General features: G+C 46.7%; 3 protein-coding genes across 3 annotated transcripts; 1 reads left to right on the forward strand and 2 right to left on the reverse strand.

The window, feature by feature from the left end:
- The first annotated feature begins 7,415 nt into the window (after window positions 1-7,415).
- LOC127303171 (probable WRKY transcription factor 26) lies at window positions 7,416-9,295 on the forward strand. The gene is made up of 3 exons (XM_051333936.2): window positions 7,416-7,787; window positions 7,890-8,069; window positions 8,160-9,295. The coding sequence occupies exons 1-3, from the start codon at window positions 7,491-7,493 to the stop codon at window positions 9,102-9,104; spliced, it is 1,422 nt and encodes a 473-aa protein (XP_051189896.1). The 5' UTR covers window positions 7,416-7,490; the 3' UTR covers window positions 9,105-9,295.
- Window positions 9,296-9,676: 381 nt separating this feature from the next.
- On the reverse strand, window positions 9,677-25,815 carry LOC139832659 (uncharacterized). Its single transcript, XM_071822469.1, has 4 exons — window positions 25,498-25,815; window positions 25,107-25,417; window positions 24,711-25,032; window positions 9,677-9,760 (listed from the first exon to the last, which is right to left on the reverse strand). The coding sequence occupies exons 1-4, from the start codon at window positions 25,657-25,659 to the stop codon at window positions 9,677-9,679; spliced, it is 879 nt and encodes a 292-aa protein (XP_071678570.1). The 5' UTR covers window positions 25,660-25,815.
- Window positions 25,816-34,605: 8,790 nt separating this feature from the next.
- LOC127303181 (caffeoylshikimate esterase) lies at window positions 34,606-41,783 on the reverse strand. The gene is made up of 9 exons (XM_051333945.2): window positions 41,549-41,783; window positions 41,218-41,446; window positions 38,526-38,555; window positions 37,596-37,722; window positions 37,364-37,510; window positions 36,541-36,671; window positions 36,331-36,468; window positions 35,782-35,880; window positions 34,606-35,048 (listed from the first exon to the last, which is right to left on the reverse strand). The coding sequence occupies exons 2-9, from the start codon at window positions 41,428-41,430 to the stop codon at window positions 34,818-34,820; spliced, it is 1,116 nt and encodes a 371-aa protein (XP_051189905.1). The 5' UTR covers window positions 41,431-41,446; window positions 41,549-41,783; the 3' UTR covers window positions 34,606-34,817.
- Window positions 41,784-60,948: the final 19,165 nt, after the last annotated feature.

A 60,948-nucleotide genomic window follows, 5' to 3' on the forward strand; every position in this document is an offset into this window, starting at 1 on the left:
CCTAAACCAATCATTACAACTCACTGATCCTAAATCATCGGGGTTAGGTCACGCTTAGAGCGATTGCATCTCATTCTTATGCATTATTGCATCCTTGCCAATCTTTTAAACATCGTCCTTACCGAACGATGATGCTATTTCAGAATTTGGAGTTATTACGCATCGAAGACCTTGTCTGCATAATCTTGCAGTCAAGAAAGGCAAGTTCATCACTTGCTCATGTCATTTGAGTATTTCTATCAAATTACTTGCAAAGTATTATGGTTATCACTATTGCATAAAAATCAAAACCACTACTTTCATAACTATGAATATGACTATGTGGTGGGCAATGGAACCATGGATTGTGTTGATATGGTGGAGGTTCCATTGCACGGGCTTATATCCATCTAGGATTAAACAACAAATCTCACCAGTGATTCTTGTGCCGTAATACCCGTGTTAACCATAAGATCCGGAGTGGGACGGAGTAGTCAAAAGTGTTTCCACCTCTCGTTCATCAACGGATGCGCTTTACCGTAGACACTTGTATCTGTCAGGGCAAGCGGTAGGCTGGGGAAGCCTTAAGTCCCCACGGCATAGTCCGTAGACACTTGTCGCTCGAAGTGCAAGCGGTAGGCTGGGGAAGCCTTAAGTCCCCACGGTATTGCGGTCTATGATGGGTTGCAGCTACCGGCGAAGGAGTTTGGTTCGATCCCAGACTGTCGTCGTGGTCGGGGTCCACCCTGAAATCTATGGGAATAATGGGACCGGCGAGGACCCAGGGTCGGGGCATGCAACAAAGGGTGGGTGTTCGAGGTAGCAGAGGAACATGATTGGCTAGACCTTATACCGGGCCTCACACCAAAGGAAGTGTGGACGGGAACATATGCCCGGTTGGCACCAAGGTTAAGATCTCTTATGGGTAAAGCAACACACCTCTGCAGAGTGTAAAGAACCGTGACCTGTCACTCCCTGTTCCGGGATATGGAACTGCGAACGCGGCCGGAAAGGAGCTCCATGAAGTTCTAGTAAACCGGTGAAGGCTGACGGACATAGTTCTTCTGAATAAAAGCAACCCTTTTGAAGAAATGGTTATGAAAACCTGCATTGGTATTAGACTTTCTGGTCTAATGCTGTAGCTAGTGCATTAAACACCTCTTTCCTATAATGAACTTGTTGAGTACGCTCGTACTCATCCCACTCTTAAATCCCCTTCTTAGATATGGAGGCCACGATGGAGGATCTACAGTGCAACTCGAAGACCGAGAAGTGAACAACTACTTCAAGAGACAGGACCCTGTCAGAGGAGTCAAATACCACATCCAGCAAGGAGAAAACCTAGTTTAGTCATAGAAGGGAACTAGTTTCCTAAACCTAGCTCCTACTTAGCTAGAATCTATTCTTAGCCTCTTTAGCTAGTTAAATACTCTACAATAGAGTTCGTGATAAGTCTAGACTACGAGTCGTTCTTCTGGAGTTTATTTGCAATTTTACCTCATTGTAAAGTAGGAGGCTGTGATGATCTTATGTAACGGAGTCAATGTTGTAATTCTATAGACATGCCTTGGACCCGCATATGTTTCTGTTGTACCACTCTGAGCGATATAATACTAGTGGAACGATGTTTCATTGGTGTTATATCAGACTTGCATACTACACCATGCAGTGGTATGCTGGGTCACCACAAGGGTCCCGTGGATGCCTTAGAGAAGGCGGTGGAGGAGACCGTTTGCTTCATACGACTTTGGATAGTCGGCTTCTTGGATGGTGTAGAGGATGCGTCGGCCTTGACACTTGTAGTATGAGGAGTTGATGTAGTAGGAGGAGTTGATGTAGCGAGCTTGGAGGAGAAATAGGTCTTGGCCTTGGAGTACTTGATGTCCTCAATCACTTGGCGCTCGGCCTTCGATGCTTTGTGGACCAACTCAACCATGTTGGAGTATGGTTGGAACTCCACAATTCTCTTGATGGGGTAATTGAGGCCATTGAAGAAACGAGCAATGGTTTGTTCCTCGGACTCTTGGATGTTGGCTCGCATCATAGTGAGCTCCATCTCCTTGTAGAACTCCTCAACGGTCTTGGTGCCTTGCTTCAACTTTTGGAGCTTGTTGAAGAGGTCGGTCATGTAGTGAGTTGGGACAAAGCGAGCATGCATCTCTTTCTTCATCTCTTCCCAAGTGTCAATTGGAGGTTCACCCTTTTCTTCCCCAAGAGTGAGTACTTGCTCCCACCAAGTGTTTGCATAATCCTCAAACTCAAGAGACGCCATAGCCACTTTCTTGGCACCGGAGTAGTTGTGGATGCGGAATATCTTGTCAACCGAGTGCCCATGAGAGGTAGGCCTCGGCATCTTCTTCACCCTTGAACTTTGGCATGGTGAACTTGAGCCTTCCGAACATGTTCTCTTCATCCTCTAAGTTTCTTCGGCGAGGACGGATGCCTTCTTCTCTTGCGGCTTGAGGTGGGATAGGGAGTCTTGCACGACCAACCATAGCATTGGGTCGGCGTTGAAGTTGGACACTAGCTTCACTTGGCTCACGGTGATGATGTTGTTGAAGATCTTGTCGAGGTTGTTGACGAGGCTCATTGTTGGCCCTCTCATCTTGATCATGTGGTGGATCTCCTCTTCCACGTTGATCATGGCGAGGATGGCGCCGGAGGTCTCGTCGAGGTGGATCTTGAGGACCTTGGTCTTGGGGTTGGCCGTCACGCCCATGGTGGGCATGGCGATCCGCTTGGTGACGATCTTGTTGTAGGACTTGGTCTTGTGGAGGACGCTCATGTGGGCGAGCATGACGATGGATTTCTCCGCGCCTAGAGTTGGAGCGAGAGTCTTCATGACGAGCTTGTGGGCGATGAGGTCGATGATGGTTTTCATGCCTTGAGGACGAGCTTGAGGACGAAAGGCCACCATGAGAGTAGTAATCTTGTGGCGAGCTTGATGACGATGAAGTAGAGCGGTGTCGGCGATGACGACCCAAGTTGGTGATGGCGCGCTCGAGGCTATCCATGCGCCGCTCCATGTTCGCATCATTGGCCGCCATTTGGCCATTCAAGTTGTCCGTAGCTTCACGAAGGAGAGCCAAGTCTTGGTTCACGGCGGAGAAGTTGTGAGCCACCTCATCGTATTGCTCATCGATGCGCGTCTCGAAGAGGATGAGTTGCTCCTTGAACTCTTGTCGTTGCGTCCATAGGTTGTGTTGAGTAGCCAACCTCTCAGTGTTGCGGAGGATTTCTTCATCCCTTGTGGTATCTCCGTTCCTATCCATGATGGAAAGACAAGAACTATGTTGTGTATGTTAGTGGAAGGAGACTACCTCGCACTCTTACCAAGGTAAGATAGTATTGAGGCAATCCACCAAGTCAAAAGCAAGATCAAGTGTATCGGGACACACGCAAAACCACACGCAAAGCTAGCAAATATGGTGTTAGGCGAGTGTTGTGGAAAGCCAAAAGACAAATCCAAGATCGAGTATGTTGTTAAAAGTGGGTAAGGTCCAAAAATCCAAATGTCAATGTGAGGATCACTATAAACACGGAAAAGTTGTGGAACACACACACGGGATAAGCGGGGTTAGTGCAACCAAAAGTGAGCGGAAAAGTGTATGTATAAGTGCTCGGTGTCACACTAACAGAAGGAGAGCCAAAGCTTCGGTTGCAAAGGAAGAGACAACAAGATTCACACGCGGCCTCTGTTCTCGTATCTCTCTTTTGCTTAAAAGCTTTTTCTCTTTTGTATATGGTGGCACTTGCACTCGTTTGTATCTTTGGTGGCACTTGGACACTTTTGTATGTATGGATGTATGGATGTATGGATGTATGGTGCTACTCGCACTCTTTTTGTGTTTTTGGGGCTTTTTCACGCACTATGTTAGCGTTAGCCTCGCTTTTGCTATCTTGCCACACGAGTGTTTGCTTGGATGCTTTACTCAACACGACACACACACCTCACAATGCGGGGCCATGTGCAATGTCTCGCAACACTAAACAAGCAATGCTCGATGGGATAGATCGCAAAAGGAAGAGGGGTTACAAGGGGAAAGCTGCAAGTTATACCTGCGATGATGGTGGTGGTGGTGATGGTGGTTGTCGCCGGAAATCGAGCTCGAAGGAGGGCGCGGTGCTGCGCCCGGTTTGGGGCCGGTTGGACCGGACCGAGGACCGGATGGATCCGGTTGCCGCCCGGTCGACCGGGTTCTGGGCCGGCTCGTCCGGTCTGGGGTCCGGTTGACCGGGTTCTCAACCGGGTTTCACGAATTCGCTATTTCTCTCTCCTGTTCTTCCCCAAACCAAATCCAAAAGAGCAAATCGACGGGAAACGATGGAATTGGAGGCTCAAAGTTGGGGAAATAGTAGATCAAGCACAACAACACCAGATCCACGGACCAAAACCACTCAAAACGCAACCAAATCACAGATCGGTCAAGAGGCAATTTGGGGCTATTTTGGGGGATTTTTTGGAAAATTTTCTAGAAACGAAATCGGGTGGGTGGAGGGTCAAATCCGCGGTAACCAAGAGCTGCTGATACCATATGATGAGGTCTAAGACCCCGTGTGTGGCCCGATCTCGCAGCTTGACCCCGAAATCCAAGGGAAGAGGTGGGAGAGCGCGAAGAACACGAAGAACACGACGAACACGAGGAACTCCGAGACTCACACACACGCACACCAACCCGATACACCCGATACTTACCCCCGTGGCTCGATGGACCACGCCAATAGAATCTCCGAGGAAGAGGCGCGCGACAGAATTCCCGGAGAGAGATTGGGGTTGGAGAAGAAGAGCTTGATGAGGGAGAGAGAGTAGCTTGTACTAGAATCTCACTCAACAAGATCCAAATCAACAACCAAGGTGCCTTGATTACAGAGGGATGATACCCAAGGGAGACTAAGTTCAAAGGTAGGTTTGAGTTCAAAACAAGTCTAAAGGGTAAAGGAGGGGTCCAGGCTACTTATATAGGCACACATGGCCAGCAAGGGCGAACAGGTACGCGAATGGATAAGTTAAGGCAGTTTGGTGGGTCTTTCCCGTCAGATCCGGTTTGGATCCGGTCTGACCGGGCCTGTGACCGGGCTGTCCGGTCCTGGGTCCGGTCGACCGGGCGCAAACCGGGAATCTGCGAAGTTTCCGGTCTTCGTCCGGTACGAGGGAGCTGCGCCGGTTGGCGCCCGGTTGATCGGGCCTGTGACCGGGGCGTCCGGTTGTGGGTCCGGTCTGACCGGGTCCTGGACCGGCCAGCGTCCGTCTCTTCCTTGGAGTGCTTCGAGCGACGTCGGCTTCGGCTTCATGATCATCTCCATGTCCAGCTGCTTCTCTCCCTCCCTTGACCTTGGCGTCTCCTCCTCTCCGGGGTCTTGATGCGCCTTGTACCTAATGACACATAGCACGTCGGCATGAGGTAGCAATCCATCCAAAGGGGTACCAAGATCAAGGGTGGTGAGGAGCGAGTTCACCTCATCATGTAGAGCTTTAACTCGGGCTCGTGTCATCGGTCCACTTGCGGGACTTGTTGGTCTTGGTGTGGAGGTGACCGAAGGCCACCCCGCATCACACACGGTTGCTATTTGCACATCTATTTGTATTGGAATCAATTGGAGGTGTGCATTTCTTTACAAAAGTGCAACTTGTATCAAAAAAGGTTTGAGTTGCACATTTTTTTAGAAAAAAGAAGAAAAAAGGAGAGAGAAAAAACTCAACGATATGAAACATAGGTGGAAATCACACTTCCCATGCACTAATCTCTATCTGACAATTATCAAGGAAAAGAGGAGCGTCGCTGCAGATTGAGGGATGTTTTGCCGCGGGTACTTGCTTACGCACATTAGGAGGGTTGCGGCCCAGCAAAGACGATGTTGTGGCAAAGGAAATTGTTGTTGCTGGTGCGAGCTTCCATGGCGCTACAGACCCCGCACACGAGTAAGAAGGCGATGGCTGTCACGCGTGATGAAGGAGACGTCGGCCGCCATCCTGGCTTCCATAATGATGTTGGCTGATAGGTTTGACTATGAATTCGGACTATCTACAACAAAAGATTGGAAATATCGCATGAGGTAGTTTCTTTCAGAGGTGCCGATTGGCTAGGGTTTCACAAGTACACAATGCCCTGGTGATTACCCCGTTGAAAAAGGGATAGACGGTGTGAGTGTGACCGATCCCCAATTACATGTCATAGAAGGTAAGACAATGCTCTGTATCTAATGTATAAGACGTACAGTGGATTACATGGACTTAGTGGGAGTATTATATTTGCTTCATACCTGCGTAAATGGTAGTACGTTGGCAACATGACATGATCGTTTTTGACAATCATTCACTTAAACCATAGAATTTGTCATGTTTTCTCATATCAAAGCTTGTTATTTTTGTCAGGATGTTTCCAAATTGGACCCAAGGACCCTAGCTAGTCCATTTTCTTTTGTAAGAAATGCTGTTGATTTTAGTTTATAATTAGTATTATAAATTTATGATATTAATTATTCCAAGAGTAGAAAAGATAAACATTAACCTTTCTTATGAAGCTATTTTATTTACTATCCCTAATCCATTTTCTTCAGTAACCCATAGTGGACGTCGTAGACATGGAGATATAAAACTTTACTCAAATTTTAACCCACAATAGACACGGAGATATAGCAATGAATTTAGCAAAAGAAATAGCAATGAATTTAGCAGTTCTCCTGCTAACATTCAAAAAACAACCTCTTGGACAATCCGTAGCTAATCCACTTTACAATATCTGAAAGGTCTTACACTGATAAAATAAGAAAGTAAATACATATTGTTAGGACCATGATGCATTTGGTATTATAGATTTTGATATTTTTCTAATAACGTATTTGGTTAAATTATGATTTCTTTGTTACAAATTAAGTGTCAAAGATTTCTTTAGATTTCTATACCTAAAATGCGAGTAGATAGATCTGCGACAGGGGATTGGATACAGAGGAAGCATGGAATTTGACTTTGGTCGAAGCCAAACCACAGCAGTACAAGTTTGTTTAAAAAAAAGGATGTGGATGACATGGTAGTACGAGGTGCGTGCGTGAGCCGCCACTCGTGTAATCGCCAATTAGCCCAAAACGTCGCGTTACAAAGCTACTCCACTTGCTTCACCATGCATGATGGGCAACTCTGCTATCGTCGTGGGAACACGGAAGGCCACCCCGTTATCCTTCGGGACCCACGGCCTTCCTTTCCCGGAAACGCCCGTCCCATGCTCGCCTCGACTCCCTTCGCCGAACCACGCCGCCCCGGCTGACTGGTCAAAACCGCACGAGCTTTGACCCAAAACCCCCTTCGCGGAAACAACCCTAAACACCACGTTCACATTCCAGCCCGCCCCGCCCCCGCGTGTCAGTGACCAGAAGCTTCGCACGCCTGTCGCAAGTGGGCACTTTCGCCCACTACCGGCGGCAGCTACTTAAGGCGCCACCGAGCGAGCAACCACTCCAGTCCTCAATTCACATCACACCCCCGCTCCCAATCCCCTCCCGTCCAGACGATCGCCATGGCGTCCTCCGCGGGGAGCCTCGACCACGCAGCCTTCACCTTCACGCCGCCCAACTTCATCACCTCCTTCACCGATCTTCTCTCCGGCTCTGGCCCCAGCGACGGGGAGCGGCGCTCGCCGAGGGGGTTCAGCCAGGGGAGCAGGGGCGGGGTGCCCAAGTTCAAGTCCGCGCAGCCCCCCAGCCTGCCCATCTCGCCGCCGCCGCCCGGCTCGCCCTTCTCCTACTTCTCCATCCCCGCCGGTCTCAGCCCCGCCGAGCTGCTCGACTCCCCCGTCCTCCTCAACTACTCTAACGTGCGCATCCCATCATCCCTTCTCTTCTTCTTTGATAAGTATGCACTAACTGTTAGCAGCAGCAGTACTGATTTGAGTTGTTCCTTGTATCTGTCTTATCAGATCTTGGCGTCTCCGACCACCGGCGCGATCCCGGCGCAGAAATACGACTGGAAAGATCTCATCGCCTCCCAGCAAGAGGAGCTCAGCAGAGGAGACAACAGCTTCGCCGACTTCTCCTTCCACGCAGTCAACTCCAACGCCGCCGCCACCTCTCAAACAAACTCTTTCCCGTCCTTCAAGGTACACACATACAAACACACACATAATTCTCGTTATGTAGCTCAATTTTAAGTATGCAGCAGCTGACACAAGATGGATACGCTTGTGCAGGAACAACAGAAAGTGGTGGAAGTGAGCAAGAGCATCCCAGCGAGCACCAAGAGCTCCGGCGGCAACACCAACAGCAACAAGCAGCTCGAGGACGGGTACAACTGGAGGAAGTACGGGCAGAAGCAGGTGAAGGGGAGCGAGAACCCCCGGAGCTACTACAAGTGCACCTACGCCAACTGCTCCATGAAGAAGAAGGTCGAGCGCTCCCTCGCCGACGGCCGCATCACGCAGATCGTCTACAAGGGCGCGCACGACCACCCCAAGCCGCTCTCCACGCGCCGCAACTCCTCCTCCTCCTCGGCATGCGCGGCCGCCGTCGCGCGCGCCGAGGACGGGCCCGAGCACTCCGGCGCCACGCCCGAGCACTCCTCGGTCACCTTCGGCGACGACGACGCCGACAACGGCTCGCAGCGCAGCGACGGCGCCGAGCCCGAAGCCAAGCGCTGGAAGGAGGACGCGGACAACGAAGGCAGCTCCGGCGGCGCGGGGGGCGCCGGCGGCAAGCCCGTGCGCGAGCCCAGGCTCGTCGTGCAGACGCTCAGCGACATCGACATACTCGACGACGGCTTCAGGTGGAGGAAGTACGGCCAGAAGGTCGTCAAGGGGAACCCCAACCCGAGGAGCTACTACAAGTGCACCACCGTGGGCTGCCCGGTGCGGAAGCACGTCGAGCGGGCGTCGCACGACAACCGCGCGGTCATCACCACCTACGAGGGCAAGCACAACCACGACGTGCCGGTCGGCCGCGGCGCCGGCGCCAGCCGCGCGCTGCCGATCGCGTCGTCGTCCGAGATCAGCTCGGGGCCCATCCGGCCGGCGGCTACCGGGCAGGGACCCTACACCCTGGAGATGCTCACAAACCCCGCGGCCGGGTACGGCGGCGCGTTCCAGCGCACCAAGGACGAGCCCCGGGACGACCTGTTCGTCAAGTCGCTCCTCTGCTAAGCTAAGCTTTAGCTCAAGCTCTTCGTTCCACCATGCCGGATACGTGTACGTGCACGGCCGTAGCGTATACGTGTACGCTTGCCTTGTAGTGTACGTACAGGTGTTTTGTTGCATATACACACGCACATACGTGGTATATTAGTACAGTATTAGCTAGGAAGAGAGATCGATTGGTTTATTTATTTGTTGAATGCCACTCCCTACAAAACATTGGCCTGCGACTGCTGTACGCATACATACACGTATCTTGTGGCTCTACCTAGAGAAGACAGTCAATAAGACTCGTGAATTGCGAAAAAGGAATCAGTTTCTTCTACCGGTGTAAATTATACTCCAGCTTATAATGTGACTTTTTTTTGGTATTTAGATTAGATATTTGTTGCTTTAGATCACTACCATCTCCAGCACGTGCCTCTCAATTAGGTGATGTGATTGCTGCTCTTTTTGTATTTATTATTTATTAGGAGTAGTTGATAGTTATCCGATCACGTTTGCTAGCAAAATAAAAATAAATCCTATCACACCCAACAGTGCACGCATCTCTCACATTCTCTCTCCCCGCATATTAAGTGCTAGTTTATCTGGTTGACGTGCTCAGTGCGTTTTCCCCGCACAAATCCATTCCAGACGCAGACGATGACGACAGCGGTGACGCGCTGCAGGCCTTCTCGCCAATAATCTAGTCACAAGTCGTTGCTAGTACTAGTACATTTGTTAGGCAAATCGTGGCCTAGTGGACTCTCTTGATGTCTTTAGTGGTGTCCACACGCTGGCTGCCGTCGGTCTCAATTGAGAACACATGTGTACATTTTGTGGAAAACATGGATGGGAAGCTCGGAATATGATATTTGTGCCGTACTCCCTAGGCTAGGGCTAAGAGCATCGCGCGTCCCTCAAAGCAATTTGGGGCGCGCCGGACCAAAAACGGTTCTAAGCTTATTTTTGTTCGGCGCGTCCCGATACGGTGTCCGTCTCGATCCCGTCCCCGCCCTACAGAGACGCACCGGGGACGCCGGACACAACGAAAAGCGAGGCGGGGAGTGGCAGGGCCAACCCGTCAGCGGCACAATAAATTTTAACCTAACCGCCGCCTACCTTGCGACGGAAGTTATTGGCGCAGCGACGGTGCAGTTCCCGCAGCGATGGTGCAGTTCCCGCAGAGGCGCAGCGACGCTTCTCGTCGCGCCTAGCTCTACGTGCCGGCGTTAATGAGCGTCACCGCTCCCCCGCCTCCCTCCGGCCTATAAAAAAGGGCCGTCTCTCATCGTCCCTATCACACACAAACCCTAGCGCCTCTCTCCCCAACACTAGCCGTCACCATCTCAACAAGAGACGACGCCATGTCTGGTAGAGGCGGAGGTCGAGCTCGCGGCCGTGGTCGTGGTCGTGGCTGTGGCAGAGCGTCACGCTCGCTGTCGTCTGCCACGCCGTCGTCTTCATCGCCGGAGATGGATGTGGAGGGGTCCGTGCTGTTCGAGTTCGTCCTCGTCCTCAAGGGCGACCCACGCGGCATCTAGAGGCTGTCGGACTCCTTCGCCGAGTACGTCGCCGGCGACGACCACCCGCGCACGATGCATCTGCGGGAGGCCGTGTGCGGCTACTACCGGTGGATCGTCGACGTGATCTACGACGCACGCGGCAAGATGTACCTCAACATCGGCTGGGAGAAGTTCGCGCGCCACCACAGCCTCGAAGCCGGCTTCATCCTCCTGTTCTCCTACTTCGGCGACAGGGACATGAGCGTCAAGGTCTTCGACGAGACGCGCTGCCGCCGGGACTACCATGGCGACAACACCGAGGAGGAGGACGACATGATGAAGAGTGTTGTTTCTTCGCAACGAATACGTGCACGGAAGTTTCTGGATGTTCGCCTCATCGGTAGAACCAACAAGGGCACCATCCTCACGCTGGATTTTCCAGTTTGGGTGACTGGGTGTGCCCTCGAGTGTTCTTTCTTAGCAGCGAACACATGAAACCTTCGATGCACGGCCTAGTTAGGTTTAGTTTTTTTGCAAAATTTTATATTTGTGTCCACCATGGTTCAAATTATGTATTAGTTTGTGGAAAACCATGTTCCAAACTGTGTCTTCCTGTAAACCACGTTCCCAATTATGTTTTAGTTTGTGGAAATTGAATTAAAAATGCCAAAAAAGTATTTTTAATGTTTGGGGGCGGCGTTTGGGGGACGCGACTGGGGAGCGACGTCCCCCAAACGCGGCACGAACAAAACATGTCCCCCAAACGCTCAATCTGGCGCTCTTTGGGGGACGCGACTGGAGATACTCTAAGACTGCTCATAGTGGGGGTAACATAGGTGATAACATCACACATCTCAAGGTATTTTGGTGACATGGCATGACAATAAAAGAAGAATGAGAGTGGGGTGGTAACTAGCTATGTATGTTACCATAACATCACACATCTCAAAGCAATATGAGTCTACTACATAATTAATGACACATTGCATGAAGCCATGATACGTCTCCGACGTATCGATAATTTCTTATGTTCCATGCCACATTATTGATGTTATCTACATGTTTTATGCACACTTTATGTCATATTCGTGCATTTTCTGGAACTAACCTATTAACAAGATGCCGAAGTGCCAGTAGCTGTTTTCTGCTGTTTTTGGTTTCAGAAATCCTAGTAACGAAATATTCTCGGAATTGGACGAAATCAACGCCCAGGGTCCTATTTTGCCACGAAGCTTCCAGAAGACCGAAGAGGAGACGAAGTGGGGCCACGAGGTGGCCACACCCTAGGGCGGCGCGGCCCCTCGTGCCGCCTCCTGACCTGCCCTTCCGCCTACTTAAAGCCTCCGTCGCGAAACCCCCAGTACCGAGAGCCACGATACGGAAAACCTTCCAGAGACGCCGCCGCCGCCGATCCCATCTCGGGGGATCCAGGAGATCGCCTCCGGCACCCTGCCGGAGAGGGGATTCATCTCCCGGAGGACTCTACGCCGCCATGGTCGCCTCCGGAGTGATGTGTGAGTAGTCTACCCCTGGACTATGGGTCCATAGCAGTAGCTAGATGGTTGTCTTCTCCCCATTGTGCTTAATTGTCGGATCTTGTGAGCTGCCTAACATGATCAAGATCATCTATCTGTAATCCTATATGTTGCGTTTGTTGGGATCCGATGAATAGAGAATACTTGTTATGTTGATTATCAAAGTTATGTCTATGTGTTGTTTATAATCTTGCATGCTCTCCGTTACTAGTAGATGCTCTGGCCAAGTAGATGCTTGTAACTCCAAGAGGGAGTATTTATGCTCGATAGTGGGTTCATGCCTCCATTGATATCTGGGACAGTGACAGAAAGTTCTAAGGTTGTGGATGTGCTGTTGCCACTAGGGATAAAACATTGGTGCTATGTTCGAGGATATAGTCACTGATTACATTACGCGCAATACTTAATGCAATTGTCTGTTGTTAGCAACTTAATACTGGAGGGGGTTCGGATGATAACCTGAAGGTGGACTTTTTAGGCATAGATGCATGCTGGATGGCGGTCTATGTACTTTGTCGTAATGCCCAATTAAATCTCACTATACTCATCATAATATGTATGTGCATGGTCATGCCCTCTTTATTTGTCAATTGCCCAACTGTAATTTGTTCACCCAACATGCTGTTTATTTTATGGGAAAGACACCTCTAGTGAACTGTGGACCCCGGTCCAATTCTCTATACTGAAATACAATCTCTGAAGATCGTTGTTCTACTATTTTCTGCAAACAATCATCTTCCACACAATACGGTTAATCCTTTGTTACAGCAAGCCGGTGAGATTGACAACCTCACTGTTTCGTTGGGGCAAAGTACTTTGGTTGTGTTGTGCAGGTTCCACGTTGGCGCCGGAATCCCTGGTGTTGCACCGCACTACATCCCGCCGCCATCAACCTTCAACGTGCTTCTTGGCTCCTCCTGGTTCGATAAACCTTGGTTTCTTTCTGAGGGAAAACTTGCTGCTGTGCGCATCATACCTTCCTCTTGGGGTTCCCAACGAACGTGTGAGTTACACGCCATCAAGCTCTTTTTCTGGCGCCGTTGCCGGGGAGATCAAGACACGCTGCAAGGGGAGTCTCCACTTCCCAATCTCTTTACTTTGTTTTTGTCTTGCTTAGTTTTATTTACTACTTTGTTTGCTGCACTAAATCAAAATACAAAAAAATTAGTTGCTAGTTTTACTTTATTTGCTATCTTGTTCGCTATATCAAAAACACAAAAAAATTAGTTACTTGCATTTACTTTATCTAGTTTGCTTTACTTACTGTTGCTAAAATGGCCAACCCTGAAAATACTAAGTTGTGTGACTTCACAACCACAAATAATAATGATTTCTTATGCACACCTATTGCTCCACCTGCTACTACAGCAGAATTCTTTGAAATTAAACCTGCTTTACTGAATCTTGTTATGCGAGAGCAATTTTCTGGTGTTAGTTCTGATGATGCTGCTGCCCATCTTAATAATTTTGTTGAATTATGTGAAATGCAAAAGTATAAAGATGTAGATGGTGACATTATAAAATTAAAATTGTTCCCTTTCTCATTAAGAGGAAGAGCTAAAGATTGGTTGCTATCTCTGCCTAAGAAAATTTATAATATGCTTGACTTGCCACCGCTGAAAAATTGTTATTTGGATGTTAATCTTGCTGATCATTCTACAAAGAAACCTTTGGGGAAAGTTGATAATGTTCGCATTACCGTTAACAATAACCTTGTCCCCGTTGATTTTGTTGTCTTGGATATTGAATGCAATGCATCTTGTCCCATTATATTGGGAAGACCTTTTCTTCGAACTGTTGGTGCTATCATTGATATGAAGGAAGGTAATATAAAATATCAATTTCCTCTCAAGAAAGGTATGGAACACTTCCCTAGAAAGAGAATGAAGTTACCTTTTGATTCTATTATTAGAACAAATTATGATGTTGATACTTCGTCTCTTGATAATACTTGATACACACTTTCTGCGCCTAGCTGAAAGGCGTTAAAGAAAAGCGCTTATGGGAGACAACCCATGGTTTTTACCTACAGTACTTTGTTTTTATTTTGTGTCTTGGAAGTTGTTTACTACTGTAGCAACCTCTCCTTATCTTAGTTTAGTGTTTTGTTGTGCCAAGAAAAGTCGTTGATAGAAAAGTTCATACTAGATTTGGATTACTACGCAGAAACAGATTTCTTTGCTGTCACGAATCTGGGCTGTTTTCTCTGTAGGTAACTCAGAAAATTATGCCAATTTACGTGAGTGATCCTCAGATATGTACGCAACTTTTATTAAATTTGAGCATTTTCATTTGAGCAAGTCTGGTGCCTCGATAAAATTCGTCAATACGAACTGTTCTGTTTTGACAGATTCTGCCTTTTATTTCGCATTGCCTCTTTTGCTATGTTGGATGAATTTCTTTGATCCATTAATGTCCAGTAGCTTTATGCAATGTCCAGAAGTGTTAAGAATGATTGTGTCACCTCTGAACATGTTAATTTTTATTGTCGCTAACCCTCTAATGAGTTGTTCTAAGTTTGGTGTGGAGGAAGTTTTCAAGGATCAAGAGAGGAGTATGATGCAACATGATCAAGGAGAGTGAAAGCTCTAAGTGTTGTGGGTATACTTCATGGGTGTACCATCGACAGTGCCTAGATCCGGCAAGCCCGGGTGGCCCAAAGACGGTGATGAGGCATGTGGCCCATCGGGCGGCCCAGTTGCTGTTGATCATGAAGGAAGAAGTCCAGCCCAGGATCAGCAGGCCGGATCCGTACCGACCTTAGGAGTAACCCGGATCCATGGAGGTCCATGAGGAACCCGGATCCAGTACGACGTGTATGGAAGGCGGATCCGTGACGTGCACGGCAAGATATTGTACCGTAGCTAGGCTATCTGTAATCCGGCTAGGACTCTCCATGTAAACCCTAGATCCGTGCGCCTTTATAAGCCGGATCCCGGGACCCCTAGAGGGACAACCACAACTCATTGTAACAACGCGAAAGCGCCCAGATAATTCCAGACAAGCAGCAGTAGGCCCTGTCATCGTGCAGGTGTTCCGAAGCTGGGTAACTCGCGTACCACCGTCCCGTGTGCACTCCGCCCTATGGCCCCTACTTCTTCTCCCCCTCGTGAGGATCCCTCCTCCGGGGTACCGTCGATTAGGCAACGACAGTTGGCGCCCACCGTGGGGCCTGTGGCGTCTGGAGGCCGGAACCGGGAGGGTTCCGCCATGGGAAGCTACGACGACACCATCGCTGTGGGACGCGTCCTTTACGCCGGGAATCTGCCGATCGTCCCTCCGGATGAGTGCTGGATTCCGGCTAGGACAAACCCCGTCAAGCTCTCCATCATCCCAATTGGCGGCATTCACATCTTCATCGGGGAAACCGTCGATTCCGACGGAAACCCACTGGTAAGTAGCGCAGACGCGACCGCCGCAGAGCTGGACGCTGTCGCGAAGATCCGATCTGAGACGCAGGAGCTTCCCAAGGAAGATTCCGCCTTGGATCTGGAAATTTCAAAGCCCACCCAATCCACCCCTGAGCAGGAAACAAAGGTGGAAGACCAATGCAGATCCGCCTGGGTCTCCCAGGTGTTAGAAAAGCAGAGGTGCCACTTCGTACACTTCTTGGCCCATACCGCCGGAACCGCCCCTCAAGAAGACGGAGCTGGTCCTGAGCAGGAAGAGGCACCGGAACACAACGCGGATCCGGATCAGGCTGAGCTTGTCGGAGAGAGCGAGACTCCGGTTGAAGAGTCGATTTTGGGCAACCTGAGCCCAATTTCCGGAGATACCCCCTCCACGGAATCTGATGACTTCGTTCGCAAGATAAGGGAATACGGATACAGTGATCAGCCTGAAGTCGACTCCGCCCAGCCTAAGCAGGTTCTCGCAACGGTAGCAGCGCTGGGACAAACTGGATCTGAAGAACCAACCAGCCAATCTGACCCTCAACCATCCCAACAAGGATCTCCAATGTCTCGGGTACGACCCCAAAGGAATTCTTCCTCGGAGGAAATCCTGTCAGCAGAGGAGGTGGCCGCGCGAGCAGTTCTTAACACACCTATAACCCCGGGCGACGCCGCAGATCTGGAGGCTCTAGAAACCACCAGAAAGGAGATGCTGGCCACAGCCAAGAAGCTCGCCGATACCGAAGCTGCGTTAAAGGTAGGGAGGGCAGATCATGCAGCCTGGGCGGAAAACTTCGACAGACAGGACCGCGAGATTGCTGCCACACTCGAGCAAGTCAAGAGCATGAGGGCTGAGTGGGAAGTAAAGATGATCTATGCACAGGCGGAGGCCGATCGAATTGTTAGAGAAGCAATTCCGCCTCGCAGGATACCCTTCAACACGCCCGCAGAGCACCAGCCGCTCGAAAGCCCAAAGGACAACATGCTAAAAGCTGCGGAACTACTGCAGAAGAAGGACGAAGAGGTTGATATCAACTATCTTCGCACTCTCGTCGCTTCAGCAATGCAGCAGCAAAGCAAGACGGATACTTCGCGCAGGTTGGAATCCAATCCGGATATCTGTTTATCTACCGCGCAGAAGGACGCCCGCGCTGATCGGCGACCCGATGACGAATCACACACCGGATCCTCGGAGCGCAGAAGGAAAGCCAGGGAACACCCAAATCCAATCCCCGTACCATCAAAGACGCCACCGTCAGATCCAAGAAAGGGAAAGGATGCGATGTACTCTGGACGAGACAAATACCGCAACCCCTCTCCTCCGCCCAACGGTTACCCGCGACCCCCTCGCCGCCGTAGTCCAGCCGGAAACACCAGGCCCCCTGGGCATGGTGGGATTGTTATCCGCGACAACGTGCTACCAAGAAACAGAAACAGGGAGCGCTCGCCGGAACCTCGCCGGAACCAGAACATTGTTCATGAGCCCGAGCCCAGGAGGAGTCGGAATGAGGACCGCGGTCCAGAACCTCGCCGAAGCCGGGACCCAGAGCCTCGCCGGAGCCGTGATTCGGAGCTTCGCCGGAACGACCAGGGCAGCCAGCGCCAAGGCGAAGGCAGCCACAGGAGCCGGAGCCAGCACCAGGAAGGCCGAGGAGATTCAGATGGCGGAAGCAAGAGGTCAGACCGCCCACCTCGCAGGTCTCCCTCACCACCACCTAGCGGTGGCGGCGGAGGTGGAGGCGGAGGCAATGGCCGGAGATCTCGCTCTCGCTCAAAATCTCCTCGCCACGGCTCGCGCGACGCGCGGGACCGCCTTAACGAGTACAGAACCGACTACATTGGTCCGAAGTGCTTTGGCAGGATGATTCGAGAGGAACCAAAGCCAAGGATGAACCTCAAGCTACCCGGAAATCTGAAGCATTATGATGGCACCGAAAGGCCGGATACCTGGATTGAGGATTACTATAATGCTGTAACCTTCGCCGGAGGAACCCCTAACATCGCCTGCCGCATGCTTCAGTTGTACCTTGTAGGTCCAGCCCGGATCTGGCTCAGCGACCTTGAGAAGAACTCCATCTTTTGCTGGTTCGACCTGAAGAACGCTTTTGAGAAACACTTCAGGGGCACCTACAAGAGACCTGCCACAACAAGCGACCTGCAGGCATGCATCCAGAAGAAGGGCGAAACATCGAGGAACTTCCTCACCCGATGGTTGGCATGCAGAAACGAGTGCGAGAACGTCGACAACCGCACAGCAATGCACGCTTTCATTGGGGGCTTGCAGCGAGGAGGATTGCTGCGACACAAGCTAACTTGCATGGTCAATGCAAATCAACTGACGTTGGACGACATGATCACCATCGCCAGCGACCACACTGCCGCCGATGACGACGCAGGCGGTGACCTCGCAGCCACAGCAATCCCCCTGCATCAACAAAAGAAGAACCGTGACAACGGCGGCAGCAGCAGCCATAAGCGCAAGAACCCTGATGACCAGAAGAGTGGCGGATCCGAGATGGTCGCCATGGCGTTTCAACGCGGAGGTCCAGGAGGCGGAAGAGGACGCGGACGCGGAGGCGGAGCCGGCAGGGGTCAGCAGCATACCTCCGAGGTCACTGCTGCCGGATCCCGCGCCCCGCAAACCTATGAGGAGTACAGAGACATGCCCTGCCTGGCCCATCTGGATCCGGTTACAGGGAAGTCCACTCATACCAACCGCAACTGCAAGTGGGTCAATGATCTAAAGAACGACCCGGAGGCCGGATACAAGCGCGCCCGGAAGCACCGCCCTCGCGGAAAAGGTGGCAAGGGCAAGAACAAAGACAAGGAGGACGATAGTTCCGAGGCGATGGATGAGGATGATAACTCGCCGGATCCCAAGGCAGGAGCCGCAGGTAAATCCAATCCATTCAACAAAAAGAGCGTGGGGGCTTACCACACTTTCCTCGGAACCCCAACAGTACGCCTCCAAGTCAGCTACCCGGATCCTGAACGCCATAGTTCCGGCTGTGCCGCAGTACGTCAGGTGGTCGGAAATTCCGTGCACATTTGATCGGAGGGATCATCCCGCAATTGTGCCAAAGGAATGCTACGCCTTGGTTGTAAGTCCCCGCATAGACGGGTATGACTTCTCCAAGTGCCTCATGGATGGCGGAGCCAGCTTGAACATCATGTACCTGGAGACTCTAGAGCGGATGAACCTCACCAAGGAACAGCTCAAACACAGCACCACTGAGTTTCATGGTGTGGTTCCGGGTAAGAAGGCAAACTCCCTCGGCAGCATCACACTTCCCGTGGCTTTTGGCGATGTTCATAATTTCCGCGAAGAGAAGATCACGTTTGAAGTTGTGCCCTTCAAGAGCTCCTACCACGTCATCTTCGGCAGGCCCACCTACCACAAGTTCCACGCAAGAGCGTGCTACATCTACAACAAGCTCAAGATTCCGGGTCCTAAAGGTATGATTACCGTATCCGGAGACTACAAAAAGGCTCATGAGTGCGAGTTAGGCGAAGCCGCCTTCGCAGAGTCTGTGATATCCGGAGAAGAGCTGAAAGGCTACAGAGCCGCGGTGGATCCGACTGAGATGCAGACCACCAAGAAGCAGATCTCCGAGCAGAAAACCTCCTTCAAGCCCGCGATAGAAACCAAGAAGCATGACCTCATTCCAGGTGACTCTTCCAAGCAGGTTTCAGTCGGAGCCAACATGGACCCCAAATAGGAAAGCGCGCTCGTCGAGTTCCTCCGCGCTAACATGGATATCTTCGCATGGCAACCTTCTGACATGTCCGGAGTACCTAGGGAACTCACCGAGCACTACCTCAACATAAATCCGGGGGCCAAACCAGTAAAGCAAGCTATGCGACGCTTTGGAGATAAGAAGCGCCACGCCATAGGAATGGATCTAGCAAAGTTACTAGAAGCAGGTTTTGTAATGGAAGTTATCCATACCGATTGGGTCGCGAATCCCGTCCTTGTACCCAAAAAGAACACTGAAATACTAAGAATGTGCATCGATTACTCTGGCTTGAACAAACATTGCCCGAAGGATCCGTTCCCCTTGCCGCGCATTGACCAAGTCATTGATTCGACGGCGGGGCGGAACTTGTGTTTTCTTGATGCGTATTCCGGGTATCATCAGATCCGGATGAAGGAATCCGACCAAAAGGCGACTTCATTCATTACCCCGTTCGGTACTTACTGCTATGTTACTATGCCCTTTGGTTTGAAAAATGCAGGTGCTACCTACCAACGTACGATGCAGCGGTGCCTGAAGGACCAAATTGACCGGAACGTGCACGCTTACGTCGACGACATCGCGGTCATAACCCGGAAAGGATCCGACTTGATCAGCGACCTCACAGAAACCTTTGACAACCTCCGTAGGTACAAGATGATGTTGAATCCGCTGAAGTGCGTCTTTGGCGTGCTAGCCGGAAAACTCCTTGGCTTCATAGTCTCTCACAGAGGCATTGAGGTTAACCCGGAAAAGATCAAGGCAATCCTGTGCATCAAAAGGCCAACTTGTCTCAAAGATGTGCAACGACTAACTGGTTGTGTTGCAGCAATCAGTAGGTTTGTTAGCCGTCTTGGCGAGAAGGCGCTACCTCTGTACAAGTTGCTGAAGAAAACAGACAAATTTGTCTGGGACGACGCAGCTGACGCAGCTCTTCGAGGGTTGAAGGAAATTCTCACCTCCCCACCTATCTTGGCAGCTCCAGCAGAGTCAGAGCCAATGCTCCTTTATCTGGCAGCTACCAACAAAGTCATCAGCCTCGTCATCGTGGTGGAGCGAAAGGAAGAAGGTCATGAATATGACGTCCAGAGACCTGTCTACTACATTAGCGAGGTGCTGACGGAGTCAAAACAAAGGTACCCTCACTTTCAGAAGCTAGCCTATGGAGTGTTCCTGGGTAGCCGGAAGTTGAGGCACTATTTCCAAGAGCATCCATGTGATCGTGAGCAAGGCTCCGCTGTCTACAATTCTCAACAACGCTGACGCAACAGGACGTACGGCTAAATGGGGCATCGAATTATCCGCCTTCGACATCGCTTACAAGCCCAGGACTGCGGTTAAATCCCAAGTCTTGGCAGATTTCGTCGCGGATTGGACAGAAGCTCCGGATGCAAGTCTGGAGCCGGAACCAGAAACATGGGTCATGCACTTCGACGGATCCAAGCAGCATCAAGGCTCAGGAGCCGGAGTCACCCTGAAGTCCCCTACCGGAGAAGAACTGCAGTATGTTCTGCAGATCCACTTCGAAGCTACTAACAACATGGCGGAATATGAGGCCCTACTACACGGTCTGCGCATCGCTAAGGAAATTGGGATCAAGCACATCATATGCTGTGGAGATTCCGACCTGGTGGCACAACAAGTAGCCGGAACCTGGAACGCCAGAAATTCCGTCATGGCGGCCTACAGAGACGAAGTTGATGAGCTCGCCAAGTGCTTCCTCGGATACGAAGTCAAGTACGTCAGAAGAGACGACAACACAGCGGCAGATATGCTATCCAAGCTCGGATCCGCAGAGAAACAAATTCCGCTGGCATTTTCCTGGAGCATCTCCGGATACCCTCAGTTAAGGGCGCTAACCCGGAAAACCCAGAGGTGGCAGTGTCTCCGGCTAGGGAAGTGATGGCTATCATTCCGGCTTGGACACAGCCTTTCCTGGATTACCTCATCGATCAAAAGTTGCCAGAGGACGAGGTCCTCGCACGACAGATCGTCAGACGAGCAAGAACCTATACAATAGTTGATGGACAGCTCTACAAACGAAGTGCAGCAGGGGTATTTCTTAAATGCGTCTCCAATCAAGATGGCATTGAAATCCTCAGAGAGATCCACGCAGGGGATTGCGGGCATCATGCCGCTCCCAGATCACTCGTTGCAAAAGCTTTTCGGTTAGGTTTCTATTGGCTTACAGCTAAAGAAGACGCTGATAAAATAGTCAAGACCTGCCGAGGTTGTCAGTACTACGCTACTCAACCAAATGCTCCAGCCCAAGAGCTGAAGACCATACCTATCACCTGGCCGTTTGCGGTCTGGGGGCTCGATATGGTTGGTAAGTTAAAAAGATCATCTCCTGGCGGTTTTGAGTACCTCCTGGTCGCTGTTGACAAGTTCAGCAAATGGATCGAGGCTAAGCCAGTGAGAAAAGCCGATGGTGCTACGGCACTAAAATTCGTCTGCAGCCTCGTGATGAGATTCGGCATCCCACACAGCATAATCACAGATAATGGCACAAACTTCGCTCAGGGAGAGTTAAGGGATTATTGTGACACAATGGGGATCCGACTGGACCTTGCATCGGTGGCTCATCCACAATCTAACGGTCAGGTTGAATGGGCTAACGGTCTAATATTATCAGGAATTAAGCCGCGCCTTGAAGAACCGCTGCGACGAGCAGCCGGAGCTTGGGCTGACGAGTTGGAAGCTGTTTTGTGGAGTTTACGAACTACCCCTAACAGATCAACAGGGTTTACCCCATTTTTCCTGGTATACGGATCCGAAGCCGTGCTTCCCTCCGACATCATCCACGACTCACCGCGAGTTTCCGCCTACGATGAAGAAACGGCTGACGAGGCCAGACAGCTATCTGTGGACCTGATCGAGGAAGCTCGGAACTTAGCTGACCAGCGTTCCGCCATCTACCAGCAGAAGCTCCGACGCTATCACAGTCGTCGAGTTCGGAAACGCTCCTTTATGGCAGGAGACCTGGTCCTCCGCCTTCGACAGGTGAAAGACCATAAGCTGCAATCTCCATGGGAAGGACCCTTCGTCGTTAGCAAAGTGCTTCATAACGGGTCGTACTACCTTATTGATTTCCGCGAGCTAAGGGATAGACCTGCTAACTGGCACCGGAAACGCAAGCGTGAGGATCCGGATGACATCTACGATGAAACAGATCGCCCTTGGAATATCGCACAGCTACGTCCTTTCTACACTTAGCATATTTTTTCCGAGTTATAAACTCTGTAATAGTTATACATGATCAATGAAATAAAGCTTATGGTTCACTCTTTGAGTCTTTTACCTCCTTTACTTGTTCATTTTAGATCGTGTATGTTTTTCCGACTAAAACCGCAGGGCTGGATATTTCCGCCTAGGCGTGTATGAAAGTTGTGATTTTCAAAATCGTCCTTTAGGACGTAAGCTTAAGTTTTCTGATTAAGTTGTTATCTGTTGCGAACTCGTGGATTCCTAGTAGCGATTTCCGGCACCTATGCTTGGGGGCTTGTTTCCGCGGTTATGGACGGACTGCCATTGGGCTTCGTCGCCGCTGGCGAGCGTTTCCGGCTAAGGTTTTCCGGCTCGTGGAAGGTCAAGCGGGCAAGCCGGAAAATAACGAAGTCAGCACTTGCTTTCCGACACAAAACGAAACATGCACATAATATTTAACGGATAGCAGGATAAGTGTTTCCGCCCCATGCATAATCGTTTCGTTCCTAGCTACTTAAGAATTTAAAGTCTTTTTACAAACCCTCGCTGGGGCCAAAAATGATGCATTGTTTTTCCCGCAGGAATAAAAGTTTTCACTCCCCCTTAGCCGGAGAAGTCTTGCCCTCTGGATCCTTTTCCTTGGCGCCTTCGGCCGGAGAAGACACGTCTTCTTCATTTTCTTTCTCTTCAGAAGCAGCGGTGCTGGTCTTGGGTTCCTCTTGGGGAGTATCCTTGGAGCTGGTCCAGGTAAACTGGGTTCCGGATTCCGCAGGTCGCGCCTTGGCCTCGAGTTTCTCTTGAAGTTCCGCTTCTAAGGGCTCGTCCGCAGGGAGGACGACCTTGTCGTAGAATTCCTCGTGCCGGATCCTGCGCGCGATACGGGTGTCGTAGCCGCTCACTGCATCAAGCAGCGCGCCGACATCCGCATCCGGAGGAACGCCCGTGGTCACTTCATCAAGTTCAAGACCCAGAGCATGTGCTAGGCACATGGTCAAGGCCATTGCAGCTGCACCTCGGGCTGAAGATGCTTGCAGATCTGTCACCAGCTCTGGCAGAACATCCATCTTACCAATAAGCTTGCGCACGTCGCAAGTGCGGCTCCTCTTGATGTTCAAGTTATAGCATATCTTGCGGGAGGCGGAGATGAGATCTTTGCAGTCATCGCCCGCGAGTTGCAGAAGGTCGTCCCGCGGGAACAAATTCTGGCGCTGTTCCGGGTACCCAAGCGGCTCTGCATAAAAGATAATCAGGATATAAGCACGCAATTTGAGCGCAAAGTAAAAAAAATCGGAGCAAATATCTTGATAAGGTTCCGATATCATACCCAAGATGTTCTCATTGAGCAAGTCCCAGTGATGCTCCGCCGTCTCCATATATTTCCGGAGTCCATTGAGCTCTTTTTGCTGCCTCCTGATGGTCTCGCTATCAGCATTCTTTTTCAGCTCCAGCTCGCCCTTTTCCCTGATATGCTCGGAGTTTCTCTCCGCCAGCTGCTTTTCGGCCTGCTCCCTTTTAAGTTCCGCCTCCTTTAGTTTTGTCTCCAGCTCTTGGTACGAGGAGCGCAGGTTCTCAAGTTCAGACGAAGCTGTTGCAAGGGAGGAGGATGCGCCTATAATAACATAAGTTAACAGCAAATCTAAAGTCGGAATTTGGTTAATGACGAAGAAGGCGGAAACCAACCTTGGGTGTCCGCCAGTTGTTTAGCCAGTTCTGCATTTTCATCTTTCAGGGTCCGGATATTTTCCGCCTGACTCAGAGTAACGCGGCGCTGCAGGGCAATGTTCTTGTGTAGCTCGTAGTGCAGCGCCTGCTGTTCCTGTAAAATTTAAACAGTGCAGGAGTAAAAATTCCGCTTTGTGGCGATGGTTTCTTTTAAAGCATCATTGCCGGAACTTTTCCGCCATAATGCTTGGGGGCTACTGGTCCATTCTAAAAAACTTTCCCGGAAGTAATCTTTCTCTAAGCATCTAAGCGCTAACTACTTTTTGAGTTTCCGCCTACATGCTTGGGGGCTACTGGGGAGTACCTTTTGCTTGCAGATAAGTTGATCGCAGAACTGGCCAACGTTTTTCTTGAAGTCCTGGATTTCCGATGTCCTGGAATCAGGCTTCCCCCAGGCGTTGTTCAGCATGGCGTTGAGCAGGTCTTGTTCAAGCTCCCACTTCTCCGCTTCAGTCAGCTTGTTGAAAAACTTAGTGGCATACGCCTTGGGGGTGGAAGTGGTGTCAGCCGGATCTCCAAAGTTCTTCGGAAAAACGACCATGTCGCCAGCGCCCTCTCCAGCTTTCTCGGAAGGAGTTACTTCAACCTCTCCTTGGCCTTGTTTTTCCGCCTCTTCTTGGGCAGGGCCTTTGGCCTTAGGATCTTCTTCGCCCGCATGCCCGCTGCTAACCGGAATTATTTCCGGTGGAGTGTTTGCGGCAGGTGGGGGAGATGGATCAGCCTGAGGGGGCGACGGTTGGGGAGTTGGGTGGGAGACGCTTGGTGGAACTGGAGTAGAGGGACCAACAGCCGGAGATTTCTTCATGTATTTTGTGATGGGCTCCTGGCTGGTGGTCCGCGTGGCAGCGGTTTTCGGATTCCTGCAAACAAGTGAAAGGGTTTAGACAAGAGATAATTTCGCTAAGTTAAAATTGCATCATGCTCGGAAACTTACGGGGCGCCGGGGATGATGGGGCGTGTGCCCTGGCCAGCTGTCGAGAGCATTCTTAGACGCGCACGCTCCGCTTTCCTTGAGTCTAGCGGAGGTGGTTTTGTCGTCTTCGGCTTCTTGGCGGAGGCCTCGCCGCTAGCTCCGGCTTCAGAGCCGGAAGCTTTGGCGCGGGGACGCTTTGTAGGTCGAGGGGCCGCCTTGCGGGGTGCCTGGTCCTCTTCCTCCTCGTCGTCTTCCGGAGCCTCCTCCGCCGTGTCGCCGGTGACGGGGACGCGAATGATGGTGCGGAAGTTTTCCTCCGCCAAAGTGTTGAGCTGGAAGGAAAATGAACAAGAGTTAGAGTTAAACATCAAAAACTTGGGAAGTTTGAAGCAACGGAAAGAACAAAGCTTACCGGAGGACACTGATCGTTCGTGTAAATATCCTTGAACAGTTCCGGGACCTGTTGGCCCCTCGGAATCTTCACCAGCGTCTTGAACCTTCTCTTCAGAGAGTCGGCCGGAAGATCGTGGCGGGTAACCCGGAGAAGATCATCCGCCCCAGTATAAGCGCACATCAGGCGCGCGTTGTAGCGTAGAGGCTGGATTCTCCGGGAAAACCAGCTAAGTGTGAGCTGGGCTCCGGTCAGTCCGTCGTGGACTAGCCAGGAGATTCTCCGCGCGGCCTTCTCCAAGATCGGAGTCAGGGCGAGTGAAGGGACGAAGCTCCAGCTTGCAAGTTCTTCCGGAGGTTCGTTGACGAACTGAGGCAGGCCTTCGTGGACTTCCGGGACTGAAGCATTCTTCTCATAGAACCATCCGGCATTCCAGTACCGGACGGATTCATGCGAGTCGTGGGGAGGATACATGCGGTTAGGGCGGAGCATAAATGTCATGCTTCCGCAGTTCACCATTGCTTTGTCCTTGGTTTCTTTCTTCACCCGGAAAAAGAATTGCCACAACTTGACATCTGGCCGAATCCCAAGATGTCCTTCACAGAGAGTCACGAAGTTGGACAAGAGAAGGTATGAATTTGGGCAAATGTTGTGGGGCTGGAGCCCGTAGGTGTTGAGGATGGAGAGAAAAAATTCCGAACAAGGGAGTGAAAGTCCGCGTTCCACCCAAGCCTTGGTCATGACAATTTCTCCGGCTTCTGGCTTGGGGACGTCGGAGTCACGAGTGAAACTCCAGTGTTTGGAGATCATGCCTTCGTTCTGGAGCTCTCTAAGCTCCACGTCGGTGGTCGCGCAGGGCCACCATTGACCCCGTTCTCCTTCGCGGATCCGGGCCTTGGACGCCCTCTTGTTTTCCGCTTCCTGCACCTTTGCTGCCATCCGAGCTTGTCCCTCGAGTTCTTCTTGGAGCTCTTGGAGGGTAGGGATCCGGCCTGGAGCGGTGCTGGAAGATGCGGAAAAAGGTTGAGCTAGTCTGATGTCGGAAACATATGGTGGCAGGAATGATATGGGATCCGGGCATATGGGTTCTATTTGGTTGGGATCCGGGCTACTCGAAGAGCTACCAGTACAAAGTGACGATTCGAGTGGCATGCTTCCGGCTGCACCCATACAAAGTGTTTGAGTACCCGGATCACTAAGTCTATCTTCTACACTAGGTTGTCTTCTACAAAGCCGGCGTACTTACCGCTAATGGCGCGGTGGCTCGACGGAACTCCGGCGAAGATGAGGTCGCCGAACTTGAAGGAAATCGTCCCGCGTGACCACGAATCGGCGGCGGAGCGAATTTCTCGTTCAAACGTGGGAATCTTGGCGCGAGGGGAGCCTTGGTTCGGCGGCGCGCGAAGTTCACCGTGGCGAAACTCGCCGGAATCGAGATCTGGCGGGCGGAGCGGTGCGAGGAGGAAGACGATGTGGTGAGAGGGGGTGAAAAGAATGGATTTTTACCGGGCCGCGGAGTATTTATAGGCCGCGCTCGGAGATTCGGGATCCGGATCCAACGGTGGAAACTGAACGGTCACGCCGTTGGATGGATGACACGTGTTTAGGTCAACTGCGGTAAAACGACGTGGAGGTAATTTAACCCTGCACTCCCGAAAATACCGGCTGAAGATTTGCATCCGCGAAAATTTAGCGCGGGAAATGAGGAAGTTGTGCGCGGGAAATGTGGAACTTCCGTTGTTAAGTATGATCTGAAGATGAAGGATTTCCGGAACCGTTTGAGTCTTTTAAGATTCCGGGTAATTCCGTGAAGATAAGTTGTCTCTCATTCGAGCAGGGAGTAACCCGGAAATGTTCTTTGGAACGTCGATGGATGAAGTCCCGCGGGATGGGAGCATTTTCCGGCTATAAGTTGAAAAAAGAAGAAAATGCAAAGTTGGAGCTCTTCAAGTTTCTCCGCGTTACCAACGTTTGCCGAAGATCATGATGGACCAGCAAGGCGGAAACTGCAGGCGAAACTCGGAGAACTCTGGGGGCTACTGTTGTGGGTATACTTCATGGGTGTACCATCGACAGTGCCTAGATCCGGCAAGCCCGGGTGGCCCACAGACGGTGATGAGGCATGTGGCCCATCGGACGGCCCAGTTGCTGTTGATCATGAAGGAAGAAGTCCAGCCCAGGATCAGCAGGCCGGATCCGTACCGACCTTAGGAGTAACCCGGATCCATGGAGGTCCATGAGGAACCCGGATCCAGTACGACGTGTATGGAAGGCGGATCCGTGACGTGCACGGCAAGATATTGTACCGTAGCTAGGCTATCTGTAATCCGGCTAGGACTCTCCATGTAAACCCTAGATCCGTGCGCCTTTATAAGCCGGATCCCGGGACCCCTAGAGGGACAACCACAACTCATTGTAACAACGCGAAAGCGCCCAGATAATTCCAGACAAGCAGCAGTAGGCCCTGTCATCGTGCAGGTGTTCCGAAGCTGGGTAACTCGCGTACCACCGTCCCGTGTGCACTCCGCCCTATGGCCCCTACTTCTTCTCCCCCTCGTGAGGATCCCTCCTCCGGGGTACCGTCGATTAGGCAACGACACTAAGCTTGGGGATGCCCCGGTGGTTCACCCCTGCATATTCTAAGAAGACTCAAGCGTCTAAGCTTGGGGATGCCCAAGGCATCCCCTTCTTCATCGACAATATTATCAGGTTCCTCCCCTGAAACTATATTTTTATTCCATCACATCTTATGTGCTTTGCTTGGAGCGTCGGTTTGTTTTTGTTTTGTTTGAATAAAATGGATCCTAGCATTCACTTTGTGGGAGAGAGACACGCTCCGCTATAGCATATGGGCAAGTATGTCCTTAGTTTCTACTCATAGTATTCATGGCGAAGTTTCTTCTTCGTTAAATTGTTATATGGTTGGAATTGGAAAATGATACATGTAGTAAATTGCTATAATGTCTTGGGTAATGTGATACTTGGCAATTGTTGTGCTCATGTTTAAGCTCTTGCATCATATACTTTGCACCCATTAATGAAGAAATACATAGAGCATGCTAAAATTTGGTTTGCATATTTGGTTTCTCTAAAGTCTAGATAATTTCTAGTATTGAGTTTGAACAACAAGGAAGACGGTGTAGAGTCTTATAATGTTTTCAATATGTCTTTTATGTGAGTTTTGCTGCACCGGTTCATCCTTGTGTTTGTTTCAAATAGCCTTGCTAGCCTAAACCTTGTATCGAGAGGGAATACTTCTCATGCATCCAAAATACTTGAGCCAACCACTATGCCATTTGTGTCCACCATACCTACCTACTACATGGTATTTTCCGCCATTCCAAAGTAAATTGCTTGAGTGCTACCTTTAAAATTCCATCATTCACCTTTGCAATATATAGCTCATGGGACAAATAGCTTAAAAACTATTGTGGTATTGAATATGTACTTATGCACTTTATCTCTTATTAAGTTGCTTGTTGTGCGATAACCATGTTCACTGGGGACGCCATCAACTACTCTTTGTTGAATTTCATGTGAGTTGCTATGCATGTTCGTCTTGTCTGAAGTAAGAGCGATCTACCACCTTATGGTTAAGCATGCATATTGTTAGAGAAGAACATTGGGCCGCTAACTAAAGCCATGATCCATGGTGGAAGTTTCAGTTTTGGACAATATCCTCAATCTCATATGAGAAAATTATTAATTGTTGTTACATGCTTATGCATAAAAGAGGAGTCCATTATCTGTTGTCTATGTTGTCCCGGTATGGATGTCTAAGTTGAGAATAATCAATAGCGAGAAATCCAATGCGAGCTTTCTCCTTAGACCTTTGTACAAAGCGGCATAGAGGTACCCCTTTGTGACACTTGGTTAAAACATGTGCATTGCGATGATCCGGTAGTCCAAGCTAATTAGGACAAGGTGCGGGCACTATTAGTATACTATGCATGAGGCTTGCAACTTGTAAGATATAATTTACATGATACATATGCTTTATTACTACCGTTGACAAAATTGTTTCATGTTTTCAAAATCAAAGCTCTAGCACAAATATAGCAATCGATGCTTTTCCTCTATGGAGGACAATTCTTTTACTTTCAATGTTGAGTCAGTTCACCTATTTCTCTCCACCTCAAGAAGCAAACACTTGTGTGAACTGTGCATTGATTCCTACATACTTGCTTATTGCACTTATTATATTACTCTATGTTGACAATATCCATGAGATATACATGTTACAAGTTGAAAGCAACCGCTGAAACTTAATCTTCCTTTGTGTTGCTTCAATACCTTTACTTTGAATTATTGCTTTATGAGTTAACTCTTATGCAAGACTTATTGATGCTTGTCTTGAAGTGCTATTCATGAAAAGTCTTTGCTTTATGATTCACTTGTTTACTCATGTCATATACATTGTTTTGATCGCTGCATTCACTACATATGCTTTACAAATAGTATGATCAAGGTTATGATGGCATGTCACTCCGAGAAATTATCCGTGTTATCGTTTCCCTGCTCGGGTCGAGCAGAACTAAGCTTGGGGATGCTGATACGTCTCCGACGTCTCGATAATTTTTTATGTTCCATGCCACATTATTGATGTTATCTACATGTTTTATGCACACTTTATGTCATATTCGTGCATTTTCTGGAACTAACCTATTAACAAGATGCCGAAGTGCCGATTCTTTGTTTTCTGCTGTTTTTGGTTTCAGAAATCCTAGTAAGGAAATATTCTCGGAATTGGACGAAATCAACGCCCAGGGTCCTATTTTGCCACGAAGCTTCCGGAAGACCGAAGAGGAGACGAAGTGGGGCCACGAGGTGGCCACACCCTAGGGCGGCGCGGCCCCCCCTTGGCCGCGCGGCCCTGTGGTGTGGGCCCCTCGTGCCGCCTCCTGACCTGCCCTTCCGCCTACTTAAAGCCTCCGTCGCGAAACCCCCAGTACCGAGAGCCACGATACGGAAAACCTTCCAGAGACGCCGCCGCTGCCGATCCCATCTCGGGGGATCCAGGAGATCGCCTCCGGCACCCTGCCGGAGAGGGGATTCATCTCCCGGAGGACTCTACGCCGCCATGGTCGCCTCCGGAGTGATGTGTGAGTAGTCTACCCCTGGACTATGGGTCCATAGCAGTAGCTAGATGGTTGTCTTCTCCCCATTGTGCTTAATTGTCGGATCTTGTGAGCTGCCTAACATGATCAAGATCATCTATCTGTAATCCTATATGTTGCGTTTGTTGGGATCCGATGAATAGAGAATACTTGTTATGTTGATTATCAAAGTTATGTCTATGTGTTGTTTATGATCTTGCATGCTCTCCGTTACTAGTAGATGCTCTGGCCAAGTAGATGCTTGTAACTCCAAGAGGGAGTATTTATGCTCGATAGTGGGTTCATGCCTCCATTGATATCTGGGACAGTGACAGAAAGTTCTAAGGTTGTGGATGTGCTGTTGCCACTAGGGATAAAACATTGGTGCTATGTTCGAGGATATAGTCACTGATTACATTACGCGTAATACTTAATGCAATTGTCTGTTGTTAGTAACTTAATACTGGAGGGGGTTCGGATGATAACCTGAAGGTGGACTTTTTAGGCATATATGCATGCTGGATGGCGGTCTATGTACTTTGTCGTAATGCCCAATTAAATCTCACTATACTCATCATAATATGTATGTGCATGGTCATGCCCTCTTTATTTGTCAATTGCCCAACTGTAATTTGTTCACCCAACATGCTGTTTATTTTATGGGAAAGACACCTCTAGTGAACTGTGGACCCCGGCCGGTCCAATTCTCTATACTGAAATACAATCTACTGCAATACTGTTCTACTATTTTCTGCAAACAATCATCTTCCACACAATACGGTTAATCCTTTGTTACAGCAAGCCGGTGAGATTGACAACCTCACTGTTTCGTTGGGGCAAAGTACTTTGGTTGTGTTGTGCAGGTTCCACGTTGGCGCCGGAATCACTGGTGTTGCGCCGCACTACATCCCGCCGCCATCAACCTTCAACGTGCTTCTTGGCTCCTCCTGGTTCGATAAACCTTGGTTTCTTTCTGAGGGAAAACTTGCTGCTGTGCGCATCATACCTTCCTCTTGGGGTTCCCAACGAACGTGTGAGTTACACGCCATCAAGCCACATCTAAGTTACTACCCACTATGAAGATAGTAACTTAGACTAGTAGTAACATGACATATGTTACTAGACTAAGTTACTCTCCACTATGAGCAGCCCAAGACAAACCAAACCGAGCTCTGTCTAAAATACTCCATCCATTAAAAAATGCTTTAAGCCTATCTAAATTGAGATGTATCAATATACTAAAAAAATATTTATATATACTTAAATTAAAGATGAATTTTTAATACTCCCTTCGATTCATATTATTTGCCACTAGTGTGGATGAATCGGAGAGAGTACTTTTTTATGAACAGAGATAGTAACCAGATTAAGCATTTTTTTATGGAGTACATCTGAACTTTGTGTACCATCTAAAATAACTAGAGAACGTAATGAATTATCCAGGGCTTAAAAGCGTCATGTTTTGACCGTTGGATAAAAAGGACAAGGGATAATATATGTGGAGTGTGGGCTACGTAAAAGTGGACAAACAATAACCCTTCTTTGAATTTTCAGCAGAAAATAGACTTGATCTGAAAATCCAAGTTGTACGGACGCGGCAACTATCTCAACCTAGGATGCCATGCTGGCTAGGGCATCATGCTTTTTAAAATATCAAACCCTGTCTACTTTAAGCTAAAGCTTCAAATATGAGTTAAACCTTAAACCTCATATCTTATCAAAATCAACATGCACTCTGGTTTTTCTTGGATTGTTTTCAATATTAGTGTATTGCATAGCCTGTCTTCATGGATGTTCCATTGAGATTTTCCAAAAGGTTGAGGTCAGATTTCAATTATTCTTTTAAATCGTAATCGCACTATATGACTAAGATAAAACAGACAAAAATAAATGTTTTCTCTTTCCACCTCTTTTCTTCTACAGTCTACGAACTATAATTTTCAGTAAACCTTGGCTAAGTTGCACCTCTTAGGCTGCAACTACATCACTGAGGTGTAAATAAATTTGGCAAATGATAGTACTAGTTAGCAAAATTCAAAACAAATACCACCGGTCCAAGTCTTCGTCTTCACGCCGCAACCAGAGCTTAACAGTGGCTTGGATGTTCTTATTCAGTGTGCCAGCAGCCAGAGTTCAGTTCTCAATAATTATGAATTATTTGGTTCGTCAGATGCTCCAAATAATGCTGTGACGTCATGGATGACCGACAACCTGAATCGCCCATCGATTGTAGTAGTAGTTGGGGTTGAAGGTCTCGATCGGCCGTTGCTTGGCCGGCAAGCTTCCCGTCATTTTTATGTGTTTATTTACTTGTTATTCTTCCTGTTTGTTGAGTTGTGTTCACACATAAGTTGGAGTATACGGATACGGCAATAGCAGAAGCTTCTTATCTTTCTTTTAAAACCGATCACATGCTAGTTCGTTAAATATTTCTACTCCGTAGAAGAACCTGGCAGATAAGCAATCTTGCCGCCTACTCAAACACCTCCGTTATCCGAAAAGTGTTGCTTCCCTCCGTTATCTTCCTATATTAGGTTTTGTTTGTCACTAGAGTTTCACTGAAAATTAGTGAGGCTAATCCCCACTAAAATTTAAATTCTCACTTATTCTAAATATATGTTTGGTATTAGAGTATGAGTGAGTTTCATCCCCGTTTATCCCCAATTTTTTTCTCAATACTCTATTTTGACCTAGTGGATTAAGGATAAGGTTTTATGAGAAATGAATGACAACAGAGATTTCACACCATACTCTAGAGTATTATTTCCACTAATACCCACAACAGTCTAGTGCCAAATAAGACCTTAAGCACAGACACGGGACATGTCAGCCATTCTGAGTTTTTGCTAATAGTACAAGTTAATAAGCCAGGCCAAATTTATAAACATATGTTGTTTGTCTGATTGAACTCTTATCTGTGTATTAGCAAAACTGAGTAGCACTAAGGAATCAGGACACGAAAATAAAAATCCCTTGTTGCAGAGACCATGCGCTTGTGCTTTTGTCTATATATGCAACTTAATGGAAAATAGTACCCTAAACCTTTTGGGTTAATTATCTGGTTGCTCTCAGTTGTCCATGTGCTTAGTTTTGTCCGTAGAGACAGATCGGCATCTCGATTCCCGAACTAGAAGAAGATATGGAGCTCGATTCGTGACTGCTCGGAGCCGAAGGGGATCTCAACGCCTCCGCACACAGCCCTCATAGCTGCAGCAGACAGCTGTGCCCTCCACCGTCTGCATGGCTCCCGATCGACATCGCCCTCTCGGTCAACCACGCCCTGTCCTAGCTACCAACAGGGGTCGCCTCCAACCCCGTCCCACGGTGGCGCATTTCCCGCTAGGTTGAATCTGCTCACTGCTACGAGCTCCGGCGGGGTGTTTCGCCGCTTTTATCGCACACGCAACGGTTCACTACGGTGTCCCACGAGCAACGGATTGGAGAGTTTGGTCCCCGCTTGTCACCTGGTCCCACCTGAAAGGGCCAAGTCAAATACGTTGACCTGATGGAGATTGCAACACTCACGGAACAAGTCCTTGCACATAGACTGGGGCAAAACTGAGTATATGGAGGTCTCTAAGGGCAATCCCATAATTAACCCAAACTTTTTTCTACTCTTATTGTCAGTTAATACTTCATAATCCTGTCCACGAGTAGAGATTATAAATTTATAATGTGATAGGGATTGCACTGTAGAAACCTAGATAAGAACAATTACCTTCATTCATCATGTTCCAAATGGTCCTCTGGAAGTGTTGTTTTCTTGGCAAATAACGTAAAGCACAATTTCGAAGTTAATCATATTCATTTTATTTAAATAGCGTAAGGACAAGCTCAACTAACCTAACAAAATAATTTGTTGCCAACCTTAAGGAAAATTGGTAAAGTGCCGCAGTTTATGATACTCCCTCCGATCCATAGTAGTTACAACTAATATAGATGTATCTAGACATACTTTCGTTCTAGGTAAACCCATACTAGTGGAAGTAATATGAATCAGAGAGTAAAAGAAATCAGAAATGTTTGAAAAGAGTAAAGGAAAAAACCGAAAGACAGCACAGCACCGTATCTGAGTTCTCTTAAAAGGAGAATATTACACTTAAATATAAACTCGTCACATACGCACATCACATCCCAGATGAACGCTAGATGCAGAAAACAAGGCTGTGAATCTAGGGGGGGAAACCAAAAATGGAATCCCATCCGTTGGATCTGTGATGCTTGACAAAAAGGGATCTGTGCACTTCATGAGGAAGATCCTTCCTTCATGGAATGCTGATCCAGCCAAGAGGTTATATCATCAAGAACTTGGAAAATTGCCTCATCGGGTTCACCTTCCAAGATGGAATGGTAGGCATCTTTGTATAGCCGCAGTGTCTTGTCTGACGTCTTTGCTTTTTCATATAGATCTTTACTCACGGCAGGGTCAGTGACCAAATCCGCATCACCATGCAAAATGATTATGGGCAGGGAAACCTAGATGGGAAAAATGAAGCAGACTTAAAAATCACAGAACAGAGTAATAACGTACTCTTCATTTAATAGTGAAAAGGCAACTTCTCGCATACTCTTATGTCCCAATATGTAAGGCGTGATTGACTTTGCATGGTCTTTGATGCACCACATTGACTACTAATATGGCTAGAGTATATCATGTATAAATGGTATCGTTGTATCTTTCTTGTGATATACTTTTATTCCATGTCTTTATACTAACTGTGTAGACTTATTATAAGTGAAAGCCATGCCAAAGTTGTCCATGATGACCAGAAAAGAAACAAATACGGAATGCCAGACCAGAACTAGGTTCCGTCACCTGTCAGGGCCTGTTTCGATTAGAGATATCTTTTGTGTGTCCTCTGGTATTTAGTTCAAATTTGAATTAAATACGGAGCACACAAAAAAAATACTTATATACCAAATAGGACATCAGTGAGTTTATTAACCCCTCAGAAAATTTCCCAACCCAGTCCGCAGTTCATAACTTCTAACTACACTTACCTGCCTTGCCAATATTCTTGACCACGCCATGAGGCAACATGTGGCATAACCAAAGAATCAATGCGATTTCATGCATCCCAAGAGTTTAAACCAAATAATTTACGACGGTTATTGATGTCAGAATGAGAAATGTCACAAGCAACTGCATAAAACTTCAATGGTGTGTATACACAGAACTAACCAGAACAAACAAAAATAAAACACGTACTTCTTCTAGACGACTTTCTATCTCTTGTGTGGTCCTCAGCATCTCCAGAGCTGTTCGAAGACGTGGTTTATCCTTGTAGGCAATCACATTGTAAGAAGTCTGCATGAAGAAGCGAATTAATAAAAACATACTTTTTACTACGAGTAAGCCACATGTAGCTATAACTGAATAGGAAGTTCTACATGAAACAGATTAATCTCTATATTAACCAAACAATTATTTCATGAGTAACAATCCTAACAACAACTCCTTTTGAATTATGTTTTAGCACATACACTAGCATAAATGTGCCCAACATTAGAAGCATAAACAAAAAATATCATCTGTAAGGCACAAGTTCTATTGTTCGACTACACAAAGGAGGATGCCCTTTCTTCTATAGATGAAGTATCAAATGTATCTTTTTTTCTTCTCCCCAAAAAATATGAATTTAACAGTTGTCACTATGTTCCATGCCAGATGTAGCGAAAATAGAGAAATAAAGACAATAAACATATAAAGAATATAAATTTGGGTCCAAGAGAAGTCATAAGTATGACAGGTACTGACCTGCTCTCGTTTTTCCTCCTCTTTGAAGGCCAATTCTGCCAAGTCTTTCTGTGGAACAAGCTTCTCTTTTGGAAGGACTTTAGCCAAGAAAATTAGAACTTGCTGAACAGGCCAAGCTGGAACAACATCATCTGACATCTAATAGAGTGATTTTGTGAATTAGTGACCAAATATAACAAGCATAGACAGGATCTTACACAGTAAAAGTACCTTGCACATGGGTGCAACAAGAATTGCACCACTCCATTCATTTGGTTGCTTAAAGTGAATCTTCAATGCAACTGCTCCACCCATAGATTGGCCAAACAGAAAGCTTGGGAGACCTCTATAATCAGGATTCCCTGCCAACATATGAATTGCATTTTACAGTGAAACATTCACACTACATGGATTTGCCTTACAGCAAAATCAAGGAGGAAGTAACTGCTAGATATAAACTCAGTGATAAACTAATTGCAGCGAAAGACAAGTCCATTTCTCATATAGTGAATGAGAAAACATCATAGGACTATTTATTCTTTATCACAAAAAAAATTCACTCTTCTTAACCTTCCAGCAGTTTGGCAACGTGGAGGCTATAGGAGTATATGTAATGCATATACTGAGTTCCACGTGAAACAATTTTCACATATCACTGTTGTCAAAAGCAATCAGTTTAATGTACTGATGCAAGTAGTTGATTAACGCTATGGAAATATTTGCAATCAATTTCAGATTTTGTAAGTAACACTTAGCAGTGCCATATTATTAGCGCTAGATTGATGTTGCTCCTCCGCAGAAACGTACTCCCTCTAGTACACAATATGTGTTGATTTAGCTATTTAGATTTGGTATACATGTACATGTCTGCATTACCTTATTGTGGTAGTAAAATAAATGGGAGAAAACTATATCTTTGTGGTACAAAAATAAATGGCAGAAAAGATATATCTTTGTGGTAGAAAAATAAATGGCACATTCTAACTGTTCCCCAGTAATTTGTATATAGAAAGAGAAAGAACGAGAAACCAGCAATAATAAAATGGTGCAATACCTTTGAACTTAGCAAAAGTTTCGGCTACATCATCAACAAGAGTATCAAAACTTGGAATATATCCATGAAGTCCTTCGGAAAGACCAAAACCAGGGTAGTCCAATGCAAATACTCCATATCCAGCTGATGCAATCTTCCTAGCAATCCCTGGAAGAACAATGAAGATAGAAAATGTAGCAAAAATGAAACATCAAAGTGAACTTAATATTGGTAGCATACAGGGGAACAGTACCATCAAGGAAAAAGGTACAGGTGTCCCCATAACCATGGCAGAGACAAACAATTGCTTTCATGCGACGATTCTCTGGAAACCAAGATTTTGAGAATATCTCGACACCTCTCGAGTTCAGCTCATATGACTGTCCAAGAGGAAACAGATCACAATAAAACTTTAGCGAACATATAATCAACAAGAACAAAGGATCAAATGGCACATTGTGGCTTAAGAGTTAGAAGTACCACTGAGCAAATAAACATTGCTGGAATACCATCTTACAATGTCTATCCAGCTTCATTCTACCTTTTAAGCATGGCAAGCGGTAGTTTCATCACTCACTGCAGAACTTCTCAATCTTTTTTCAGGGGTGAAAAAAATTATTTATTAAATACTAGTAGAGCTACAATCGTATTAAATACTAGTAGAACTACAATCGTATGCAATTACATCAGTGATTTCTGGCAGAAAGCCACAAAAACACCCAGCAGTTCTTGGTTGAGCTCTACGGATCCTTGCTAGTTTGTGACTTGCACCATTTGCATCATGATCAACCCTAGCTACTTGGAAATTTCGTACCCTCATCAACTCCGGGATCTCTGTCAACTCAAAGGAGGTATTATTTGATATCAAATGTACTTCACACTTCATTGGCTTATACATTTTTAAACAGAATTATTCAATATGATAACAATAACTTTGCATACTGCTCATTTCCCAAAGGTACTTAGCAAAATAGATCAGTATGCCTGCTGTCACAGTGGGATTTCTCGAATCTTTCTATTAACTAAAGGAAGAACACACTACTGCAAAGATGGGCCAATTCTATATGTTTCAAAAAAGTCTTGCATGCAAATGCATAACAAAAAGTAATGTATTGTAGCAGGTAAGTGACAGATATATTATAAAACAAATGTAAATAACTGTGGCTACACTGCGAAATAGTACCTCGGTTGTTCTGATGCCATCGTAATGTGCCTGCAGCATAAAGAAAAAGCTAAGAGATATCATCCATGTCAGGACTAAACATCAAAGGCATAGTTAGGTATTTCATACTATGCTAGTACTCTCCTCTATATACTTTTGTTACAAAAATGTGCGACTTCCATATGATCTTGTATATTTGTTTCCATAAGCTAAGACTTAGTTAGCTATATTCTCTGTTCCTCGCTGTATGTTTTAATCAAAGATACTGTTTGTTGGTCTACTTCCAAAATTACTAATTGAAGCTCTGGACATGACATACGTAACCATGCTTCAAAAAGTATGTTTGCAAAATAAATTTTTCCGAGAAAACACAATAAGACTTTGTGTTTCATTTTGTTGCAAAGAGAGCGAGTTTAGAGTACACGACATGACCTCCATTAAGGTGGAACAGATATGATACAAAAATAAAGCATCAATGGATGTCCCAGGTCGTCAGCAGCACTGCCCTTAGGCCAGGGGCGACTGCTCGAGCCCAGATGGCAGCTTCCTCTTCGATTCATGAGATCTGCGTGGAGACTTAGGGCTGTGCGCCATCGGAGACGTGTTCTTTGCGTTGTTTCCAGATCATCCATGGAGTCTAGGGCAATCGATGCAATACCCGTGCGCAGCGGCTTGGGGATAGTCTGCTTGGCCTTGATCCACCAGTCGGTGAGAGAAGCGTTGTGCTCAGGAGGCCGGCATGTCATCCGGAGCCACGACATGATCTCATACCAAATTTGGCGTGAGAGGAGGCTGGCATGCCATTAGCAAATGGCGCATGGTTTCTGGCTATTGCGCTAGGCTGACATATGATTTATGTTCCAAGGCCTGACAACTCTATTTGTAGTGAAATAACACATTAGTAATTAAAAGAATTAATGAAATGTATCAAACAAATGCAACCCAATTCTCACATTCACCCTTGGAATATTCTTGGATATTCTGTGTTCTGAGTTCTGATACTTTTGTTAGAGCTAACTAAATAGAGAAATACAATACAAATGAGCAAAGTGAGCTATTGGTTCTGAACTAGCAAGGGTATTGCTTGAGTCCTCAAATTTTATAATTTGTACCATTAGGTTCCAAATATAAACTAAGTTCAAACCTGACATAATTAGTAATTGGCAACATGTAATAATATAACGACTGCATCCACTGCCTAAGTAAAATCTCCGGAAACCACTTCCTCATTGATTTTATTTATCACATGATAAAGTAGCGGCTTGAACTGCCATGATGCCACACCATATATATTTACCATTTACCAACAAACAGTATATTTGATTAAAACATACAGCGAGGAACAGAGAATATAGCTAACTAAGTCTTAGCTTATGGAAACAAATATACAAGATCATATGGAAGGCACACATTTTTGTAACAGAAGTATATAGAGGAGAGTCCTAACATAGTAGTGAAATACCTACATCTAAGAAATAGAGAAATACAATAGAAATGAGCAAAGCGACTGTTGGTTCTGAACTAGCAAGGGTATTGCTTGAGTCCTCAAATTTTATAATTTGTACTATTAGGTTCCAAATATAAACTAAGTCCAAACCTGACATAATTAGTATTGGCAACATGTAATAATATAACGACTGCATCCATTGCCTAAGTAAAATCAGTGGAAACCACTTCCTCATTGATTTTATTTATCACATGATAAAGTAGCGGCTTGAACTGCCATGATGCTACGAAAATACATATTCACCATTTACCCACAAACTTGGGATTGGATATTGTATTTTTACTGACTTAAACAAGTTTAGGGAGCAAACAACCAACATAAGCAGCTACTATGCTTGAGCAAGAGAAGCATTCAGATTTAGAGACCCATAGTGCATCATCTCTAACGAATTGGAGGTAGGAAGAATCATCTAACTGATGGAAACAAACCTCATTTAATAGAAGGAAATAAATGACTGTTGCCTAAGCAATTGCTGGTGTGTGAATCCTAGCACATAAGAAGTACCCTTGCTATTGTACTGCAAGTACAGTACCACACTACAGTGCCAAGCAGCAGAGATGAGGTGGTTGTCCATACTGACGATGGCATACACTCATCTTTGCAGATGAAGAACAATTGCTGCAACCTCAAATGAGAACTCAAGAGGAAGGGAGGAGTGGAACTGGCCATAAGAGTATTGCTTATAATGTTAAAGCATAACAGAAGATTGGAGTGGCACTTCGTGAGGTTTTATTTTTTGTTGCGACTGTAATAAAATATAAAAGGCAAGTTCTTCCGACAAATGGTGCTCCAGATGCCCAATATTTTGGGGGCTCATACATTCCCTTAGATTTAGACCAGATATTCAGAACCCCGTATTGTGATCCAAAACTAGATTTACACCTTCAACAATGCAAAAGTAGGCAGTATGTCTCGACCATTCTATTTAACTAGAACAAGAACAGAAACTGTGATTAGTTCGCGGTCAGAAAGCATTGCGTGCAAACGCTGACCAAGTTTGGCCCATTTTGATGCAGCTACAAGATCTAACTATTCTCAAACATGCCCTCCCAAAAAGAACATATACGTGTCCAGAAAAATCAGAATCATCCAGAAACACATCAAGATTGGCATGATATATGGATACCGTTGGGAGTTAAAACCTGGCTGACCTATTACAAATAACACCTTTGAGGAAAGGGAAGGGAAGAAAAGGAAAGGGCGCACCTTGAAGAGGCAGTGGTCAATGCTGAGCTGCACGCCCTTGAAGGCCTCACGCACGCGGCGGCGCTCCGGGGCCTGGTCCAGACACGCCCGCAGCACCATCCTCTCCAGCGCCGGGTCCACGCCCTCCCACTTCCTCGGCAGCGCCGCGGCCGCAGCCGGCATCCCGAGCGCGGTAGCAGGCACAGCCGTCACCTTGGCGTTGACGTGTGGCATGGGGGTTCAGCTGAACCTGAATCGCAGGTTCGGATTCGTTCGGTCACCCCAGATACTCAGAGCGGAGAAGAAGAGAATCAATAAGTAAGTAGGCAGAGCTAAGGGTAGGGTTTGGTACGATGTCGAGTAGGAGCTCGGATGAATGGATCGGCAGTCAAGAAGCACCAGCAGGGTGGGGAGGAGTAGAGGAGGGCAACGCCGGTCGACGAGAGAAGGATTGGAACGGGGGGTGGCTGGTTGACTTCGTCGGCGAGGAGGTGGAAGGCGCAAGGCGGCGAGGGAGGGGTCCGCACTTCGGAGGGCCCGTGGATTTAACTACTCTTCCGGTGTTGCGGGGGGAAAGAGTGCGCTGCGGCTGCACGCATCCAGCTTCCTCTTTCTGCACTGCGCGTAGACTGCGAGTGCGAGCGCAGTGAGGTCTCCAGCTGCGCGACGCAAATGGGCATTCAGCGACTATTTTCGTCCGCCGTAATCGGAAATACGTTCACGGCCTGTTCCAGCGGGCGACGCAAAGTGACCAGACCGTCCGCGGAGACGCAAACCTGGCCCAAATATGCGCCAGGTTTGCGTCTCCACGGACGTCCAGAAACGTCCGCTCGTGTCTGGCGGACGTTTCGGCTGGCCCTGGCAGCGACCCTGCGTCGATGCGTCTTCTCAAACGCGTCAGCGACTGCAAAGCTGCGTCGCTGCATCGTTTCGGCTGGCCCGTCTAGCAGCGACCCTGCGTCGATGCGTCTTCTCAAACGCGCCAGCGACTGCAAAACTGCGTCGCTGCATCGCTTCGTCACACTGCGACGATGCCTCGGCTGCCGAGCGGCCGCCCACCTCCGCCAACCAGGTTAATGGCGACGCCACGCGTCCCGCGGCCACCGCATGCCGCCGGCCTATATAAAGGGGGCGCGCGTTTTTCTTCCTCATCCACTCCTCCAAAGAAACCCTAGCTAGCCGCCAGAAAGCTCGACCGTAGCGCCGCCTAGGTGTTCCTGCGACGCAGCCAAGCCCGCGAGGAATTCCATGGCCGGTCCTGGTGGCCGGCGAGGCGGTCGAGGCCGCGGCCCTGGGCGCCCCCGTGGCCGGGGCAGGGGCCGCCGTGGTGGAGCAGCTACGGCCCCACGCTCGCCGTCGCCTGCACCCTCCTCGATATCGCAGGAGGAGCGCTGCTTCGAGTTCCTCCTCCGCATCGACGACGACCCACTCGCCATCAAGCGGCTACCGGACAAGTTCGCCGAGTTCGTCGACGGCGTCGAGCCGGCGCACTTGCAGCTACGGGAGGCCAGCTGCAACTTCTGTCGCTGGACCGTGGAGGTCCTGTTCGACGGGCAGGGCAAGATGTACCTGCACACGGGGTGGGACAAGTTCGCCCGTGACCTCGACCTTGAGCCCGGCTGCCAGCTCACCTTCTGACAAGGTATTAACTTGTCAATGCCTACGGATTGTAGACTAGGGTTTAGTTGGAAGTAGAGGGCAAGTAGATCTCGAAGGTTTCAGCCGAAAAGTACTCGACGATTATGAAACTAGGGTTTGTAAACAATGATTCGATGATTTCTTCGTCCCTCGACTCCCCCTTATATAGGAGGCGGAGCCGAGGGATTCGTGCCGTTCAAGTTACAGAGTCCGGGAAGGTTTCTAACTCATCCCGTAAAATTACAAATAACACTTCTATTACAACTCTAGTCTTCCTTAATAATATCTTGGGCTCCCGAATCTTCTTATTCTTCGGGTAATGGGCCTTCAATAAACCCCGGGTACTATCTTCGGCAGGCCCATTTGGGATGCCTATGTCAGTAGCCCCCGAGATTTTGCTTGAATCGCAGAGTTAAGGAAAATCTCCACTGTTTATTTTTATTTGACAACTTCAACTTTTCTATATTTCTTCTCATAAACTTCTATATTGTACAGGGATAATGGTAGTTGGGGCTAGTTCATCTGACGGATCAGGTACTAGTTAACTGGTCTAGTGGCAATCCGCAAAAACCTACTTCAAGATCACGTCCCTGGACATGATCTCGGGATACTGGTGCAAACTTCGACAGGTGCCGCTTAAGGTCTTACCATTCTGTCGAGTCCCAGTAAAATTTATCGGGTACCTAACGCATCCGTTAGGATTTTTCTTCGTATCTGTTGATACGGATAAAAGTAGCAGAGCGCAGTCTTCGGCGATGCCACGCCCAACAGAACGGATCTGGGGTCTTACCTTCGCAAATTTGCGGCATTCAGAAATTGATCGCAACTTTGGCGTTCTGAGAATATATTATCGAGTGCTTATTCGGCTGTTGGAATGGCACATTTTATCGAGTCAAAGATGACTTATATCAATCTCCCGATGGGAGTATATGCAGAGTTATTTATAACTCGAAATATACTCTTTTTGCTCTGGTATCTTTCTTTTTTCTCTTTTTTTTTATAATTTCATCGGGCACGCGAGCAGCGTTCCCGATGGGAGTAGCCCCCGAGGCTACAGCCAAGGACTTGTACTTGGTTGTAGGCTCCACGCCTTATGACGCTATATTTTCTTTTTTATCTCCCGAAGTTTTATAATTCCTCGGGTGCACGAACAGCGCTCCCGATGGGAGTAGCCCCCGAGGCTATGAGCAAATATTTGTATTTGATCATAGGCTCACGCCATTTCTATTTTGTCTTTCTGGATCTTTTTCTTTTTTCCAAAGTAGCCCCCGAGCATTTGATCAAAAACTTGTATTTGATCAAAGGCTCAGCATTATTTTGCCATGTCGCCTTTTATGAAGCTGTTGAGTCGAATTTTTTCTTCTGCCAAGGTGACGTTATTGCTGACGATAGCCACGATTGCCAGTCAAAAAATTTGCGACAAGTCTTCTCCCACTGCCTTGCGGGCCCAATTGATCCACTATCTTGACACGTCGTGCGAGTGGGGGACACACGTCCTCCGCTTTTTCTGGCGCACGCACCGTAACTTCTCCAATGTGAAAATACTTTTTTACCCTTGTTTCCACGTGGCTATCATCTGCCTCACACTCTTCCCATCCAACGGTCCGCCGCTTCACCGCACCTCTATATAAACACTCCTTCTTCCTCCTCGAGCACTTCCGCTCGCGCCGTTCTTCTACTCTCATCTGCGAATTCTCCTCCTGCGACCCACAGCCTCCTAAGCTCCTCGCCTCCAAGTTGCAAACCCTGCGCCATTGTTGATGCCACCGCGGCGGTTGACAAGGCACAGTACGTCGGAATCCTCCATGGCCGCCGTGGATCTGGGGGCGGCGGAGTGGGAAAGATCGAAGATTTCCACCCAGGACATCAACATGCTGAAGAAACTGGGGATCAGCAAGAAACCCAAAGCGCTGTGCTTCCCCAGTGAGGAAAGCTACCCAACCCCTCCAATGGGGTATCGGGTAAGTTTTGTCGACCACCTCATCCGCGGTCTTTCCGCCCCCATTCATCCTTTTCTCCGCGGACTGCTCTTTATTTATGGTCTGCAACTCCACCACCTCACACCAAATTCAATCCTCCATATCTCCATTTTCATCACCCTTTTCGAGGCCTTCCTTGGCGTCTAGCCTAACTGGGCGCTATGGAAGCGCATTTTCTTCTGCCACCGTAATGGCTCGCCCAATGTCGCCTATAATATAGGCGGCGTTGTAATTTCTATTCGTCCCACTGTCGACTACTTCGACGTCAAACTCTCTAACTCAGTTCAAGGGTGGCGCAAGAAGTGGTTGTACATTCAGGAGGAGAACCACGGATGTGCTGAAGACAACATCCCTCCTTTTGATGGCGCCGAAAAAATCCTTCGCCGCCGCTCCTGGGACGCAGAGGCTACCGAAGAAGAAAAGGCGTCGACAGAAACCTTGATGGCTCGCATCCACGAGTTGCAAAATACTCGCGGCAAAGAGCTGTCGGGTATCCAAATCACGGCTTATTTTCTTAGGACTAGAGTGCAGCCGCTTCAGGCTCGCAAATACCCTCTCTGGAAATATGCTGGCGACAAGGACGCAGATCGGCTGTCGGTGGATTTGGAGGTCAAGGATTTAGAAAAACTTGTCCGAAAAATCTCGTCTCTCAGCAAAAAAGATCCCGTCCCTTCTTCTTGTCGTGTAAAACCATTCAGCGCCGCCAATCCTCTTCCCAAGGTAATCTTTGTCGATTGTCTTGTTACTGCTTTACTATCTTTGTTGTAACTCCTTTTCTGATATCTTCCCCTGTTTTATTTTTATTTTGTCAGAACCATCCAAACCTTGTCTCGCTTCCTCCTCTTCCTGAAGGTGGGGAAGTCGAAGAAAGGGCCATTGTCACTGATGACAACCAAGAGGCCCCCTCTTTTGTGAATGAACCCGTGGATTCTCTAAAATCTGCGGGATCTTCTGAAAAAGATGGTGCCTCCGAAGGCACTGCGTCGGCACTGTCTCCTCCTCCTGCTGTTTCTCCACAGAACAAAAGGAAGAGGAATGATGTCGAAGATTCCGGCACCTCCAAAGCCGAAGAAGTTGATCCTTCACGTCAGAAGGCAACTTATGATCCCTATCTTGAATCCCTCATCAGCTCGTAAGTCACTTTGATTTCCCCCTTTTTTTGTACTCGAAGTTTTTTGTCTTATCTTGCTTTTTATGCTGTCGATCTTTAATCACAGTGATGATGAGGAAGAAGTACCAACTCTTGACGTGGCTCCTCGAATGAGCACGTCACATACTTTAATTGTTTCGGAGACGCTAGTTGAGGGAGAAGAATCTTCGCCTCCTCAACAAAATGTCGTCACCACCACTCCTCCTTCAAGCCCTCTTGCTCCTTCACCAAAAAGGACAAGAGTGGAAACGATCGTCGATCCTACCCCTCAGTTGGGTAGCTCCTCTAATCCTCTCTTAGATGATGTAAGTTTTTGTTTTCTTGCCAGTTTCTATATTTCCTTTGTTTGCTTCCTTATGCCTTCATATTTTTCTCGTACCGATGTTTTCTTTCTTTGTTCTTCTTTGACAGCCTATGATCAAAGAGCTTGTTCGCATCGGATCCCAATTCATTGGGTACCGTGAGTATGCCAGCAAGACTGAAGGTAATAACTTTTTTGCTGCTCCTTGGTTATAACTTCTTGCTCCTGTTTTTGTCGCAATTTTGACGATTCTTTTCTATTTTGGCAGAGAAACTTGCAGAAGCCAACAAGCTTGTCGACACTCTTGCTCAAAAACTGGAGCAAAGTGAAACGGCTCATAAGAAGGCTGAACTTGACGCTAGCCAAGCCAAAGCAGAGGCTGATGAAGCCAAGGCAAAAGCTGCTGGTGTCGAAAATCTGCAAAAGAGACTTGAGGATGCCGAAACTGCTTTAAACGAGCATAAGGCCGCGCAGGATACTCGTGAAAAGGGAATCCTCAAGCGCTTGAACACGCAAAATCGGCGCTTCCTCGGTAACTTTGTCGATCCCTTCTATTTTTCTTAGGACTTGCTTTTTTTTTCTTTTCACTTGCTGTCGACCAACATATATTTTCTGTGGCAGGTCAAACAAACCAAGAGTTTGATCTTGAGAATCCCACCAATGATCCTCTCCTTGACGCGCTCGCTTATCTGGAATTTCATGGCCATGAAGTTCGCGAAGGCGTGGTGAATGCTGACGCAGGATTGTCGAAGCTGTTCCCCTACTTCTTCCCGAAGAAAGAGGAGCCCAAGACTTTCCTTGCCCTTGCCAAGGACTTCAATCCACCGGAGGATCTTGGACTGAAGATGCGCCAGGAGAATATGAAGATTGATGTCGAGAGCACCGTTGCCTTGGTTGCTGACAGCCAACAAACTGTTGACTAGATGAAGGTTGGCGACACCGAACAAATAGAGCAAACAAAATGGCGGTCGTTGATCAAGGCAGCCAATCCCAACACGAAGAAAATCCTGGCCTATCTCGGGATCAAGCCATCTGCAACTCCTAGCTCATCAAGGCCGGAGGTCTAGTTGCATGCCTCTTTTTTTTCTTTTCTTTGCTTTCTCTGTTTCTTTTGCCCTTGTCGCCACTTTAGCTTTGGCGACAATTATCCTAGTAGTCCTTTTGGAGAACTTCTTTTGTAATGTCCATGTAAATTTTCTAGAAATCAATGAAATTCCTCTTGGCACTATCATTGATCCTGGGACTTTTCTTTTCCAGTTAATATTTGATAACTATTCGACCAATCCTTGCTCTGCCGATGCTTCACCTGCTTCTTCCTTCTCGAAGAAAATGCTAGTCGATGATAACCCCCTCGAAGGTTCTTCAAGCAAACATTTGTCGGTAGATTTGCAAGAACTTCGACAACAACTTCAGTCCATGAAGAAACAAACTCTGGCAATGATGGAACAATCTCGAAAAGCATCTGAAAAAGAGAAAACCGCTCTTCAACAAGCCAAAGAGGCTCTGGCTGCCAAGGATGCTGCTGTGTCGAAGGCTGAGAAAGCCACTACCCGAGAAAATAGCATGCTCGAGCTGATGTCTGAGGCTAGCACAGATATGCTAGGTATGTTTTTCCAACTTCGCACTGCCTCTTTTTTTGCTTTACTGTGCCTCCCTTTAATTTTCTTGCCTTGTCGCTTAATAGGCTCGGTTCTTGATGCTGCCGCCGAAGACCAAAGAGTGAACGAGAGAACGGATCTTCTCGTCAACCTTTCCCTTAACCATGGGTGTCTGTTCTGGGCCACCCCTGAACGAACCCAGCAAATTGTCAGGTTCCAAGATCGTGCTTGCCAGGTGCGCGAATTTCTCAATTTTTGCACGACAACGTTAACCCTTGTTTATAAGACTTTATTTCCTCGAAATGAGGTTCCCAAAACTCTTCCTGGATTGCTGGAGACTTTTAGAGATGCCCCTCGTATCCATAATTTTGTGCGAGCTCAATTGACTGCCGGAGCAAGGTTCGCCATGATTATGATAAACATTTGCCATCCAAAGTTGGACCTGACGAAGATTGTTGCTGATTGCCTGGCCAAGAAATCACGGCGAAAAAATGATATTGACACAATCAATGAGATGGTAACTCCTGTGGCCGAGTCGATGATGGATGAGCTTCTTCGGATGGATTCAGAATTCTTCGTCAAGGGGACTTATGCTGAACACAAAACAACCAGAGGCTTGTCCATAGATAGTATTTTAGGCCTCGATTGAGCTGTACTATCTTGCAAGACATTGTGTATCTTTTTTGATTTCCTTTTTTGTTTCCAAAGAAATTTGTTTTATATTGTAAAGTGGTCTATATTGTTGAAGCCCTGAGCCTTTGGCTAGAGTTTATACTGTTTTGCCATCTCGAAATTTTTTCCTCTTGTCGTAAGAAGGTGTCTTTATTTTTCCATCGATAGGTTGCAAGCCCCCGAGTATCTTAGTGCCGAAGTTCTATATTTTTGTTGCGAGGTTTTTAGACCAAAGCAATAAGATTTTGACGAGTACACTATATTTATAATTGTTAGCTTCCGATGTTTATATTTGGCGAGGTATTAGTGTACCAAGACGAAATATTTCGGTAAGACTAAGTTATCTATATTGTACGTATTATGTAACTTGAAGGCGTTGAGCCCCCGAGCATATCGAAGAATAAGAAGTATATCTCCACTATCTTTATTATATTGCAGCACCGCGAGCCCACCTCATTAAAAACCTTTCCGGCCCCACTCGGTGCCCCGAAAAGGAAAATAGTGCGTCTGAAAACTCGCGGGCGTTTCAGTACATTGTATTTTTACAGAGGAGGACTATATTTCGACTCTAGGCGTAGAAACGCCTGAGCTGCGCCACGTTCCAGGGGTTTTTCTCGGGAGCCCCTGTCTTCTTGTCCTTGATCCTGTATGCTCCTCCGTCGATGACTTCCGTGACGACGTCAGGCCCCAACCATGGTGATTCGAGCTTTTCAGTACTTTTTTGATTTAACCGTAAGACCAAATCTCCGACCTGGAAAGATCTTGGCCTTAACCGTCGACTGTGGTAGTTTTTGAGGTCCTGCTGGTACTTGGTGACTCGTGAAAGTACTTCATCTCGGGCTTCATCGAGTGCATCCATATCATCCTCCCGAGCTTTTTGTGATGTTTCTTCGTCATACTCTGTTACTCTTGGAGAATCATGCTCTATTTCAATTGGTAATACTGCTTCGGCTCTGTGGACAAGAAAAAACGGAGTTTCTTGTGTCGCCGTATTTGGTGTTGTTCGGATGCTCCACAAAACACTTGGCAGTTCCTCTGGCCAGGTATGCCGAGCTTTTTCAAGCGGTCCTAACAGGCGCTTTTTGAGGCCGTTGCAGATGATTCCATTGGCTTTCTCGACTTGGCCATTGGTTTGCGGGTGCCCAACTGACGCAAAGTGCAATTTAATGCCTACTTCTGCGCAGTATTCCTTGAATTCTTTGGACGTAAAGTTTGAACCGTTATCTGTAACAATGCTATGAGGCACTCCAAACCGAAAAATGAGGCCTTTCACAAATTTTATTGCCGACGCTGCATCTGATGAATTTATCGGCTTCGCTTCTACCCACTTGGTGAATTTGTCGACAGCGACCAGCAGGTACTCATATCCTCCTGGCGAAGCTTTGTGCAACTTGCCCACCATATCAAGTCCCCATTGGGCAAAGGGCCATGACAATGGTATTGGTGTCAGTTCTATTTCTTTGGAGAGTGAGGTTTTGCGGCAAATCTTTGGCACGCATCGCAAGTTCGTACTATTTCCTTGGCATCCTCAGTTGCTGTCAGCCAATAAAATCCTGCCCGAAAAACCTTGGCTGCAATGGCTCGACTACTTGCGTGGTGGCCACATATTCCTTCCTGTACATCCTTCAGAATTATTCTTCCTTCTTCGGGTGTGACGCACCTTTGCAAGACGCCTGAAATACTTCGCTTGTATAACTCCCCTTTGACCACTGTGAAAGCTTTGGATCGTCGAATAACTCGCCTTGCCTCAACTGGATCGTCGGGTATTTCTTTCCTGAGGATATATGATATGTATGCTTGCATCCAAGGAACTTCTACCATCATCACAAGCTCTTGGTCCTCTTCGTCCTCCATGGTTTCTTTGAGGGGCGCCGAAGTTTTTTCTTCCTTTGCTTTTTTCTGCACCTTTTTCGGCTTCGTGGATCTCTCTGCTATTTCTTCCCAAAATACTCCTGGCGGGATTGGGAGGCACTGCGACCCGATGTTTGCGAGAACGTCGGCTTCATCATTGCTCAATCTACTGATGTGATTTACCTCGCATCCATCAAATAGCTTCTCGAGCTCATTGTACACCTCCTTGTATGCCATCATGCTATCATTGACTGCATCACATTGGTTCATAACTTGCTGAGCCACCAATTGTGAGTCGCCAAAGATTTTTAATCGAGTTGCACTGCAAGCTTTCGCCATCTTCATCCCGTGTATGAGGGCCTCATATTCTGCTTCATTGTTGGATGCGTTAGGGAATGTCATTCGGAGGACGTATTTTAACTTGTCGCCTTCAGGTGATATAAGTACCACTCTTGCGCCAGCTCCTTCTACTCTCTTGGACCCATCGAAGTTCATGGTCCAAGTTCTCGACAAATCTGGGGGTCCCGTGTTTTGCAGCTCCATCCACTCTGCAATGAAATCTGACAGAACTTGCGACTTGATTGCCTTTCTTTTTTCATACGTGATATCCCGAGGGGAAAGTTCTATTCCCCAAAGGGAGACACGCCCTGTAGCTTCTGGATTGTTCAGTATATTTGAAAGGGGTGCTTCGTTGACTACTATTATCGGGTGTGCCGAAAAATAGTGGCGCAACTTCCTTGCCGTTGCAATTACTCCATATGCTAGTTTCTGGTACTGCGGGTACCGCTGTTTGGAAGGCGATAAAACTTCACTGATGAAATATACCGGCCTTTGCACTCCATGGAGTTTTCCTTCTTCTTCTCTTTCAACAACTAGCACCGTGCTAACCACTTGGGGTGTGGCTGCAATGTACAGCAGGAGAGGTTCCTTTTCCTTCGGTGCCACCAAGATTGGTGGTGTCGAGATTGTGCGCTTCAGATCCTCGAAAGCTCTGTCGGCCACTTGATGCGTGTGGTTGACACGTCCGTTGGGAACCCCAAGAGGAAGGTGTGATGCGCACAACGGCAAGTTTCCCTCAGTAAGAAACCAAGGTTTAATCGAACCAGTAGGAGTCAAGAAGCACGTTGAAGGTTGATGGCGGCGGGATGTAGTGCGGCGCAACACCAAAGATTCCGGCGCCAACGTGGAACCTGCACAACACAACCAAAGTACTTTGCCCCAACGAAACAGTGAGGTTGTCAATCTCACCGGCTTGCTGTAACAAAGGATTAACCGTATTGTGTGGAAGATGATTGTTTGCAGAAAACAGTAAAACAATATTGCAGTAGATTGTATTTCAGTACAGAGAATTGGACCGGGGTCCACAGTTCACTAGAGGTGTCTCTCCCATAAGATAAACAGCATGTTGGGTGAACAAATTACAGTTGGGCAATTGACAAATAAAGAGGGCATGACCATGCACATACATATTATGATGAGTATAGTGAGATTTAATTGGGCATTACGACAAAGTACATAGACCGCTATCCAGCATGCATCTATGCCTAAAAAGTCCACCTTCAGGTTATCATCCGAACCCCCTCCAGTATTAAGTTGCTAACAACAGACAATTGCATTAAGTATTGCGCGTAATGTAATCAGTGACTACATCCTTGAACATAGCACCAATGTTTTATCCCTAGTGGCAACATCACATCCATAACCTTAGAGGTTCTTGTCACCCCTCCAGATTCACGGAGACATGAACCCACTATCGAGCATAAATACTCCCTCTTGGAGTTACTCAACTTGGCCAGAGCATCTACTAATAACGGAGAGCATGCAAGATCATAAACAACACATAGACATAACTTTGATAATCAACATAACAAGTATTCTCTATTCATCGGATCCCAACAAACGCAACATATAGAATTACAGATAGATGATCTTGATCATGTTAGGCAGCTCACAAGATCCGACAATGAAGCACAATGGGGAGAAGACAACCATCTAGCTACTGCTATGGACCCATAGTCCAGGGGTAGACTACTCACACATCACTCCGGAGGTGACCATGGCGGCGTAGAGTCCTCCGGGAGATGATTCCCCTCTCCGGCAGGGTGCCGGAGGCGATCTCCTGAATCCCCCGAGATGGGATTGGCGGCGGCGGCGTCTCTGGGAGGTTTTTCGTATCGTGGCTCTCGGTACTGGGGGTTTCGCGACGGAGGCTTTAAGTAGGCGGAAGGGCAGGTCAGGAGGCGGCACGAGGGGCCCACACCACAGGGCCGCGCGGCCAAGGGGGGGGCCACGCCGCCCTAGGGTGTGGCCACCTCGTGGCCCCACTTCGTCTCCTCTTCGGTCTTCTGGAAGCTTCGTGGCAAAATAGGACCCTGGGCGTTGATTTCGTCCAATTCCGAGAATATTTCCTTACTAGGATTTCTGAAACCAAAAACAATGAAAACAAAGAATCGGCACTTCGGCATCTTGTTAATAGGTTAGTTCCAGAAAATGCACGAATATGACATAAAGTGTGCATAAAACATGTAGATAACATCAATAATGTGGCATGGAACATAAGAAATTATCGATACGTTGGAGACGTATCAGCATCCCCAAGCTTAGTTCTGCTCGTCCCGAGCAGGTAAAACGATAACAAAGATAATTTCTGGAGTGACATGCCATCATAACCTTGATCATACTATTTGTAAAGCATATGTAGTGAATGCAGCGATCAAAACAATGTATATGACATGAGTAAACAAGTGAATCATATAGCAAAGACTTTTCATGAATAGTACTTCAAGACAAGCATCAATAAGTCTTGCATAAGAGTTAACTCATAAAGCAATAATTCATAGTAAAAGCATTGAAGCAACACAAAGGAAGATTAAGTTTCAGCGGTTGCTTTCAACTTGTAACATGTATATCTCATGGATATTGTCATCATAGAGTAATATAATAAGTGCAATATGCAAGTATGTAGGAATCAATGCACAGTTCACACAAGTGTTTGCTTCTTGAGGTGGAGAGAAATAGGTGAACTGACTCAACAATGAAAGTAAAAGAATGGTCCTCCATAGAGGAAAAGCATCGATTGCTATATTTGTGCTAGAGCTTTGATTTTGAAAACATGAAACAATTTTGTCAACGGTAGTAATAAAGCATATGTATCATGTAAATTATATCTTACAAGTTGCAAGCCTCATGCATAGTATACTAATAGTGCCCGCACCTTGTCCTAATTAGCTTGGACTACCGGATCATCACAATGCACATGTTTTAACCAAGTGTCACAAAGGGGTACCTCTATGCCGCTTTGTACAAAGGTCTAAGGAGAAAGCTCGCATTGGATTTCTCGCTATTGATTATTCTCAACTTAGACATCCATACCGGGACAACATAGACAACAGATAATGGACTCCTCTTTTATGCATAAGCATGTAACAACAATTAATAATTTTCTCATATGAGATTGAGGATATATGTCCAAAACTGAAACTTCCACCATGGATCATGGCTTTAGTTAGCGGCCCAATGTTCTTCTCTAACAATATGCATGCTTAACCATAAGGTGGTAGATCTCTCTTACTTCAGACAAGACGAACATGCATAGCAACTCACATGAAATTCAACAAAGAGTAGTTGATGGCGTCCCCAGTGAACATGGTTATCGCACAACAAGCAACTTAATAAGAGATAAAGTGCATAAGTACATATTCAATACCACAATAGTTTTTAAGCTATTTGTCCCATGAGCTATATATTGCAAAGGTGAATGATGGAATTTTAAAGGTAGCACTCAAGCAATTTACTTTGGAATGGCGGAAAATACCATGTAGTAGGTAGGTATGGTGGACACAAATGGCATAGTGGTTGGCTCAAGTATTTTGGATGCATGAGAGGTATTCCCTCTCGATACAAGGTTTAGGCTAGCAAGGCTTATTTGAAACAAACACAAGGATGAACCGGCGCAGCAAAACTCACATAAAAGACATATTGAAAACATTATAAGAATCTATACCGTCTTCCTTGTTGTTCAAACTCAATACTAGAAATTATCTAGACCTTAGAGAGACCAAATATGCAAACCAAATTTTAGCATGCTCTATGTATTTCTTCATTAATGGGTGTAAAGTATATGATGCAAGAGCTTAAACATGAGCACAACAATTGCCAAGTATCACATTACCCAAGACATTATAGCAATTACTACATGTATCATTTTCCAATTCCAACCATATAACAATTTAACGAAGAAGAAACTTCGCCATGAATACTATGAGTAGAGCCTAAGGACATACTTGTCCATATGCTACAGCGGAGCGTGTCTCTCTCCCACAAAGTGAATGCTACGATCCATTTTATTCAGACAAAACAAAAACAAAAACAAACCGACGCTCCAAGCAAAGCACATAAGATGTGATGGAATAAAAATATAGTTTCAGGGGAGGAACCTGATAATGTTGTCGATGAAGAAGGGGATGCCTTGGGCATCCCCAAGCTTAGACGCTTGAGTCTTCTTAGAATATGCAGGGGTGAACCACCGGGGCATCCCCAAGCTTAGAGCTTTCACTCTCCTTGATCATGTTGCATCATACTCCTCTCTTGATCCTTGAAAACTTCCTCCACACCAAACATAGAACAACTCATTAGAGGGTTAGCGACAATAAAAATTAACATGTTCAGAGGTGACACAATCATTCTTAACACTTCTGGACATTGCATAAAGCTACTGGACATTAATGGATCAAAGAAATTCATCCAACATAGCAAAAGAGGCAATGCGAAATAAAAGGCAGAATCTGTCAAAACAGAACAGTTCGTATTGACGAATTTTATCGAGGCACCAGACTTGCTCAAATGAAAATTCTCAAATTGAATGAAAGTTGCGTACATATCTGAGGATCACTCACGTAAATTGGCATAATTTTCTGAGTTATCTACAGAGAAAACAGCCCAGATTCGTGACAGCAAAGAAATCTGTTTCTGCGCAGTAATCCAAATCTAGTATGAACTTTTCTATCAACGGCTTTACTTGGCACAACAAAACACTAAACTAAGATAAGGAGAGGTTGCTACAGTAGTAAAAAACTCCAAGACACAAAATAAAAACAAAGTACTGTAGGTAAAAACATGGGTTGTCTCCCATAAGCACTTTTCTTTAACGCCTTTCAGCTAGGCGCAGAAAGTGTGTATCAAGTATTATCAAGAGACGAAGTGTCAACATCATAATTTGTTCTAATAATAGAATCAAAAGGTAACTTCATTCTCTTTCTAGGGAAGTGTTCCATACCTTTCTTGAGAGGAAATTGATATTTAATATTACCTTCCTTCATATCAATGATAGCACCAACAGTTCGAGGAAAAGGTCTTCCCAATATAATGGGACAAGATGCATTGCATTCAATATCCAAGACAACAAAATCAACGGGGACAAGGTTATTGTTAACGGTAATGCGAACATTATCAACTTTCCCCAAAGGTTTCTTTGTAGAATGATCAGCAAGATTAACATCCAAATAACAATTTTTCAGCGGTGGCAAGTCAAGCATATTATAAATTTTCTTAGGCATAACAGAAATACTTGCACCAAGATCACATAAAGCATTACAATCAAAATCTTTAACCTTCATCTTAATGATGGGCTCCCAACCATCCTCTAGCTTTTTAGGAATAGAGGCTTCGCGCTCTAGTTTCTCTTCTCTAGCTTTTATGAGAGCATTTGTAATATGTTGCGTGAAAGCCAAATTTATAGCACTAGCATTAGGACTTTTAGCAAGTTTTTGTAAGAACTTTATAACTTCAGAGATGTGGCAATCATCAAAATTCAAACCATTATAATCTAAAGCAATGGGATCATCATCCCCAATGTTGGAAAAAATTTCAGACTTTATCACAGTTTTAAATAGCAGTTTTAGCAATTTCAAAGTTTCTCGCGCTTTGCATTAGAAGTGGAAACATTGCTAACACCAATTATTTTATTATTAATAGTAGGAGGTGCAGCAACATGTGTAGCATTAGCATTACTAGTGGTGGTAATAGTCCAAACTTTAGCTACATTCTTCTCTTTAGCTAGTTTTTCATTTTCTTCTCTATCCCACCTAGCACGCAATTCGGCCATTAATCTTATATTCTCATTAATTCTAACTTGGATGGCATTTGCTGTAGTAACAATTTTATTTTCAATATCCCTATTAGGCATAACTTTCGATTTCAAAAGATCTACATCAGCAGCAAGACTATCGACTTTAGAAGAAAGTATATCAATTTTCCCAAGCTTTTCTTCAACAGATTTGTTAAAGGCAGTTTGTGTACTAATAAATTCTTTAAGCATGGCTTCAAGTCCAGGGGGTGAACTCCTATTATTGTTGTAAGAATTCCCATAAGAATTAGCATAACCGTTACCATTATTATAAGGATATGGCCTATAGTTATTACTAGAATTGTTCCGATAAGCATTGTTGTTGAAATTATTATTTTTAATGAAGTTCACATCAACATGTTCTTCTTGTGCAACCAATGAAGCTAATGGAACATTATTAGGATCAATATTAGTCCTATCATTCACAAGCATAGACATAATAGCATCAATCTTATCACTCAAGGAAGAGGTTTCTTCATTTAATTTACCTTCTTACCTTGTGGAGCTCTTTCCGTGTGCCATTCAGAGTAGTTGATCATCATATTATCAAGAAGCTTTGTTGCTTCACCAAGAGTGATGGACATAAAGGTACCTCCAGCAGCTGAATCCAATAAATTCCGTGAAGAAAAATTTAGTCCTGCATAGAAGGTTTGGATGATCATCCAAGTAGTCAGTCCATGGGTTGGGCAATTTTTAACCAGAGATTTCATTCTTTCCCATGCTTGTGCAACATGTTCAGTATCTAATTGTTTAAAATTCATTATGCTACTCCTCAAAGATATAATTTTAGCAGGGGGATAATATCTACCAATAAAAGCATCTTTACATTTAGTCCATGAATCAATACTATTCTTAGGCAGTGATAGCAACCAATCTTTAGCTCTTCCTCTTAATGAGAAAGGGAACAATTTTAGTTTAATAATATCACCATCTACATCTTTATATTTTTGCATCTCACACAATTCAACAAAATTATTAAGATGGGCAGCAGCATCATCAGAACTAACACCAGAAAATTGCTCTCGCATAACAAGATTTAGTAAAGCAGGTTTAATTTCAAAGAATTCTGTTGTAGTAGCAGGTGGAGCAATAGGTGTGCATAAGAAATCATTATTATTTGTGGTTGTGAAGTCACACAACTTAGTATTTTCAGGAGTAGCCATTTTAGCAACAGTAAATAAAGCAAACTAGATAAATTAAATGCAAGTAACTAATTTTTTTGTGTTTTTGATATAGCAAACAAGATAGCAAATAAAGTAAAACTAGCAACTAATTTTTTTTTTTGTATTTTGATTTAGTGCAGCAAACAAAGTAGTAAATAAAACTAAGCAAGACAAAACAAAGTAAAGAGATTGGGATGTGGAGACTCCCCTTGCAGCGTGTCTTGATCTCCCCGGCAACGGCGCCAGAAATTTGCTTGATGCGTGTGGTTGACACGTCCGTTGGGAACCCCAAGAGGAAGGTGTGATGCGCACAGCGGCAAGTTTCCCTCAGTAAGAAACCAAGGTTTAATCGAACCAGTAGGAGTCAAGAAGCACGTTGAAGGTTGATGGCGGCGGGATGTAGTGCGGCGCAACACCAGAGATTCCGGCGCCAACGTGGAACCTGCACAACACAACCAAAGTACTTTGCCCCAACGAAACAGTGAGGTTGTCAATCTCACCGGCTTGCTGTAACAAAGGATTAACCGTATTGTGTGGAAGATGATTGTTTGCAGAAAACAGTAAAACAATATTGCAGTAGATTGTATTTCAGTATAGAGAATTGGACCGGGGTCCACAGTTCACTAGAGGTGTCTCTCCCATAAGATAAACAGCATGTTGGGTGAACAAATTACAGTTGGGCAATTGACAAATAAAGAGGGCATGACCATGCACATACATATTATGATGAGTATAGTGAGATTTAATTGGGCATTACGACAAAGTACATAGACCGCTATCCAGCATGCATCTATGCCTAAAAAGTCCACCTTCAGGTTATCATCCGAACCCCCTCCAGTATTAAGTTGCTAACAACAGACAATTGCATTAAGTATTGCGCGTAATGTAATCAGTGACTACATCCTTGAACATAGCACCAATGTTTTATCCCTAGTGGCAACAGCACATCCATAACCTTAGAGGTTCTTGTCACCCCTCCAGATTCACGGAGACATGAACCCACTATCGAGCATAAATACTCCCTCTTGGAGTTACTAGCATCAACTTGGCCAGAGCATCTACTAATAACGGAGAGCATGCAAGATCATAAACAACACATAGACATAACTTTGATAATCAACATAACAAGTATTCTCTATTCATCGGATCCCAACAAACGCAACATATAGAATTACAGATAGATGATCTTGATCATGTTAGGCAGCTCACAAGATCCGACAATGATGCACAATGAGGAGAAGACAACCATCTAGCTACTGCTATGGACCCATAGTCCAGGGGTAGACTACTCACACATCACTCCGGAGGTGACCATGGCGGCGTAGAGTCCTCCGGGAGATGATTCCCCTCTCCGGTAGGGTGCCGGAGGCGATCTCCTGAATCCCCCGAGATGGGATTGGCGGCGGCGTCTCTGGAAGGTTTTCCGTATCGTGGCTCTCGGTACTGGGGGTTTCGCGATGGAGGCTTTAAGTAGGCGGAAGGGCAGGTCAGGAGGCGGCACGAGGGGCCCACACCACAGGGCCGCGCGGCCAAGGGGGGGGGCCGCGCCGCCCTAGGGTGTGGCCACCTCGTGGCCCCACTTCGTCTCCTCTTCGGTCTTCTGGAAGCTTCGTGGCAAAATAGGACCCTGGGCGTTGATTTCGTCCAATTCCGAGAATATTTCCTTACTAGGATTTCTGAAACCAAAAACAGCAGAAAAACAAGAATCGGCACTTCGGCATCTTGTTAATAGGTTAGTTCCAGAAAATGCACGAATATGACATAAAGTGTGCATAAAACATGTAGATAACATCAATAATGTGGCATGGAACATAAGAAATTATCGATACGTTGGAGACGTATCACCTCTTCGTTCCACTGGAATTTCTCTCCTTGCTTTATCAGAGCGTAAAATGGTAACGCTTTTTCTCCCAGCCTGGCGACGAATCTGCTCAAAGCTGCGACTCGCCCGGTTAGCTGCTGTATTTCTTTCAACTTCGTTGGCTTCCTCATTGTTACGATAGCTTGTATTTTGTCGGGATTTGCTTCAATCCCTCTTGCTGAAACTAGAAACCCCAGAAGTTCTCCTGCTGGGACGCCGAAAGAACACTTCGTCGGGTTCAGCTTGAGGCAGAATTTGTCGAGGTTGTCAAAGGTTTCCTTGAGATCCTTGATCAGCGTCGCCCCCTTTTTTGACGTTATGACGACATCGTCAATGTATACTTGCACGTTTTTCCCAATCTGTGTCGCCAAACACTTCTGCATCATCCTCTGATATGTTGCTCCCGCGTTTTTCTGACCAAAGGGCATTGTTCTGTAGCAAAACACGCCATAAGGTGTGATGAACGCTGTCTTTACTTCATCTTCTTCTTTCAATCTGATCTGGTTATAACCAGAATATGCGTCCAGGAAGGAAAGACGTTCACATCCAGCCGTGGAGTCGATAATTTGATCGATCCTCGGGAGGGGAAAGTGATCCTTTGGACAATGTTTATTGAGGCACGTAAAGTCGACGCACATGCGAAGGACCTTAGTGTTTTTCTTCGGCACCAACACAGGATTTGCTACCCATGTGGCCTCTGTGTGCAACTCCTTGATAAAACCAGCTTCTCATAGTCGATCGATTTCTGACAGCATAGCCTTGCGGTTTGATTCCGAAAAATGCCGCAAAGGTTGTTTGATTGGTCTCGCTAGTGGATCCAAGTTTAGGTGGTGCTCGGCAAGTTCCCTGGGTACTCCTGGCATGTCAGCTGGACACCATGCGAAGATTTTCCAGTTCCACGGAGGAACTCGACGAGCGCGCTTTCCTATGCGAGGTCCATGTCGTTTGCGATGGACGTCGTCTTTTTCGGTTCTGTCGGGTGAATTTGCACCTCCTTAGAATTTTTCTCAGTATTGAAAGTTGATTCTTTATTTGGCCTTCCAACGTCTGGTAGCACGTCGTAGTCAGTCATACTCCTTGACGCCAAATACTCAGCTTGCATTCCGAAAGTTTCTGATATCCGATGAAAATCCTTGTCGCACTTATCGGCTAAGGCGAAGCTTCCTTTGACTGTGATTGGTCCCTTAGGTCCAGGCATCCTCCACAACATGTATGTATAATGTGGTACCGCCATAAATCTAGCATATGCTGGTCGTCCCAACAGAGCGTGATACTGCGACGGAAAATCCACAACTTCAAACTCCAGCTTCTCGATTCTATAATTCTCTCGGGTTCCAAACTGAACGTCGAGATTAATCTTCCCCAGTGGATAACTTGGTTTCTCTGGTGTGATACCATGGAACCTCGTGTCTGTT

Source organism: Lolium perenne, chromosome 1 (genome assembly GCF_019359855.2).
Source record: "Lolium perenne isolate Kyuss_39 chromosome 1, Kyuss_2.0, whole genome shotgun sequence".
In the NCBI taxonomy this organism is placed as follows: Eukaryota; Viridiplantae; Streptophyta; class Magnoliopsida; order Poales; family Poaceae; genus Lolium; species Lolium perenne.

Bases quoted from the DNA above. Each gene is read 5' to 3' on its own strand.
- LOC127303181 (XM_051333945.2), bottom strand. From the start codon at position 41,430: ATGCCACACGTCAACGCCAAGGTGACGGCTGTGCCTGCTACCGCGCTC. The intron at 36,672-37,363 runs GTATTGCACCAT...ATATGTTGGCAG, and splicing joins AACTTTTGCTAAGTTCAAAG to GGAATCCTGATTATAGAGGT. The intron at 35,049-35,781 runs GTACGTGTTTTA...TTTCCCATCTAG, and splicing joins TAGAAAGTCGTCTAGAAGAA to GTTTCCCTGCCCATAATCAT.
- LOC127303171 (XM_051333936.2), top strand. From the start codon at position 7,491: ATGGCGTCCTCCGCGGGGAGCCTCGACCACGCAGCCTTCACCTTCACG. The intron at 7,788-7,889 runs GTGCGCATCCCA...CTGTCTTATCAG, and splicing joins TCCTCCTCAACTACTCTAAC to ATCTTGGCGTCTCCGACCAC. The intron at 8,070-8,159 runs GTACACACATAC...ACGCTTGTGCAG, and splicing joins ACTCTTTCCCGTCCTTCAAG to GAACAACAGAAAGTGGTGGA.
- LOC139832659 (XM_071822469.1), bottom strand. From the start codon at position 25,659: ATGTGCGCTTATACTGGGGCGGATGATCTTCTCCGGGTTACCCGCCAC. The intron at 25,033-25,106 runs GTAAGTTTCCGA...ACTTGTTTGCAG, and splicing joins CCCATCATCCCCGGCGCCCC to GAATCCGAAAACCGCTGCCA. The intron at 9,761-24,710 runs GTCGTTTTTCCG...GAAGGCCTGCAG, and splicing joins GAGAGGGCGCTGGCGACATG to CGCGTCACCGCTGTCGTCAT.